This window comes from Oryctolagus cuniculus, chromosome 7 (assembly GCF_964237555.1).
Source record: "Oryctolagus cuniculus chromosome 7, mOryCun1.1, whole genome shotgun sequence".
Classification (NCBI taxonomy): Eukaryota; Metazoa; Chordata; class Mammalia; order Lagomorpha; family Leporidae; genus Oryctolagus; species Oryctolagus cuniculus.
The window spans coordinates 89,039,667-89,111,755 of NC_091438.1; the positions used below are offsets into that span (position 1 = coordinate 89,039,667).

General features: G+C 38.8%; 1 long non-coding RNA gene across 2 annotated transcripts; it reads left to right on the top strand.

Annotated features, from left to right (window-relative positions):
* Positions 1–7,157: 7,157 nt before the first annotated feature.
* LOC103350139 (uncharacterized) lies at positions 7,158–21,880 on the top strand. 2 transcript variants are annotated; one of them, XR_007923573.2, is made up of 3 exons: positions 7,158–7,332; positions 15,236–15,369; positions 21,702–21,880. It is a non-coding gene; the product is annotated as an uncharacterized lncRNA (long non-coding RNA). The 2 variants fall into 2 exon arrangements; XR_007923572.1 differs by lacking the exon at positions 21,702–21,880 and adding an exon at positions 14,810–14,863.
* The last annotated feature ends 50,209 nt before the right edge of the window (positions 21,881–72,089 follow it).

Genomic DNA, 72,089 nt, shown 5'->3' on the forward strand with positions numbered 1-72,089 from the left:
TTTCACTATTTCTTACATTCTTACAATTTAGAGAAATGGACTTGAGACAATCAGTGGCCTCTAAGCAAAGATTTTAACACCTGCTACTTTCTATTCCTTCTCTGTTTATTCCTAGGTGGCTATGAGAGAAAAAAATGGGGCCAATTAATTTGACTAGGTCTGAGTATTCTTAAGGACAAGGTCAAAGGTTGAGTCCTAAACAGACCAGTTAACTTCAAATGTAGAAGACATCTGTTCTGCACTCACATATTGTGCCTCCAGTAATCCTGACCAGCTGTCTCAGAAACTTTTCAATCACGATAGGGATCAGTTAAGAAGCTGCAGATTGTTCCTTCATTCTGTGCAAATGTGTCACCAATACAGGTACAGGGCTCAGAAGTCAGCATTCCACTGATGATGTTAGCAATTTTATACAAAGAAAAAAAAACTTTTTAAAATTAAACCTTTTTGTCTAAACTGTGACCAAAAGCATCCATTCAATGAATGAAAATCATTTACAATACTTAACACTGCCTGCAGGACAAACAATATTTCAATGTTTTTGTATTTTCCAGCTGTCATGATGACAAAACCTTCCTCTTTTGTCTTATTGCATTTGTTTTCAATGGAATTCAACATTTGGATGAAATCATCCTTTGAAAAACCTAGGAAATGTTTGTTTATTCCTCCCACCAAGAAATAATGCAAGTTATTCACCCTGTGACAGACGGACAACCGAGGACTCAGAGTTAAATGACCCACCCAGAGAGACGGTCTATCTGCAAAAGCAGGAGGATGGGACCTGAGTCTCTCAAACCCAATTTTTTGTTATTGTGCCTCAAGCCCATTCTAAACCATTCATTATTTAAGCACATTTTGAATTGAGGATATTAAATTATCCCTGAAGTCTCATTACTTGAGAGAATTTCTGAAGACCTGACAACTAATCATGGTTAAAAGAAAAAGACATTATTTAAAACCCAGAATTATGATATACCCAGTCCTTCATTGTCTCATGTGGTATTATCTGTGATTGTCTTTTCAAAATTATTGAACAGATAGTACCAAACAAATCACAAAGTATTTAAAATATTGCATTTTTTTTTAAATCAGAAGCCAACATTGAGTTCAATTCCTATTTTCTTTCTGTCAGGGGACCAAAACAAAACAAAACAAAAAACCCACCTGGCATTTACTCTTTCATATTCAAGTCAATTAGAAAATGTCCACTCCACTGGTGCCCATGGCTCACTAGGCTAATCCTCCGCCTTGTGGCGTCGGCACACCGGGTTCTAGTCCCGGTCAGGGCGCCGGATTCTGTCCTGGTTGCCCCTCTTCCAGGCAAGCTCTCTGCTGTGGCCTGGGATTGCAGTGGAGGATGGCCCAAGTCCTTGGGCCCTGCACCCGCATGGGAGACCAGGAGAAGCACCTGGCTCCTGCCATCGGATCAGAGCAGCGCGCCAGCCGCGGCGGCCATTGGAGGGTGAACCAACGGCAAAGGAAGACCTTCCTCTCTGTCTCTCTCTCACTGTCCATTCTGCCTGTCACAAAAAAAAATGTCCACAAGAAAGAGAGGAATGCAACAAGATATGGGTCACAGCCATGTGCCATGTGCTGGGGAAAATTCTAGGAATATATGTAGACTCATCTGAATGGTTACAGGTATATATCAGAAATGAGGGTAAAAATATAAGGAAACAAATTACTGATATGTTCAGCAAGAAATCAGACACTATATAGAAAAGAAGATATTATATCATTCTGAAGTAGGCAGGTTAAAATTAATTAGGTTTGTGAGCTGGAAGACCACACTTCACCATGCCCCTGTGTGACCTCATCCCCCTACCTGGCCACACCTGGGTGCCACCAGCCAATCAGGTTAATTAACCACGCCCCTTTGGAAGTGGGTTAAAAGCCTGGGACCCGGTGTGTTTTCTGGCCCCTTCTCTTCTTCCCTGGCCTCTTGCCAGGGTGGGGCTTGCTGTGACCCTGAGCCTGCAGGGCGTGTGGCCTTCGGGCCACGTGCCCTAGGCTTCTAGGCCTAGATGCTCCTCCACATGGTTGGTTCCTGGTGCTCGGTATGAACCCAGATCTACCTTTCTCTTTTACTAAAGCCCTCACTTTCCTTTGCACCTTTCACACTAAATAAAAGCTTAAAATGTACCATGCTGCCTCGTTTATCTGTGCCGGTATTTAGAATTCTCTAAATATTAGGCAAGAACCCTCTTGGGCTTATTAATATTGGAGATTTATTAATAAGCATTTGGCGAAATCATATGGCACCCCAAATTCCGGTAGCACATGTGGCACCCCAGATAGCACTTCCGGGAACTTTAAGGGGCCACATTTTTATATAAATTTTAGGGAGACATGTCTGATTTCAATTCTGTTTTGATGAAGTTCATAAATAGGCAAAGCTAATCTATGGTGGTAGAAATCAGTCTACCTCCAGCAGGGCAGTGGGGACTGAGAAGGGGCATAGGGGAATGAGGGAAATTTTCAGGTTGAGGAAAATGATATTTTAATGGAACTTTGGTTATATTTGCTTAAAATTAAATTTATCCTTAAGATCTGCACAATAATTAAGATCTGCTACCTTAGTTTAAATAACATAAAAAGATTGGTTGCCATTAGGAAAAAATAAATAAATAAATCTGCAAGGTGGAAAAAAATGAGGGTAAAGAATTAATGCAGATTGTGAAAGCTACCAATATTTTATTGGGTGGCTCTCTTATAAATTTGATCTAGAGGGCATTTTATTATATTTGGATAGCTTATTAAATGAAATCATCTTAAAAAATCTGACTTAGTATTTATAAGGTCTCAGTAGCACTAGGTAATTCTAATGGTTGCTAACAATTATCTGCTTTTTATGACTCTCTGGACAAGAAGAAGTAGAAGGACATTTGAATCTCAAATGGCAAGGTATTTTGAAAATAAAAAGGAAAATAGCTTCCTCGTATTAATTAAATATCATCTTTCTCTTTCAATTACATTGCAGAAGAGATCAAGAGCATCTGGATAAAAGGCAAATACGGTGTAAACGCAATGCTCAGTTTCTTTTTTGCAGCAACAAGGCGTTAGTTTCTTCATAAAAAGTGCATCTTTGAGGAAGGCAGCTAAAATGTCAGTCTCAACAAAAAGAGCAAGTATTAAATATAAATTACTAGAAATGTGCAATTCAGAAAAATATAAATCTTTTCATTTAAATATTTTGCCTACTTATTATCTTATGAACCAAACATTTACTTGGCATTGAGGTTTACAAGCCCACTGTGGTTCTGCAGCAGGAGGGCAGCTCTTGAGAGAAAAGCCTGGCTCCGACTGCTGGCGAGGAAAGAAACCTGACGCAGATACTCACTCCGGAGGCCAAATGCCCTCCTCATGGCCAGATTCCTTCTACTCTGTGACTGAGACCAAACACGAAGGACTACCCCTTCCCTGAGCACAGAGGCACCCTTCTGTCTGTGTGTTCCTGTTTCTAGAAGTTTCCACTCTTTTGATCTGCTCTTGAGGCTCCTTTTGATATAAACATGGTAAGACATGGGGCCACGCCACGACATTTACTCTAACTCCATAACCGTATAAGGACAATCTTGCAAAAAGAGGCTTGGCAAGCTCTCCTACAGATCTTAGGTAGAATTATGACTGGGTAGAGCCGGGTCCCCCCTGCACCTCCTTCATGAAGAGACTGGATAAATGAGCATTAAATACTTGTTAAAGCAGCAATAGAATAGCTCTTGGAAGTACTGCAGTAGGAGGAGCACACCAGCATCAACATAAAGAGCTTATCCTATTTTACATGGATGCTTTTCTGCTCAATCCCTCTCCATCTGGCCTGTCCCTTTCCCAGTTGGGCTGTTTATGTTAGTTTAGAATGCTTCTTATGGTGTGACTTAGGTCATGGCTACTCATGAGTCCATTTCCCAGACTGACTCCTCCAGGGCTGAGCCTGAAGCTTCCTGCCTCTATGGCATGGGAATGCCTTTCACAGTCCTGAGCTTGATAGGTTTCACAGGGAATTGCTCTGACTGGTGTGTATACGTACATCCAGCTGGAGGAATTGGTGTCCATGTGTCTAAGGAACAAAAGGCTCAGACCCAGCGCTAGGCAGGTTCCATCCCTTACTTCATTAAATGTCGCAGCAAGCCCCTCAAGTGGCTCTCATGAAGCCTGTTTCTTGGATGCTGAGATCACGGACGACAAGCAACTCTACCAAGTTATGAGTGTTAGTAGCAACAAGAGAACTCACAGTTAAGTCTTTTCAATCCCAATGTCAATGTCCCTCCTATTTATGTTTCCTCCGGCATTGCTTTCCAAGTGTTTAAGAAAGAACGAGCCAGCGCCACGGCTCACTAGGCTAATCCTCCGCCTGCGGCGCCGGCACCCCAGGTTCTAGTCCCGGTCGGGGCGCTGGATTCTGTCCCTGTTGCCCCTCTTCCAGGCCAGCTCTCTGCTGTGGCCAGGGAGTGCAGTGGAGGATGGCCCAAGTCCTTGGGCCCTGCACCCCATTGGAGACCAGGAGAAGCACCTGGCTCCTGGCTTCGGATCGGCGCAGCATGCCGGCCGCAACGCATCAGCCATAGCAGTCACTTGGGGGGTGAACCAACGGAAAAAGGAAGACCTTTCTCTCTCTCTCTCTCTCACTGTCTAACTCTGCCTGTCAAAAAAAAAAAAAAAAAAAAAACCAAAACTGTACCTTCGGTCCTTTTGAAAATGTACCCTATAGCCCAATTACTCCATTTTCTGTTGTCATCATTATAGTGCTAAATTGCTTTATAAACTTTTACTAACAGGAGGATTCCATGTTTAAATTATTCAGTTTCTGAATACGCTAACTCGTAGTTCTTCATAGCCACACTTGGCAAGCTTTTCTATTTCTCTGATTGACCTCAATATTGGAAAGTGTTTAGTAATTTACATTTTTCTCCTTTTCAATTTCAGGTCATCGTCAATCCAATCTTTCCTTGTAGGCCCCAATAAATCTCTTGTGATTCTCTCATAAGTCATCTTTTTTTTTTTTTATTTTTTTGACACCATGTTAGATAAACCCTGGATAATCATCCTTCATGAATAATATTCTAACCTCTCAGATTTTAAGTGTGTATTGTTGCCCATCATCCTACCTCTTCAATTTCAGTGCTATCCTTTCAACAGAATAATATGGTGATCTGAAGTGTATATAGCATGCTGTTCCAAACCTGGCTTTACTTTCATTATGGTCTGCCAAAATAACTGATTTCAGTCCTTGCTTTAACGAGTCATCTCTTGTTTCTTTCTAAAATGTTTCTATGCATGAACTTTGTTATTCTATTTTTTGCCAAAGTATTTTATAGTGAGAATTGTAACATGTTAGTACATTTGCATCATCATTCCCCTTGTTGTTTTGTCAAGCCAGAGTTTATATTGTGCTTCCTTTTGATTACAGCCTTTATGATTTTTTAAAATCCCTGTACTCATCATTATATGGTATAACAGTCATTCAGAATCCTGTGAACTGATTATTCAAAACATTGTTGTGTCCATTTTGTTCCTCAGTATTTTCCTAATTTTTAGGTAAAATTCTGCATTTAAGTAGTTTTAGGTGTTATAGAAGAGTGCCTTCACCGGCAGATGTTTCTACGCTATTTGAAAGATACAAATCTTACACAAAAATGCCAGTACTCAACTCATCTTGTTGAATACTATCTACTGCATTTTCAGTCTATTTTATTTACATCTATGGGAGATTCTTTCCGTAAAATATAGAGAAGGTTCTTTAAATTAATCTTCTGTTCCCTATGGTACCTCTCTTTTCAAATTTATTTCTTTATTTATGTGTTTGTTTCTTTGTGTATGTATGTGTGTTTGTTTCTATAAACCTAAATTGTCCAACAGAGTATCCACTCAACATACATGACTACTGAATAAGAAGGAATAAAATTAAATAATATTAAAAACTGCACTCAATTATACTAGCTACCTTTTAAGTGTTCCATGGTCACATGTGCTTGCTGTCCCCTACACAGTGCAGCTTATAGGGGTTTCCCATCATTGTGGAAAGTTCTACCAGATAGCACTGCACAAAAAAGTGTTTGGACCTCATCTAAGACTGGTTTTCTCTTTTTCAGTACACTGCAATGACACAGCAACCAATAAATGTTTACCCAGTTCATTTGTTCTAGAATAACTGATGTTTAGAGTTAGTGGAGTTGAATTATTTTATATATCACCACTTTTTAGATGACAATGTTTAGCTCAGACCAGTTAATTTATTTCTTCAAATCAAACCTGAGAAAAGTCCCTGGTTTCCTAAATACAAACCACAGTATCCTTTCTAGTAAGTTATGCCGAATTCCTTATGAGCTCGTAACCTCATGCTGACACCAAAAAAAAAAAATCACAAAGGTACTTAGAAAACAAAATGCAGTAGTAGATTTGAGAAATGGAATTAAAATAAAATCACATTGTTGATATGCAGCCCATAAGCATTAATTTTATAATTATAATATGTAAAATAATAATGAATTTTTAAACTATTTATATTTGCATTATGATTGGATTTACTGATAGTAATAACAGGTAAAAGTGAAAGGGAAACACACACATTTTTTGGGTGTCAATTCAAGTCCTGACTCTCCACTTCTTATCCAGTTCCCTTCTGCTGTGCCTGGGAAAGCAGCGGAAGATGGTGCAAGTACTTGGGTTCCTGCCACCCTCAAGGGAGACCTGAATGAAACTCCTTACTCCTGGCTCCTGGCTCTGGCCTGGCCCAGCCCTGCCCATTGCAGTCATTTGGATAATGAACCAGTGTATCTAACTCTCTAACTCTGCCTTTCAAATAAGTAAAATCTTTAAATAAAAAAAACCCACACGTGATCAATATGGGATTATGTACCAAGGATCGCAAACTCATTTATGGAGAATGTCAGAAGAAAAAAAACATTTTGAAAGGACCCTGTATTCACCCATTCTTTCAACCAACAATGAATTAATGTAGAATATATGCATCAATACTGTGAGAGGACATGGAGATGAACAAGCCAGGTCTGTACCCCATTCAACCTGACAGCCCAACAAACATAGGTCAGAAAAAGTGAAAACTCACAATGGACCCTAATTATTCTGTCACTGACCTAAGCCATCCATCCTCATGAGCACGTAGTGAGAGTAGCTGATGGTGTACCAGTGTACCAGTGTACCAGTGATGCCATAGTGTTGCATCTGTCCATTAGAAACAAAGAATTTGGGATTGCTGTCGCAACGAACATGGACATGGCTACTGCTTTAAAACTTTTTTATCCCAAGCAGTAATAATTCATATGTATCCCAGCAGGATCTAGTAAGACCTGTACAACATGTGGAATTTGGAAAGTAAGTGATCAGCACTATGTGATTATCATATTAAATTATTACTCAGTGTCACAATATTTCATGCTTTTAAAAAACGCAGCAGTAATCCATTTAAACATTTTATAGCAAGGTGGTAAGGACAGGGTTCTGAGTTGACTCTGCTGTTACTAAATTATGCATTACCAAATGTTTGGTAATTGTCAATTGCTTAAATCTGAGGCTTTGTCTTTTCACTAGCTTTCAAGGTGACTTTTTTTAGTTTCTGTTTTAACACCTTAAATCAAAGTAGGAGGTGCTTAAATGATATTTGCTGTCAACTTTTGAAAGGTCTTTTGATGATTGGTGAGTTAATATCTGTATGCACACTGCAATAATTGCACATAAAACAGAAAAGGACTCCAGGAGATTCAAGTTTTCCTGTGGAGGTTTTACCTAGGACCAGTTGTGTGTTGTGTGTGTGTGTATGTGTATGTGTGTGTTTGTGTGTGTGTGTTTGTATGTGTTTGTTTCAAATATGAGAATACATTAGCACCTTTCAGACTTCCGGTGAGATGTTATCTCCCATGAGTTATCAGAAGTATTCACTAAATTTGTACTATTTGTTACTTCCTTGAGAATTCTAGTGAGTAACGCATTTAAACTAATGCTCTGTCAAATTTAATGGTTGTAATTGCCTAATTATCTGCTCTAGTGTGATGGTAAAGCCTTTTAACATCTCCCTTTCCCCCAAGGAGAATACATTGTGCTTTCTGGAATGCTACCTTCCTCTTCTTTGGAGAATGCTCAAGCAAATAATTCATTTTGCTCTCAGCTAAATCAAGTTCATCCCATTCCTCAACAGCTCAGTTTTTGTTTTGTTTTGTTTTTCACTCTGCTTCTTTACCTCTATTCTGAGGTCTCAGAGACACATGTTATTAAGTGGATTAGCATTCACATTCATAAAGTAGTACTCTTTTGTTGCTCTTTGCTCTGTGGAGGTATTTCATGGCATTCCTTGCCAGTAGGCCCTTTTCATCTTTACCTTCTCCAATACTGTATGTCCAGAAATATGTCTGTCATTTCCCTATTAATTAACACTTAACTTCTATCTTCACACAATACAATTAATTAGCACACATAACCAGATAACCTTTTCACTAAGATGAATTCTTTTCTGCATGATCTTATTTTTATTTTCTTGCCCTGATGGTTAGACACTTTCAGCTTAGTGAAGGAGTACCTAACAGTAACACGCAAAATCTGTTATCATGTTATATTTTTGCCTCTGACCATAAAACAGGCCTCTGAATTTGATCACTGAGTATCGAGTCCACTGGGGAGCCAGTGTGGTAGCTGCCACAATGAAACCAAGATGTGATGGATGCCAACATGCACAGAAAATACAACGGGTCTCTTTTGACAGGAAAAGATGCAGAAAAGGACAGAGATAAATTTAAAGGCAGAAATAGACAAAGGTGTTGCAAGACAAGGGTGGAGCTCCCCCATACTTCTGCAAAGCTTTCCATGAGGAAATAGGCACTCTGAGGATGGTCATGCCCAGATCACTAGCACAAAACTCCTGAACATTCCTGAATGTTTTCTGCTAAGCTGGGTGAAGCAAAGGTCAGGACCCAAGTTCAGACTATTTGAGGTTCTATCCTCCTGTTTACCTCCATTTTATGCTTTTAGAGCATCCATTCAATAAGGGAACGTCTTTAACATCTCAGGTAGATCAACATCAACACAAACTGCCAAATCCTAAGTATTTTACATTTTAACAAATAAAAGTTCTTCAGTTTCCTTTACTTGATAATCTGAACCCACCCACCCTCCTCTCTGCATGTGTATGTGTTTGTGAGTAGTGCTAGGCACCAAATGATTGGTCATATTGATAGATTGACAGGCATGACTTTCATCTAGCATCCTAAATATTCATCTGGAGCATTTGTATCCCAAACACAGAATGACCTCTTCTGCAGGGAGTCCTGGTTCTTATCAGTGAAGGATAGTATTAGAAAACAAAATGTAGGGTCTAGAATGTATCATATATCATGCTACAATCTACCAGAAATGAACAGAATGGCACAGGAGAAGAAAATATTTAAATTACATATCAATTGAGCAAAACATTAGATTTCTCCCCAAAGATAATGAATTCAGGCTAAGATTTTCAATTCAACTTCAATTCAACTTTTTTCCCCACCGTATTCTGAAACAGGATGTGCTTTTCCTTTCTTTCCAGCAATTGTCAAGCATTATGCTCTATATTGTCACAATAAACAGCGTTAGCCAGTTATACTTTCCTCTTTTTTGCCTTTATGCTCAAAAACTAGAAATTGGCTGCAAATTTTCTGATGATTTCACTTTCAGTGTCCATTGGATATCAATATTCTGAAAAGAAAAAGATCTTCCAAAGTTAGTGAAAACACCACTTCCCCACCTCATATGTATGTATGACACCTAATGTCACAAGAGTCACAAACGTCACAGTGGAGAAAATATATGCTTACAATTCTACTTTGGTTTTTGATTTCTATGGGCCTTTGAATTATGATATCACTTTTCAAACACAATCTTAAGTGACAGAAAATATGATTAAGCTTGCATCAAGAATCAGCATAGAATTTAAAAAACATTACCCCAGAGATCAAGCAAACTGTTTCTTTCAATAGGTAGCGTTTTTCAACAATGCTGCCTGGTTTCCACAAGAACCAATTCTTTAGAGTCACTAAAACATGGGTTATAGCACATCTTACTTGATGTTGTGTATTCATGGCTTTTAGGCAGCAACCAACACCTTTTCAAGTATTTCCCAGAAAATTTTGGACTACCTCCAGGGGCTTTATTTCCACTTAAAAGAATGAGAGTAAATTCAGCCTTTGTGAAAATATCTAAAATGTGAATGAATTAAAATGTGTACTCCCACATTTTTGTATTCTATGGTAATGCAACAGGAAAAGAAGCAGATGAAAAATCCTCTGTGAAGCAAAGTATCTCCATTTGAGGCTTCTAGGGTGCCTACAGATTTAGATGTCACAATGCACTCAGCATCAAAAACCACCAAGAACACAAGGCAGCCAGCAAGCCAACCTTAGTATAAAACAATGGGATTAAATTCCACCAAGGATGGCAGATGCTGAAATTGTTAAATACAGATAGTAAATACAAGATACGATCTTTAAATTTACTTATTAATTTTCAGCTTTTTGAAAGAGAGACAGAGGAAAAGGAAAAGACAGTGATAGAAAGAGATTTCCATCTGCTGGCTCACTCCCCAAATGCCAACAATAACCGAGGCTGGGTCAGGCCAAAGCCAGGAGCCTGAAAGTGGCAGGGATCCAAGTAAGCATGTACATATATGCTCCTCCTCCTCCCAGCAGAGAGCACACTAGCAGGAAGCTGGAACTGGAAGCAGAGCTTGGACTCAACCAATACTCCCATTGTCTTAGTTCATTCAGGCTGCTCAAACAAAATGCCCATATTGTTATGGACAACAGAAATTTACTGCTGACAAATCGGAAAGCCATAAAATTCAAGATCAAGGCACCAGTAGGTTCATTGTCTGGTGAAAGCTGCTCTCTACAAAAAAGATAGCTTCTTCTTCCTCTATCCTCACATAGCTGAAGTGACAAGTAAGCTCTATTAGGCTCTTTTATAAGGGCTCTAACCTCATTTATGAAGGCAGGGCTCTCGGCCTAATCACCTCCCTCATGTCCCACCACTTAAGACCACCAAATTGGGGATTAGGTTTCAATGCAAGATTTTGAGGATAAAATCCTTCAGACCACAGCACCATGAAATATGTGACCAAAATTATAAAGCAAAATTTGCATAGATAGAATAAAAAAAGATTGGCTACAGGCTGGGAAAAGAAAATTTGAAAATCCAAGAATTTATATGCAAATATGATAATTTAACAAAAGGCATGAGTAGGTAATTGACTATGGGAAAATAAAAAGAATTAATATGCATTTGAAAAACTATCAATATGCACAAAAACTGAAATAAAATAATAGCAAAAGCAATGATGAGTGCTGGTGAGAGTGGGAAAATAGGAACCGTATTTGCTGCTGTTGGGATTGTAAACTGATACAGCCATTTTAAGAAAGCAACTTGCTGGCCCACGCCGCGGCTCACTAGGCTAATCCTCTGCCTTGCGGCGCCGGCACACAAGGTTCTAGTCCCGGTCGAGGAGCCGGATTCTGTCCCGGTTGCCCCTCTTCCAGGCCAGCCCTCTGCTGTGGCCAGGGAGGGAGTGCAGTGGAGGATGGCCCAAGTACTTGGGCCCTGCACCCCATGGGAGACCAGGAGAAGCACCTGGCTCCTGCCATCAGATCAGCGCGGTGCGCTGCCCGCGGCGGCCATTGGAGGGTGAACCAATGGCAAAGGAAGACCTTTCTCTCTGTCTCTCTCTCTCACTGTCCACTCTGCCTGTCAAAAAATAATAATAATAATAAAAAAGCAACTTTGCTGGTAGTTCAATTATGCATACACATATATTACAACCCAATCATTAACTTCTGTATATGCAGCCCAAAGACAGTGACATATAGTTACAAAATATGATCATGGGTGAACTTAAGTGCTTTTTGGCAGAAGGAATAAGCACAATGTTTTAACTGTGTTTCTCTCTTTCTGCTTTTTTCTCTATTTCTCTCTCTGTGTGTGTGTGTGTCTTTATCTTGCTTTCCTTTTGGGTTTTCTTCCTTCTTTCCTTCTTTTTTCCTCTTCTCTCTTCTACTTTCCCTAGCTCATCTCTTTCTTTCCTCTCCCTCTCTTCCATTCTCCCTCACTTACTCTTAGAACTCTCAGCTCCCCTTTCCTTTGGTCATACAGAACCAGGACATTCTGGCAGATGGGTAAACGCTCAGTGTTAGAGTATTTGTTTTCTATGTCCCTGGCCTCAGCAGACATGGAGCACAGAAAATATAGGTGGGTCACACTGACCTCTGCGCGCACGGTACCTAAGCCTAGAGTCTGGAACCTCTGAGGCATGAAATACAAATCCACTGAATTCCCTTTTGGAATATAAAGTTGTTGCGAATAATGTCACATATTCATGCACGTGGTGATCCATGCGATTCAAAATATCAGAAAATAGTAGGACACTTTACTGATGAAGGGTTTCATTTTTAAATACATGTTGATTTGACTCTCAAGGCAGTTAATAGCAAGTAGAAGCTCCTCTTAATTTCAGATTCAAATCAGATAGTATAAGCTCTCTTGACACATGGAACATTAATGCTGAACTTTTAAAATATAAAAGCTGTAATCTGTACACTATTATAAGAACTTTGGTCTCCTTCCTTAACATTTTCCTTTCTATTTCAGAAATAGAAATTCACTGAAGCTAGGTGATCAACCTACATATAAAGAAAGCATTTTTTATATGATAGACAAAAGAAAGCAATAGTTAAATGTCAGAATATGAATTAATAAACTGAAATAACCTTTGTTTCAAAGTCACTTCAATAAATAGAAAAATTATTTAAAGTTTTATGATGTTCTTTGACAACATCCAGCTTCAAGAAAGAAAATATGGACTAGATCTAAAATCCCCAAGATTCAATTAAAACATAACATGGTGTGGCTTAACAGGTCAAGCCACCACCTGCAATGCAAGCATCCCATATGTGCACTGGTTTGAGTCCTGGCTGCTCCACTTCCGCTCCAGCTCACTGCTGATGCATGAGAAAGCAGCAGAAGATGACGCAAGTGCTTGGGCCCCTGCAATCCATATGGGAGACCCAGAACAATCTCCAAGATTCAGCCCGGCCGAGACCTGGCTGTTGTGGCCATCTGGAGGAGTGAACCAGGGGATGGAAGACTCCACCCTCTGTTTCTCCCTCAATCACTCTAACTCTGCCTCCCAAATAAACAAATACATATTTAAAAGAAGATTATTTTTTCTCCTCCATTGTAATCCATAAGCTCTTTAAGGCTGTTGGGCTCACTGCTTTATTTTTGTTAGACATATCAGAGATGCTAAGTAGAAACTAAATAAACTAATGGATGGATAAATACAAACTAAACTGAGACCATCACTATTCTTCACTGATCCATTCTCCAAACTCTGGCCTCTTCTCTGAGACATGGGTGGTTTTTATATGCTTAAGTTTTATTTCTTAGAGAAAAGAAATGAGAGCAGAACCATAAAGTGTTGAGGCATGTGGTAGACAATGCTGGAGTGAGATTATTGGCAGTTATAATATCGTTATCAGTGCAAACAGATGCTAAAGCAAAGAACCTATACTGGATTCTTCTCCCTTTTTTACTTTTATTTACTTAACTGAGAGGTGGAAAGACAGATTTTTAGAGAGAGAACAAGAACCCTCATTCACTGGTTTATTCCTCAAATGTTGCAAAAGATCCCTCCTTCCCCACCCTACCCAACATACACACTAAAACTGAAGGCATCAGACAGGAACTCAGTCCAGGTCTTCCATGTAAGTAACAGGGACCCAGTCACATGAACCATCACTCCTGTCTCTCAAGATCTGCACTGGGTTCAGGAGCAAAGCCAAAATTTAGCAATCCCAGGAACTCTGTCAGGGGATGTAGGTGTCTTAACCACTAGGCTAAATGCTTGCCTCTATTTTGGCTTTCAGCACTAGTCTTTCTCTGGTTTTGTGTGTGTGTGTGTGTGTGTGTGTGTATGCTACTTTTTTTGGCACTAATAATCTGGACTAAGAAATACGATGGTGCTCAAAACATTGAATAGTTCAGGCCCTATTCTCTACTAGGTAGAAAGACAGGAATTTGCTTCCTATCATTAAAAAATCAACAAAGGGTCCAAAAAATGTAGAGATGAGATGTTCTTGCATAAAGGGGTTCAGAATTAAGTTTACAAGGAGCCAGCAAGCCAGGATGGCTGTCAAGAGTTGAAATGACAAGGAAGGAATAGGTTTCATCTCAAAACAGCGTTTCTTAGAGGTCTAAGTTGACATCTAAGCCAAAGAGCTAAGAGTACTCTCATCAATTAGTGATGCCAGACAGGCTTTGGCCAGGTGCAGGTAGAATGCAAGCTAAGTATTTGCATTCACTCTTCAGAGACCAGATCAGTGATAGGAAGATGGAGTGAGGGGGAAGGAACTAGTACTCCAAATTCATTCCCATTATAGGATTAAGAAATACATTCCTTTGGAATAGGAGCTCAATATTTGTTCACTACTTGAGCCACACATGCTGTCCATCATTCCTGATTAACAGTTTGGAAATTGGCCTCAGAACTGTAGATAGAAAAATGCTGTGGTTTCAACCAAGATATTTATGAGAGTTTATGACAGCATTAGAAGAATTTTTATTCCAGAGCCTTATCTTAATCAATATATTCTCATTTTAAATTCACAACTTGTGATGTAAAAATACCTGAACATGTTTAATAAGATCAATTAAATATTTAGCTTGACATTGTCAACAGGAAACAGAACATTTGCATAGAAATAAGCAATGCTGCCTTTACTATTCTAAGCAATATGCTTCTCTGAAGTTCAATTTTCTGGTCTCACTTATGCCACAGTATATATCTCTGAAGATAATGTCAAGCCTGGCTACCCTTAGGGGAAGGTGAAAAGTAAGTAGGCCTCATTTGCATTATTTATTTTTTTCTTATTGTGAAATCCAAGCTCAGAGTTCCTTATCAGTGTTTGTTGCAATATACATTAAAGGGTTTACTGATATCTATGTACACTGCCAACAGTTGTCAGTGTGACATTAAGTATGTAATGAATGGCTATAGATTCTATGTGTCAAGCCGGAAGACACACATATATTGTTTATAAACACATTTTCTCCCATCTGCTGCTGTTGTCTTACCTCTGCTTTGAAATAGGTAAGTTGATTAGAGTGGTGTGGGTGGAGTAATATCTGCCATGCCAAACCACCTACGGGCTGTAATATATCACCCATGTCTCTGGAGGATCTAACTCACTAATTACTTCTGCAGAAATATACAAGAGGTCACTTGCCTGCCACCTTTCATCATTACTTACCCACCAACAAGAGCTTTAAAATGGTTCTGAAGATATGGGGAGAAAATGAGTGAGAAACGACTATAAAATCTGGAAGCCAAGCTCCTTGGTAAGAGCTCAAATCACAGTTCAGATGTATGCAGTAAACGCTGCAGGGAACAACTTGAAAAACAGGATAATCAGAAAGAAGAGACCAATGGGGAGAAGGGGGAGGCTTCCCTGTCACCCCTTAAAAGCACACAGGATTAAATTAATTTAAAAAATGCATATTAGCTTTTTTAATCATTTTTAAGCCTTGAAGAAAATGCTATGATATTCTAAAATGACTCATTACACTTTATACAGAGATCTTAAAAATCCTCTAAGTAGGATACTGTGAGTGGTTTTTCCCTGATCTGAGTTGGAGTGGAGAATCAGATTGAGAATTTCCATCTTTGATGCTCAGTGTCCAGAGAGCTGCCAGAAGCTGATCAAGGTCCAGCAATTCGGCTGCACAGCCCATCTGCAGCCAACACAGCGCCTCTTTCCTCAGCACTAGGCAATTCTCACTACAGAGCTTAGAGTAGCCCCCAACCACCTATTCAGATGCGACTTCTCTCCACCTATTTCCAGGTATGGGTGGGAAGCTATTAGGGGGAATAATGCTGCTAGGTAGGGAGAGTGGAGAGTATGCCTTCTTAGGGAATGAAGATACTAGAAATAGTAAAGGTCGTTTCGTTTCTCTCTCTCTCTCTCTCTTTTTTTTTTTTTTTTTTTTTGACAGGCAGAATGGACAGAGAGAGAGAGACAGAGAGAAAGGTCTTCCTTTGCCATTGGTTCACCCTCCAATGGCCGCCGCGGCCGGCGCACCACGCTGATCCGATGGCAGGAGCCAGGTGCTTCTCCTGCTCTCCCATGGGGTGCAGGGCCCAAGTACTTGGGCCATCCTCCACTGCACTCCCTGGCCACAGCAGAGAGCTGGCCTGGAAGAGGGGCAACCGGGACAGAATCCGGCGCCCCGAGCAGGACCAGAACCCCGTGTGCCGACGCCGCAAGGTGGATTAGCCTACTGAGCTGCAGAGCAGGCTTCGTTTCTCTTTTCATGCTGAAGAAGTTAATTTGTTTCTTAAAAAAATCAGACTTATTACACATATTAGGTTAGGAATTCAAGGCACATAAGTAAAAATTATCTTTTAGTAAATTTCAATAAGCAAAATTGCATATTAAAGTCATTTCTATGACTCAGATTTAGTTTGATTGTCATAGGACAGTTCATTTTTATCAATTCCAATAGACAAAAATTGACACATATTTAGTATAGACACATATGTAAGTGTGATTTCATACATTTTTAGAAAGCATAATAACACAACCATTCTTTTCTGAAGAACAAGTTAGGAATTTTTGCTTTATATTCTAGTCCTTTCAAAGATATTAGCAGCTCCTTCAGGTTCTTACAGCAACTGCTTTAAGATCTTTAAGATCAGATATGTTGCCGGCACCTTGGCTCACTAGGCTAACCCTCCGCCTGCGGCACCAGCACTCCGGGTTCTAGTCCCGGTTGGGGTGCTGGTTCTGTCCCGGTTGCTCCTCTTCCAGTCCAGCTCCCTGCTGCGGCCCGAGAAGGCAGTGGAGGGTGGCCCAAGTCCCACCTGCATGGGAGACCAGGAGGAAGCACCTAGCTCCTGGCTTTGGATCGGCACATCGCGGCAGCCATGGCAGCCATTTGGGGGGTGAACCAACGGAAGGAAGACCTTTCTCTCTGTCTCTCTCTCACTGTCTAACTCTGCCTGTCAAAAAAAAAAAAAAAAAAAGATCAGATATATTAATATATTATGCTTTAACCTGTGCTCCTCTCTGGCGTACTGAGTTTCTAATCATTGTCATCGACTTGTGATCTCTAGCATCACACTCAATAGCAAGGAAGCCTCTATTAGGCTTTCGGAGACATGAAAGGCCAAGGCACTCTGGTAGTTTACAGTCATCCTAAATCAAATCTAGCAGAGAAAATGAAGGAGGCAGATGAAGCTTCCAGTCTAAATTAATCACATTTTAGACCCAGGATTACAAAACCTCAAGCTCAAGTGAACACTATCTTGTAAATACATGAGCATTGCTCATTAACATTTTAATCATTTGTCTTCTAAAGGTTTCATTCTATCTTCTCAACCAACTCGCCACTTGAGATAAATGAGACCATATATAAAAGGAAAATGAAGGGTACTTTTAAAATATCTATGAAACTGGAGGATAAGCTCTCTTAATGCTGAAAATTTCAAGGGTCTAGAGAAACGATAATATAAATAATCATCGCTTTTATCAAACCACAGAGTTAGCAAGAATAGCCTCATAAAATTAACATTTACAGGTAAGCAGAGTAAATAATTATAGCTTAGCTCTAAAATGGCAAGTCACTTCAAAAAGTTAATGGAAAACTGATTTAAAAGATAAGTTTATTTTAAGGCAAAATTTTTGACATTCATGTATACTTTTTCATAATGGATATTCCCCATAAACTTTTTGAAGACTCTTTGTATGTGCAGGATTAGAAGCTTTTTATACACTAATAAACTTATCTGTTTATTCTATTTTTCCATTAAATTTTTTAAAAATATTTATTTACTTCAAAGTCAGAATTACAGAGGCAGAGAGACCTTCTATCCACTGGTTCAGTCCTCAGACAGTCCCAGTGATCAAGGCCAGTAACCAGGAGTTCATCTCAGTCTCCAACATGGCTGGGAAGCTGTCATGTGCTGCTTTTCCCAGGCAATTAGCAGGGTGCTGAATTGGAAGTGGAGCACCCAGGACATGAACTGGTGCCTGATGGGATGCTGGTGTCAAGGCAATGATTTTACCTCCTACAATGCTGGCCCTAGAAGAGTTTTATAAACACATTCAGATAAATTATACCTATTTGTATGATTGAATAATTGAAGTCAAGTATTCCTCATTATTGATCGCTTATACAACATCTGAGAAGGTTATTTTCCTTGTATCCCATCATTTTATATAATATTAGAGTTTGAATACTTATGAATTCAAGTCCTAACAGTTTGTAATGTGAGTGGCTTCATTGTTGAAATTGTAATTATATATGCAAGATTATTTTTTATCTTTATCATAGCCCAACATCAAAAGTGAGTGCCTAATCCAGTAAGACTTGGATTGCAAAGTTTTGGTGAAAGGATAAAAGAACCCAGAACTTCATAAATAAGCTAACCTGAACTAGTAGGAGGAAACATTAGATTTCTAAGCAGTAGGGGTCAAGAGTACTTTGAAAAGCTTTAGGTCTTTTTTATAAAGCAACTTTCCCTGTTGTAAACGGACAGAGAAGCCACTAATGGAAGAAGGGTACTTTATTAGTCCATAATAATTTTCTTTGGGCAAATTAATGAGAGTTAAACACAGATGCAGCTCTGATTTACCACCCTGTGGGGGTATACCTGTAAGTCTATTCAGGCTCCCTCCATGAATTAGTTGGCAACAAGTTTAGGGGCACCACCGCCAACAAAAATCAGGTCTAACAGGGCATACATCACCACCCTGATTTCTCACGTAGGAAAAATCACCTTTCACTTGTCTCTATTTTTCATTGTTTTTCCCCATTTTCTTATAAGCAATCACACCAAAGAACCCTGCCTAAGGCTGTGTATTGTAAACCATATGGATCGCCGAGCTGTCAGCCCCCAGCATCCATGGCTTTCTCATCCAAGATGCTAACATTTCTACAACTCACTAACAGGACAAGAACAAGATATGCCGCTTCTAGCAAGCTTCCTTTGGGGGGAAAATAAATCTAGAAACTGTAATTTATTAGTAAAAATTTCCAAGAAATCAATCCATTTGATGACCTCTAAGGCTGCATTATCATCCCAGAGTTGAAAATGTGCTGTCTGTTCCAGAAAGGGGGTAAAAAGCAAGAGAGACAAGGTCAGTACATAGGTCATCACATGACATTGAGAGGAAGCCCAGGGCTGAAGTGGTCAGATGAATGCTCTTCTGCTACTGCTTGGAAAATAATCCCCCAGAGTAAGACTAATAGTGCTGCCTCCATCTGCTTTCCCATGTCTGCAAAATTATAAAAGGAAACAGTATCTGTTTACGTATAGAGTTTTCTGGTAATATTCTTATAATTTCCACATCCTGCTTCATAATGCCGTGTCTGAAACATCGTGTTCTTTCTAACATGTTCTTATCAGCTATCTCTGCATTTGGAGAAGATCCAGTCACAGAGCACAAAAATTAGCTCTTTTTCATAAAAACAAAGGAAAAGAAGTAAGTCTTTACGGATCTAGGATTCATGCTGTTTGATTTTGACTCAGGCATCTCCAGCAAAATATTGAAAGTATTTAATACAGGTTTCAGCTCATAAGAACACCCAAAGCAGAATGTCCATGCTGCCACAAGGGCCATTTTCTAAGCACAGAAAAAATGTAGCTGTGACTCAGGGCTTTCCTCACTGAAGCAATATGCACTGAACCATGGGCAGCCGTATTCACCCAATCAATCACGTCGCATGTAACGAATCTTCTCCAGTCGTTATAGGGAGAGACACATCATATGTTTTTGGACACCTTTAATTAGCGACTTCATGTCCCCATGGCACACCTTATACAATAATGCCAATTGTTAGGGATCTTAAAGAATAATTTTTCATGCAGTACAAGAAATCTTTCCCCAGCACAACTGCCAAGTAGTTGCCTACCATTTATGTATCTACTATATGTGCTGCTGAAGAAAGCAACATTTATGTATGTAACACTTAGTGAACACTAAGTTTTAAGCAGTGAGTTAAGCTAATGCATATTTTAAAAAGAATGAATAAATCTTGCCTTCAAGATTCTCATAGTCTTGATGAAGAGAGACACATGTAACTAATTACACACACTAAGAAAGACGTGAAAAAGTAATAATCAATTCTGCATGGTTGGGAAGAAGATGTCACAGAATAGTTAATAATAGGGTGGGACTTTGATGAAGAGTGTATCACCAAATGAAGAAGGGATAAAAAGACATTCCAGGAAAAGGCAACAAGATAGTCAACACTCTGAAAATACAAAATGTCTAGGTGTATTAAATTTATGTACAGGAGCCGGAGCTGTGGCGCAGCAGGTTAAAGCCCTGGCCTGAAGCGCCAGCATCCTCTATGGGCACTGGTTCTAGTCCCGGCTGCTCCTCTTCCAATTCAGCTCTCTCTTACGGCCTGGGAAAGCAGTAGAAGATGGCCCAAATCCTTGGGCCCCTGCACCCATGTGGGAGACCCAGAAGAAGCTCCCAGCTCCTGGCTTCGGATCAGCTCAGCTCTGGCCATTATAGCCATCTGGGGGAGTGAACCAGTGGATTGAAGAACCTCTCTCTGTCTTTACCTCTCTCTCTGTAACTCTATCTTTCAAATAAATAAAATAAATCTTTAAAAAGTATTTATGTACAGAGATCATTTTTTTCTGGCAGCTATACTGTCTAATATGATAGCCACTGGTCAAATATGTCTATATTTGTGAAATGAAGGTTAATCTAAACTGAAGTGTACCATAAGTATACAATATGTTTTAAAGACATTATTTTATTTTATTATTTATTTAGCTATTTGAGAAGATTAACAGAGTGCTTCCATCCATTGGTGCAATCCCCCAAATGCCTGCAATGACCAGTGCTGGGTCTGGCAAAAGCCAGAAATTCAATATAAATATTCTAAATGGGTGGCATGAACCTAATTCCTTGAGTCATCAGCACTGTCTCCCAGGGTCTCTGTTGGTAGGAAGCTGGGGTCAAGTGCCAGAACCAGACATCAAACCCAGGCTCTGATAAGAAGTTACAAGCAGCTTAACTGGTAGGCTAAATACTCACATTCAAGACTTATGATTTTAGAAAAGAGAATGTAAAATGCCCTGGTAATTTATTTCTCTATAATAATTGCCTTAAAACTTTGAAGTTTAAAATACCTAACATTTAGCACCTTACAGTTTCTGTGGGTTAGGAATTTGTCAGTAATTCTTATTCAAGATCTCTACTTAGCTTGCAATAAAGTTGTAAGTCATAACTGCAGATATCCAAAGGCCCGAGTGGGGCTGGCAGATCCACCTCCTACCTGACTCACACCAAGGCTGTCAGTTCTCATTGGCAGTTGGTCATGGGTCTCTGTTCCTGGCTACACCTCCATCTTCATAGTTAAGAGTCCTCATTATGGCAAATGTCTTCTCCACGGAGAGAGTGGGCCAGGAGATGAGAAGCAAGCAGAAAGCCACAGTGCCTTTTCTGTGAATCAAGCCTTCAGAGTCAAGCCCATCATCTCTATTTTATGCTGTCCATTAGAAACCATTCACTGACTTCCTTCAGCACTCAAGGGAAGAAGAATTTAACTCCATCTCTTGAAATGAACAGTATCAAAGAATTTTTAAAATTCTCCTTTATATGCTAAACACAGTTTACCCCTTGGCCACAAATTACTTTTGTTCTCTCCAGAGGCAAAGCTCAGAATCTTATCAACTAAACCAGGTACAAATGAGGCTCCTTGCGTATGGTTATTTAAGCACAGCTATTCAAGTACAGGCTTCCTGAACAGCAGACCCGTGAACTAAGAGGACAATGTATGTTCCCCGCACACATGGCCTCCAATGATGAGACAAACACGATAACCACAGGTATTTCTGCTTAAAAAGACGAGAAGCACAAAGGATTGCTGGTTTACAATATTTCTGAAACTGAGCTACATAAAGGATAGAAGTCCCTTGACTTAGTCCTACTCCTTCCTAGGAATAACTCTTGTGACTTGAAGTTCCTCACTCTGAGTTCTTGTTTCCAACCTGACTCATCCCCCTTTTCCAAGAAAGTAGTCTGTGCCTGCAGCTGGGCAGTTTTCACAGCCTCCTTCCTGCCTATAGAACTCTGCAGGTTGAAAGATCTTTCTTTTTTTTTCTACTATTTTTACTGTACTTTTCAGTACAAACTATTTCTGTGGCTATAATTCTCTTTAAAACTTTGTGCATCTCCTGATTCTTACTACAACTTGTTTCATGACTCAAAAAACACAGCTACAATTATCCTCACAACAAGTCCATCTCCATGATGGGTTTCTCACATGACGGCCAAGGGAAAATACATATATATATGGTAGTAAGAGTATATTACCATATAAAAAATAAAGAGGTAATGTAATGAGACCAGCGCTGTGGGATAGTAGGTTAAGCTTCTACCTGCAGCTACGGCATCCCGTATAGGCACTGGTTCAAGCCCCAGCTGCTCCACTTCAGATCCAGCTCCCTGCTAATGGCCTGGGAAAGCAGTAAAAGATGGCCCAAGTACTTGTACCCTAGAACCCACGTGGGAGACCTGGAAGATTCTCCTGGTTCCTGGCTTTGGATAGACCCAGCTCTGGCCATTGTGGCTATTTGGAGAGTGAACCAGTGGATAGAAGACCTCTCAGTCACTGTCTCTCACTCTCTCTCTCTCTCTCTCTCTGTAACTCTGACTTTTGAATAAAATAAATAAACAAAAAAAAGAGGTTACAAAACACATACACTTAAGTCTTTTAGAGGGAATTTTTCTGACTCAACCATATTGCACAAGAAGTAATAAATATCTATCATCTTTCTGAGGTCTTAATAAAGAATTTATACTTCCATCCATGGCTTCATTTGTAAATTTTGTTTTATGAGCAGTGCCTTGGATTTGGTCTTTGTTCATAAGCCATATCTCAATTTAACTGCTATTCTTCACATAGAAAGGCTGAGAATTTTCACAATTATCAAGTTCTAGTTCCTTCCTTTTTAATAGTCTCTCTCATTTTCCTATCAGCAGCAAGAAGAAAACAATTGGCTTTTGGATATTTTGTTTGAAAAGTTCCTTAGTTGAGTGGAGCAATTCATTGGGTATATTTTCTACCATCCTGGTCATTGCAGGGAAACAACGTCATTAAGCTTTCTGTCATTAACAAGGGTTTCCACAATTTCCTTTAACTCTTGATTCACAGATCCTGAAAGAGTATCATGTTTCAAAAACAGTTGTTACCCAGTTCTCTAATCATTAAGTAACACTGTCTTTGAAGATCTTCCAGCTTCTACCCACTGCTTGATTCCAAAGTCACTCACTCTTGCATTGTGGATTTTTGTTATAATAGCACCCCACTGTTTGTTATAACAGTCTCTAAGTCTATATTAGTTTAAAATTGTTGCTTAACAAATTACTTCAAGAGTTTGGATCCTAAAACAATAAACACTGATTACCTCACATAGCCTCTGCATTTGGATTAGCTGGGCTGTTCTGACTCACACTGTCACAACTTTGCAATAAAGCTAGCAGACAAGGTTGTGGTTGTCTGAAGTTTGACTATGCCTGGACAGTTTTCCATGACAAATCAGTTAAGCAGCCATAGGCAGGAGACTTCAGTCTCTCTTTGGTTGCTTACCCTCTCTCTGGGCCTTTCTCTAGAAACGCCTGACTGCCCTCACTCTGTGGCAGCTTGCTTTCCTCGAGTCTAAATAATGCAAGAGAGAACAAGGCAAAAGCCACAAGGGCTTTTATAACCTAGTCTAAAGAAGGTGCCATTCCATCCGCCATGTTCTGTTGGTTATTCTGACCAACCCTGGTACAGCATGAGCAGCATTTCACAGGAGCATGAACATCCGTAGAAACTGAAGGTCATCCTGGAAACTGGCTAAAGCATATGCATCTGACTAATAATTTCTAATGTTGATTACATGATTTACACCAATTCAGTCACTACATACATACTAATATATATCTTAAGTATAAATATAAATACAAGGATTCTTGAAAAGAATTCACGGAAAATGCATATTATGAAAATATTAGGCATGTATCAATAATTTTTGTAATGAAATAATTCATACTAACTTGGTATAACATGTCTGAACATGATCTTGCTTGAAGCACTATGAAAAAATAAAGTGCAGCGACTTTCTGTTCAACAAATGCCAAGACTGTTGCTCTCAGATCACCTACAGACAAGAGTAGAGCTTTCAGTAGAATTTTTCAATGAATAGAAGCGACATCCTAATGCAGTTCTTTGAAGAAATGCAACAGAAGATGAGACAACCCTGAAAACAAGGTACAATCAAGGTAGTGGCTATCAAGAGGTAGAGTGGTCCAGTCAATGCAAAAGTTGACCAGTCATGAGCAAAAGATTTCTAGGATTTGCAAGGCATTCTGCTTGCTCTCTTTCTGGAGGGCTAAAGAACAATACCATCTAATCACTGGGAGAGTGTTTTGAAACAGTTAACTAAAGTTTTAGTGGAAAAACGCCTGGTAAACCTTCACTTAACAAAAATGTCTTGAACTTGATATGATATAGCTTATGCTGACAATAAAATTTACGTCTTTATTTTTATCTTTTAATTTAATTTTCTACAAATTTTGTGAAGTCTGTTCATATATAGTTTAATTAGTGCACTAAATTTTATATATAAGCAATATAAATAGAATAGATTATTAAATAGTTGCAGCTACTAAATCTTACTTTTATTTAATGTGGCTACTAAAAATAATTTTTAAAAGATTTTTTTTTATTTATTTGAAAGGCAGAATTACAGAGAAGCAGAGGCAGAGAGAGAGAGAGAGAGAGAGAGATCTTCTATTAGCTGATTCACTCCCCAAATGGCCACAATGGCTGGAGCTGAGCCAATTCAAAGCCAGGAGCCAGGACCTTCTTTCAGGTCTCCCATATGGGTTCAGGGCCCAAGGATTTGAGCCAACTTCTATTGCTTTCCCAAGCCATAACAGAGAGCTTTATCAGAAGTGGAGCAACTAAGTCTCAAACCAGAGTCCCTACGGGATGCTGGCATGGCAGGTGGTGGCTTTACCCATTATGCCATAGCGCTGGCCCTGCTACTAAATAATTGAAACATATACCTGGCTTGTATTATATTTCTGCCAGACAGCATTGACCTAGGGCATGAGGATACATAAAAGAGAAAAAAAATAGTAGTGGGAAAAAAGAAGACAACTTGTAAAGAACCTTGAATCCCTTTTTGAGAGTTTAGGCTTTCTCCTCTAAGCAATAAAGAGGCCTTGTGGTTTTGAGCTGGAAAGTGACATTATCAGAGATGGACTTTAGGATGATTACATCTAACAGCAGGGTGTTAGATGGATTAGACCAGCGGAAACATTAAACAAAGACCCAAAAGAGTGAATTATACAAGGCTTGAGTCCAGAAGAAAGATTGGGGAAGGAGGATAAAACACATCAGAGTCCTGTTGCTGGCGATCATGTTCTAGCCTAGTAGGCTTGTAGAGAATGACTCCCCCAGAGGGAGCAGTGGTGGCCTCTTGAAGAAGTTTCCCATTGAGAAAGTCCAGTGGGTGAAGAGAAGCCCGAGAAAGGTGAGAGAAAGGAGGGCCTAAAGTTGGAACCAAAATAAAAGGGGACTGAAATAGGCTTCTGCTGTTATCTTTCAAGGCTGCAATCCTGAATTCTAGACAGTTTCAGATATGGCCAAAGGCTTAGAGCAACAGAGAAGCATCCCTGAGCAAGTATCCCATGGCGTGAGTTTTATTCTCCATCCCCAGTAAACAATGCTTTTCAAATAGTACTGTGTTGTTGCTCACAGGTGGTAACCTCCTCCGGATCAAGCACTTGGCAGGATCTGATTTAGATATCTTTTCTTTATCTGTTGCCAGCGCCTATCCCATCAGATTTCTGGGAAGGAGGAGGTTGTGGATAAGCAGTTTTGGTGTCATCCAGAGCTCTGGTCCAAATGTTTATGATGTGCTGCTATAGAAGAGGAAGTGAAAAGAACAGCTGGCTTTATTCAGTTGAGATTGAAAAGGCTTTTAATGAAAAGTTTAAATTACTCTCCCATTTTGAAAAAAATGCTTTGTCAGTAGCATTACAAATGGTGAACTCAATAGCATCTTAAATTATGAAAAATATAATTTTTAAGTCTTAAGAAACACATTTTCAAGTAACTTTTCCTCTTTGCCCAACTTTTTTTCTGAACTTTAAAAATCAATTCCATGCTGTGTCAAATAAACCACCATTGTCTAAAAGAGTTTTGTACAAAATGTTGTTAAAAGATAAATCATATTTGTTAGTAATAGAAACTTTCTAATACCAATATTTATGAATAAAAAGCACAAGGAAATGAAACAAGAACAATCAGTTACAAACATGGAATTTCCAAAATATTTTTCCATTTGTTCTCACCTAAATTTTAAAGCATTCATATGTTACAACTAAGACTAAGCTTGTAAACAGTACCTAGAAAAAAGAAGTTTTCATTTTGGTGCCATTTTTCTTTTAGCCTCTCTGGTAATTTGAAAAGAACAGTTGCCAAGAGGATTTTGTTTTTATGCCCACTAGTAATTGGAATAAGTTCAACTATTATCTCAAGATGCAAAAAAGCTTACTGCATTGTTAAGACTTGTTCAATCTGTTATATCTGATGATGAATAATATTTGTCAGTCCATATGAACAGTTTTTTTGATCAAGTAATTTTAACTGTATCCTGCAAATAATGAAATCACCAAAGTGGTTGTCAGTATAATCCCAAGAATGACCCAGTGTAAAAACTTTTAAAAAGCCATTCATTATTTTGGGTCTAAAACAAGGTAAGACTAAGTTACTACATTCCTTTGTTAACACGAGGTGCCTTGCACAAAGGTTGGAACAGAAAGCAAGGAATCTCCATGCAAATGGAAGCAAGTATGGAGTCTACCTTGGCTTCTTGCTTGCTTCCTCTCATGTATTGGTAAAGCAAGAACTTTATTTTAGGCCCGTTTGTAGATGTTGGGTACTGTAAAACTCAATATAAAACAATTTACTTTCTCAATGTGATTGTATGTAATTCACTAGAGGACACAGACATTTAAACAACTAGCTACAATGTAAAGTAATAAGTACTAAAATAATAACCTGCATATGTATAACATTTAATATGTTGCAAAGCATTTTCACCTGCATTACTTCATTTAAATTAATCCTGATAGCACACTCATTTAAGTAGGTAAGTTATTACCCATTACACCATCAACTAAAACAACAGGAACCTGAGATACAAAGAGAGTGCTTAACTCCTCACATTAAAGGCAAACAGAAGATGTTGACTTGGAATCCATCTAATTTTTCCTGAAAAGTGCAGTGCAGCTTGCAAGGAGGGAACTTTTTAAGTGATGGTGATGTTGATAAAGTTTCAAAGAAAAGTTGGCATGAGAACAAATTCTTCATGGCCTAATGGTATTTGATTCAGGAGGAAGGTATATTTTAGACCTAGTAAACCCCACTAGTTGTCTAGAGCTACTCCCACACATAGAAATTCTAAGATGAGTAACTCAGGAATTGTGGGCAACGATGCTGTGAGGTAGGGTGTAGACTGTCTATGAGGGATCTCAACCGCCATCCTGAGGAGCTTGGCTACCCCAAAAGCTAAGGGGAACCATTAAAGAAGCACTTTATTTTAAAGACTTATTATTCCTAAGGGTTTTGTTTTATTATTAAAAACTCTAAGTCCTTTACTGAAGCTTTATTGAAAGGCAGGGAGATAGAGATAGAGATAGAGAGAGAGAGAGAGAAAAAAAAAGAGAGAGAGAGAGAAATCTTCCATCTACTGGTTCACTGCCCAAAAGCCCACAACTATCAGGGCTGGGCCAGGCAAAAGCCAGGAGCCATAAACTCAATGCCAGTCTCCCGTGTGGGTGGAAGGGACCCACATATTTGAGACCTGTGCTGCTGCCTTCCAGGATCCTCCTTAGAAGTAAGTTGAATCAGAAGCAGACTTAGCTAATCCTCCACCTGAGGTGCCAGCATCCCATATGGGTGCCGGGTTCTAGTCCCAGTTGCTCCTCTTCCAGTCCAGCTCTCTGCTGTGGCCCGGGAAGGCAGTGGAGGATGGCCAAAATGCTTGGGCCCCTGCACCCGCATGGGAGACCAGGAGGAGGCACCTGGCTCCTGGCTTCAGATCTGCGTAGCTCTGGCCGTAGCCGACATTTGGGGGGTGAACCAATGAAAGGAAGACCTTTCTCTCTGTCTCTCTCTCTCACTGTCTATAACTCTACCTGACATAATAAAAAAAAAAAAAGAAGAAGAAGCAGAAGAGCTGGAAACCCAGGCACTCCAACATGGGAAGGGGCAGGGGCTGAGGGTGGGGGTGCTTAACTAGCTGAGGTGCTCCTACTGTGCTATAATGCCTGCCTGTAGACCTTAAGACTTTAAGAAAAAGAATAAAACATTACACTTTGTGTTTCAAGAAAACAACTCAGGTGTCCACATAGGGAAGTAATTGGAGCCAGTTAGTGACTTAACAGCAAGAAACAATGGAAGAAAATGAGAACACCAGCCAGAGCAATGGAGATGGGAAGAGAGGACTACGCGGTATCCAGAAACATCCTTCAGTCAAAAAAGCAACCCGAGTCAAGCCCTCAGAAAGGCTTCTCATCCTCTGCCTTCAGTAGATCCAGTGCCCAGAAAGATGCCAAAGGGAAAGGTAGGCCCATTGTGCTGCAAACAGCTAAGCAGAAGGTTTAATAAGGGAAATTCTCTATTTGTTGCTGATGAGTCTGCCAGAGACCATCAGCCTGCCAGGTAAAAGGTAAACAAGCATTTCTTAACCTGTAAAGCAAATCCACAGCTGAATTCATTCTGTGTGCTATATTACAAGCTGCAATTATAATAACTCCATCCCACAGGGAATTTCACATTCTGAATAGGTACTTAAGTGTGGTGTCTTCAGTTTGCAGTGGTGCATCTTGCTCTCACTTGTCGGCTCTTCAGATGTGTCAGAGTTAGGAAATATATCATTGATCTCAGTGTCCCTGTTACATAGGAAGCCTCTGTGCTCTTGAGCTAACAAAATAGCAATGAAGGGCAAGGTCCCAGGGCCAGTCATCTTTCCTCGGGGAAGGAGCTGGCAGCTTATCAGGCTATCAAACACTTCTTGGGAGTCCTTGCTGCTAAGTAGCTCTCTTACCCAAAGGCACTGAAAATACTTCAGTTTTCCTTAATAATACTGAGCATTTTTGTAGCAGTTTCTAATCTTTAATTAGTTAATCTGAGCACCATTCCTGTGAGATAGGTAAGGATAATTATCCTCATTTTACAGATGAGAAAACAAACACTAAGAGGTTAAATGACTTTGACAAGGTTATTTAGTGAGCTGAGGAGGCAGAGTCAAAATGCAGACAACTTTCAGAACTGAAGAAATAAAATTCTGTTTGCTTCGGTGCATAGCAAATATAATCCCAATTTATTTAAGCAAACCATATGATGTAATTGTTTTCCTTTTGATCTAGATGACTTGGGGCCTTAAACCCAGTCCTTTGAATCCTTATGAAGTGATGGGTACTGACTAATATGTTGCTGTTGGCTGCCACACGTGCTAAACTGGATACAAAAACTGGAGGAAAATGTAAGAGGATTAAAAAAGAAGCATCAAAAGAGAGTCCCTTTAACACTGAGTTTCAGTGGAACAAAAGTTTTAATGGTACTACTCTAAATAAGGACCTGTAACTCTTTAGAGCTAGAAGTTCAATCCTGGCAAACATTAAAATATTAGGAACAGATCAAGACTTATTTTAACCATGGAATCTTCACATTGTCAATCTACAATGGAAATAAATTACCAGATATGTCTATACATTTTTATATTAATATATGCCAAAATTGGCCAAAGAATTTACTGAGTATATGTATTTCGACATCATTGACTAGCCAGGGACTAAATTTGAGGTTAAACAGTAGTCTAATATTTAACATCCTTAACATTTAACATTCTTTGCAAGAAATTCTTTTACCAAAATTGTGGAGGTTTTCACATTAACTATTTATGTACAAAATAGGGAAACTATAAAACATTAAACTAAAGTCAGATGTTCCTCTTATACATGCTATTCCTACATGGTAATGTGCTCACTGAACTATTACAATTATTTCAGTACCATGTTCTACTTATGGCAATTATCGTATGAATTACAAATCTGCTGTTGCTTACCAGCAATAATAGACATTCACAGCCTGCCCTTTTGTATAATGGCTTCTATGGAACTAATGCTACACAACCTCTGTGTCTCAACATTCATATAGACAACAAGCATGTTGTGTTGTCCAAGAGTCACGAAGCTTGCAATTATTCAGTTTTTGTAGGTAGCACTTAGGATACTAGATTTTTCATGTGTATGTATGTAAGAGTTCTCAATCTAGAACTCATGCACATCCTAGGAATAAGCAATATTTCTTGGGAGAGACTTCAAGAAGGTAAAGCAAGAAAGGATTCTCTATGATTAAAATGAGTCTTTCATATCTTTCATTCAACCGTCTAATATATTTTTTATTATATTTTCCCATGAAAAGGGAAATTTTAAACTCAAATATAACAGATAAGCATGTAAATAGTCTCTGAAATAAACAAACTTACACCAGCTGTAAAAAATTAAAGAGCCTCTTAATTTTTTAGTGACATTTTCCTGGAAAAATGGAACAAGGAACATCCATTTTTTAGCCAATTATGAGATTTCCTAAACATTTCCTCCTCGACATGTCTCATCTCCCACAAAGTTTATCTTCTTTGTTTGCAAATGCCCTTTCTCTCACTCCACCAGACTCTCCTCTTTCAGACCCTGCTGCTTCTTGCATCACTTCATTCCCCCTCTCCTCTCTGGACCTTGTACCCTTAGGCTGCCTCTAGGTTCACTGTTTTTTCCTACACAATAGTTCAACCGTCTGTTGACTTTTCCCACATGAATTCTCATCCATCTGTCCAGCAAAACATTGGATTTTCCTCTAGAACCAATTTCCTTAAGGAGCGCAAGCAAAAGAGAATGGCGATATTTATCATTTGATAGTTTGCTTGTTACAAATCCCAGGGGTAAAGGTAAAAGGATGGAGGCGGTATGGAAAACAAATAGAAAAGAAGAGAGAGAAAAGTTACCCCTGGTACATGTAAAACTGGAAAAGGTGAAACAACTGATAAAGGTCCCATGGACAGAGAAATTTAAAAGCAGCCTTACAAGTCTGAAAATTTGCCTCTGTGAAATCAAAAAAAAAGGGAAAGGAAAGCAATCAGATATCATAGCAGCCAACACGCCTCCCCCAGCAGGACATCGCTTTCCCAGCAGGGGGTCTCTCTCCTGTATTAGCCTCTCAGAATCAGTGTTCACAATCAATCTCTATTGAGCAGGGACAATTTCAGTCTACTGAGTGAATCTTTGAAACCTACTAAAGGAAATCTCTAAAGAGGGACTTACTGCGGCACAGCAGCCCTGACAATGGCAAAGAGAGGTCACAGGCCTCCCACAGCATGGTGACCCACCACCAAAGCCTCAGGGTGATCTTTTCATTTCTTCCACCAGCCACTGAGGGCATCAGATTGGCTCAGGAAAGCTAGTGGAAAAAACGATTAAAAAACATTTAGAGAGACACTAACATATCAGGAGTGGTAAAGAACAAAAGAAGGGAATGCTACTAAGATTGTGTGAGAGCGTTGTATTTCATGCTGCGGAAAAGGCAAGATGGCAGCTGCTGGCCTTCCTCTGATGGTGAGCACAGGGGTAGCGTGGAGCCAGATGACAGATGACTTGTGAGCATTGCACTTGGGCAAGGTTGCAAAGGAAATGCAGTGCTCATTGGGAAAATTCCATCCTATTACTCTAAATCAGAGAGAGGAGAGTGGCTGACAGTTGATGGTGAAGACAGTGGCAGAGTGAAATTTGTTAAATGTGGAGAGATGGCTCACTATGAGGAATCTCCAGAGGGCACAGTTTAGGCAAGACTGAACTCGGCTTCTGAAGGGCACCATCCAACGAATGAATGAATGTGAATTGAGGGCAGGGCAGGGCAATGGGGAAAGAATAAGTACTCATAAAAGTCAATGTATTAGTTAGGATTCTCCAGGTATCTTGACATTTCCTGATCCAGTTAAGTTCACACACACACACACACACACAAAACTTAATAAACAAGCAAGTAAATAAATACAGCTGCAAAGTACATCAGAAATAAATCCTAATTCCTTGAAGAAAAAACTCAAATTGTAGATGTTTCCACAGAATTTCCAAATAGCAGCAGAAAGTAAAGACTCCAGTGAAGTCTCAATGTGGCTGATAAGGAATACTATTAACATGTGCAATTTGTACAAAGAAAAGTGTGGTAAGAAAGTGGGAAACTAGTAAACTCTATATCTAAAACAGCGCTTGAGCCATCTCAAAAATTTGTGACCATCAGAATCTCCCACAGGGTGAACTTTGTTGAAACACAGGTTTCTGGGCTCCATTCCCAGAATTTGAGTTGCAGTTGGTTTAGGGTGGAGCCTAGAATCTTGCATTTCTTTTTTTTCAAAATTTTTATTTATGTAAGGTGGACACATTTCATGTATTTCATATATACAGATTTAAGAGTATAATGATACTTCCCACACTACCCTCCCTCTCACTCATGCTCCCAACCTCCCTCCTTCTCCCTTTATTTTTTCTTTTAATTTTTACAATGACATACTTTCAGTTTATATTATAATCACAAACTTAACCCTCCACTAAATAATGACTATAGCAAGTAGTAAGTAGAACAATTTCCCAGGTAATGCATATGACGGACCACACTTTGGGTAGCATTGACCTAAAACATGTACCCATATCATGTGCATTGAGGTTTCCTGTAAGTGAAGATTTATCCGAAACAGTCACTCATCAGGGACCTGAATTTCAGAGCAGTTTGCTGACTTTTCACATCTGTCTCTCCATCTCTATGCACCTCAGTTTCCCTTTATGTGGCATGGAGATAGCTACCCTTAATTTTCTAGCGTGGTGGGTAATTAGGTGCATTCTTAATTGTGGGTGAGGCCCCTAATTATACCATTAAAGTTTTAAACCTTTTGAAACCTTAAAATGGAAAGTACTTTCACACAAGTGTCCTTCTTCTTATTTTTAAAACCCCTATAATCTCAGCCAAGTCTAGCCGAAGCAATTCTGCCATCCATAGCCAATTCACACTTGCCCCAGATAGTAATTATAGAAAACTTATGACTTTTCTGTTTGTAAAGGCTGAAGTTTTTTGAGGAAATAAGCAGCTTCCAAATGTCAAGCACTCACCAGAGCCTCCTCCTCCACTGAGGAAGTTATGCAGCTGTGTCTAAGGACAGGAGTGCTCTGCTGTTAGCGAGCAGATTTACTCTGCCCAGGCTGGAGCTGAAGTGTGTGGGGCAAAGAGTCATTTGCTCAGTTGGCCTTTTCTGCAAGAGGGAGAATATTTTGACCATGTTTCTGTCAAAGCCTTTTTATTCTCTAGTTTGACCCTGCTTCTGAATAGTTAGCTAGGGAAAAACATGAAGAGAAAGATATTACCTAATTTTTTTCCTAATAAAATATCATTATTCTAAACAAACTTTTTTACCAAACGCATCATACAGTTTTGGAATAAAATGTTCCTTCTAATGTGATAATGAAAATACTAAGCTAACTAAGAGGGACTATGTTATTTGTGTGATTAAACCATATCATGTCAGATTTAATTTTATTTAATGAAAATGCTAAGCTAGTTTTTCTCTCCTTCTCCCTTTACTTGCCTTGAGTCTTCTTTGTTTTCTACTTTCCTTTTCCATTTTCTTTTCCCATCTCTTTTCCAATTTCCTCCTATTAAAGGGACATTATGTGAGTCAACTTAAAACTCATCATCATCATCAACATAAATTGATTCAACATCATTAAGTACAATCATTTAGTATTATCATCATCATTATCTTGGGATGCCAGAGATGCCAACCATGTCCCCTCCCTTCCTCTCTACCTTTCTCACAGTTTCCCAGATAAGGGAATCTTTATTGTTTCTGTCCACCTCCCCGTTTATGAATAAAAACATGTTATTTTCTAGTCTCCTTTTTTTCCCAGTACTATATATGGCCAATTTTATTTCTGTTCTTTCTTCTCTTCATTTTCATTTTTTTAACCAGGAATTATTCACAGAGCAGTAAAAAATAAAATGGTAGGGAAAGTTAGCACTGGGACAGGGTTTTAGTCAATGGTCTAAAGGTGTAGAAATGTCTTCCTGTGAATTATCAATGCTGTAGGTTGTCCTATTAACTATTGAAAGGATTATGCTTCAAAACTCCATCTACCGCAATTATTTCTCAGAATGCCTTCACTGAAAAGATCTTGGTTATGATGTCGAAGGGTCATTTTCAAGTAAAAACAATGCCTGTATGCCTCTCATAAAATACAACAGCAATGCACTCACAGATCACAGGAGAGGGAATGTGCACACAGTCATATCAGAGTTACAGCTCAAGTCAAGAGATCTTCTCTTAGATAAATGGTGGAGTGTTACTTCAAACATCATTTTATTTTCCTAATTGGTCATGCATACTTCTTCACTAGGTAAATGGAATGGACTAGGTATGGCATCATCCTTAATTAATTGGTGAGCTACCTACTTAAGAGGGCACACACCACTTGTGTTATTAAACAGTGTCATGTCAGATTTAATGGATGTCATTATGGGGGTTCCTCGGGGATCAATCCTTGGACCATTGTTATTTATGATCCTTATAAATGAGCTGACAAGGCAGTGCTCTGAGTGTAGTGTGTCTCTTTATGCTGATGATACAGTCCTGGGCAGGAGTGCACAGTCACTGAGTGAACTTTGAAACAGCCCTGTTTAGCGATTTCTTAAATGGAATTTGGATTGTTTTAAACATTTTGTTTTTGTTTTAAACAATTTAGACAACAGGTGGGCATTTTGGGTAGGAATTTCCCAAAGGTCCATGCATGCAAATTAATTAAATGCCTAGATATTTCTCTGATTAGAACGGTTTTAGAGAAAAGAGCTAAAACTGTGTTGACAAATACATTAATATTAAAATCATATAAAAGAAACTGCAATCAGAGAAAAAAACTCATAATATTTTGATGCTGAAAATTGTGAGAGTAATGAGCAGTATGGGACTCCCTTGGTCTTGGCTCAGTTTGAACTTCTTTCTAGGAGTGTTTTCTGAACTCCCAAGTCTGCGTCAGGAGAGCTTCCTATGCATTCGTACTGTGTTTTGTGCTCTTTCCAGTCTTCTCACTAGATGTTCAGCTTTTTGAGGGAAGGACCATGTGTTTATTTCTGTCTCCTAACATGCTAGCCCCCTGAAAAAAAAAAAATGGTGGTACCTGTTAGTTACTAAAAGCATATTTATGGAATGAGTATTCAGTCTATTTTGATCAGAGAAAAAGCAAAATTAAAAGAAGACAAGGAGGAACAAAGTGGGAGAAAGAAAGAGAGAGAACGAGAGAGGAAAGAAAGAAGGGAGGGAGGGAGGGAGGGAGGGAGGAAAGGAGGAAGGGAAGGAGGCAGGAAGGGAGGGAGGGAGGGAGGGAGGAAAGGAAGGAGGGAGGGAGGGAGAGAGGAAAGGAGGAAGGGGAGGAGGGAGGGAGGGAAGGAAGAAGGGGAAGTATCATTGTCAGAATTTTATCTATGAACCACATCAAATCTGTTCTCTGTACATTGATATCAAAATATTTTTAAAAATTTAGAAAAAGAAAAAAGAGGAAGACTATACGTGCAATGGAAGGAAATGTAGAAAGTGAGGATAACGCGAATGCAAGAGCTGCTAGAGCTGTGGGGAGCTGCAGGGCTGCTGGTGGGGGAGCGGAGGCAGTGTCTCTCCAGGTGCCCCGGAGGCACTGCAGTGGGTGAGATACTGGTCATCCAGACTGAGAAGTTCAACAACCCTGGACGGAGGAAGAGCTTATGGAGGAGACTTCGAATCTGCCATGTGTGGACTGAAGAGGCTGAGAAGCCACCACATCTGATGGACACAATGTTCTGAGAACTTTGGTTTCTCTGCCCTCTCGTTGACTTGAACTCAAGATCAATAAAGGAAGGGGATTCTTGGAAGCATGAGCTCACTTTTACCTCTGCAGGACAGAGTATATCTTAGGTGTGGGAATTATGATGCTAAGCTGACAGCTAAAAATCCAGCGCTACAAAGATATATATAAAACACAAGCATCCCTGTACAAAGGAACACTTATTCACCAATGATTACCCAAGGTAGAAAGCAGCTGTGTCTCAAGACACTGTTTAGATATCAGTTAATAAAAACACAGGAGAAAAGGCACCTGCCAAGTTGTGTGGTTGTGTGGATTATCTTTAAAGTTAGACTCTGAGATAGTAGAGCAAGCATGGGTGAAGGAATAAGAAGAGCTGCCTCTACAAATAAGATAGATATAAAATAGAAAACCTAACATAGGAAATGGGATTTACTATTTTTATTGAAAACAATACAGAATATGTGTATTTTTTAAAGATTATTTATTTATTTGACAGTTAGAGAGAGGGGGGAGACAGAGAAAAAGGTCTTCTATCCACTGGTTCACTCTCTAAATGGCTGCAATAGCTGGAGCTGGGCCAGTCTGAAGCCAGGAGCCAGGAGCTTCTTTTGGGAATCCCACATGGGTGCAGATGCCCAAGGACTTGGAATATCTTCCACTGCTTTCCCAGGCCATTAGCAGAGAGCTGGATAGAAAGAGGAGCAGCTAGGACACAAACCTGCACTCATATGGGATGCTGCCACTGCAGGCAGAGGTTTAGCCTACTGTAACAGGACTGGCCCCTAAAAATAATGTATTTTTGATGATTTAACAAGTAAGCATCACAGGAATAATGCCAGCTTTCTCTCTTTTGGGGACATCACAGACACTGCTGTCACTGACTCTCCCAGAAACAGTCCTGTGCTTCATAGCTTGGAAGACAGTGATTACAATGCTGTAGGTTCAGAACCATCCCATGTGGACCACTCTTCTGATCCTTTCATTTGCAAGACATTTGCCTTCACACAAAGACAATAATAAATATTTGTACTATAAGCAAATATTTCCTGTTATAGTTAGGTACAATATGAGTAAATCTATCGTAATTGTCCACTTTAAGGCCACCTTTATATTCCAGACAATGTCTCATCTTTCCTGCCAATGGCAAGAATGGACTTGGTGCAATGACCTCAGTAAGACAAAACCAAGCTTAGAGTGAAAGAAGGAAACCATTCTTTGTTTTATCTTAAGTATCAATATCTTATTTTAATTTTTCCGCTAAAGATTTGTGTTGAATAGAATGTTGTAACACAGTTTTCAACAAATTTCCACAGTGAGAAAATTAGAAAATGAAGAATAGTTTGTTTTAGTTTCACAATGGAAAGAAACCACTTTTAGATAGAAGTGCTGGTAACATGACCATAATTAGGGTTCATTTATTTGCTCAGTGAATATTTACAAAAAGCACTTAATTTGTATATGATACTATTAAGCCCTATGGGGCTACAAAGATGAATCCATAATAAGCTTTATTCATAATTAGTTTGCAATATGGTAAAGGAAGTAAAATAAGACCACAAATAACTTCAATACAAAGGTGTAAGTTAAATGCTAAAATGTTTAAATTCTCTACAGTGAAAGTAGTAAAATCAGGAAAGCTTTCAAAGATGTGTCATGGAGCTTTGCTTTGTAGAATGGAGAAATTTCAATTCTTTCCAATTTAGAAAACTGATTTTACTCAAGCCAACCTGCTTAATATACAGATAAGAACTTTCCAAAGATTAATAGGTTTATTAGGGAATATCAAAGCATGATATTACATGCAACTACATGATATTACATGCAATGATAATACACAATCCATATTAAATTATGAGTCTATTCAAGGAGGTTAAGGGGAGAAAGGAAGATTATGTGACCTATTTTGAATCTGTAATCCTTGGCCACGAGAATCAAGAACAAGATAGTACAAAGATCAGTAAGAAGAGTGGCATGGGGCCAAGGATGAACAGATAGATAGTTGCTCAACAGAGGTCCTTGCAGAAGTGTTATTTGTGTAAGACTGTGGTTCTGGAAGGGTCTTTTATGAATACCTCGTATTGCATAGGCATGAGATACACTCCTTCAAACCCTCCTGAGTTTTACTCATTTTCTGTTGCTAGTGTTGTTTGGGCTTCACAAATGTGACCATTTTGATTCTGACAATTTTCACATGATCTTCAAGAAGAACAGACTTGATCCTACTTGACTCCCCAGTTTTAGTAGACACAGTTAACTTCCTTCTGCCTTTTTCTTTCCTTGGCTTCCTGGCCACTGCCGCCGTGGTTTTCTCCTGTCGTCTCTCACTCTCACTGTGCTCCAGCCTTTGCTGCTCCCTGAAACACCAGACTCACTGCTGTGTCTACTCAGATCATTCTTCCTCCACATAACCACTTCGCTTACCTTTCTCAGGTGTTTAATGGGCTGAATGGTGGTCCCTCAAAAATACATGAACATCCTAATCCCCCCAGAATCTGGGAATATATACATATTTGGAGAAAGAATTTTGCAGATGCAGTTTTGCAGGATCATGAGGATTACTTGGGTGTGCCCTAAACCTACTGACAATTATCCTTATAAAGGGAGGCCTGCACAGAAAGAAGTCCATATTTTAAGGAAGACAGAGATTAGAGATTTGCAGTGGCAAACCAAGAGACATCTGGAACCACCAGAAACTAAAAGGAACAAGGAAGGATTCCCCGTTTAGACTCTAGAAGAAATGCAGTTCTGAAAACATTTCGATTTTGGACTGCTAGCATCCAGAACTATGAAAAACCATTTCTGTAGTTGCAAGCCACCTGGTTTGTTGTAACTTATTATAGAATCCCTAGAAAACTAATATAGATGTCAAGTTTTTAATGAACCTTATTTGACATCTTCTTCTCTCTCTAGTGTCCTGACATTTTTGGTTTGTTATCCTGCTCTATTTTACAGCAATCACTTTCTGAAATAATTTTTCCAATATATATTTATATATAATTAATTATCCATCTCCCACAGAATATAAAAATCAGGAGTGACAAGGATTTGTGTATGTTTTGCTCACTAATGTATTCCACTCACCTTACATAGTATATGGCATGTATTGCTTACACAACGAGTATTTATTATTAAGAACACACTCACAATGTGGAAAAAAAAAACACAGAAAATAATGAACAATGAGGTCCAGCATCTTGGGTCTACAAATGAATCCTTAGAACATAAATCAAGAAAACTAGGCTAGAAGAATCTTAGATTACAGAAAATAATCATTTCAAATTTAACTTGTGAACAGAACTTTATTGCATAGTCAGTCATATTGTGTAATCAGAGCTATCCTTCATTGTTCATACTTGTTCTTTGTTGAAGAAGTCACCTAATGTAAAATTCCTGCTCTTCCAGAGCTCCTTCACTCATTTTCCAGAGTGTTGGAGACAGAACTTACTTCACTGGTGAGGTTGGATGAAAGAATGAAGTGCAGTCCACACTTTCTCTTCCTGTCTCTCGTAAAGTGCTCCAAGGACACCTGTGCCCTGCCCTCTCATGCCGTTAACGTTACAGAGGGCCAGGCCCTGCTCAGAGAGGTCTGCTTCTACAAGTTGATCGAACATCAGCATGTAAGAACAACGCAATTGCAAAAAAGGCACACTCTGTACCGTGTTATTCCATGATCTTGCCGGATGGACTCATGAAGGTCCTTTGTCATTGACGTCAGATTATGGGTGAATTCTCTCCAATCTGTGACTTTCATATTATGTCTCAAGTTTTATTTATTTATTTATTTATTTATTTATTTATTTTTATTTGACAGGTAGAGTTATAGACAGAGAGAGAGACAGAGAAAAGTCTTCCTTCCATTGGTTCACCTCCCAAATGGCCACTATGGCCGGTGCTGCACTTATCCGAAGCCAGGAGCCAGGTGCTTCCTCCTGGTCTCCAATGCGGTTGCAGGGACCCAAGCACTTGGGCCATTCTCCACTGCCTTCCCGGGCCACAGCAGGGAGCTGGGCTGGACGCTGGACGAGGAGCAACCAGGCCTAGAACCCGGCGCCCATATGGGATGTTGGCACCTCAGTTGGAGGATTAACCAAGTGAGCCATGGCACCGGCCCCTCAAGTTTTTTTTTTTTTTTTTAACATTAATTTATTTATTTCAAAGGCAGAGTTACAGAGAGAGAGAGAGAGAGAGAGAGAGAGAGAGATCTTCCATCTGCTGATTCACTCCCAAAATGGCAACGAATCAGGGCTAGGTCAGGTTAAAACCAGGAGCCTGGAGCTTCTTCCAGATCTCCCCCATGGATTGCAGGGAGCCAAATACTTGGGTCATCTTCTTCTGCCTTCCCAGGTGCATTGGCAGGGAGCTGGATTAGAAGAGGAGCAGCTGGGACAGAAATCAGTGCCCATATGGGATGCTGGCACTTCAGGAAGCAGCTTAACCTGCCGTGTGTGCCACAATGCCAGCCCTATTATGTCACAGTTTGATGGCATATAATCAGTAGCCACTCATACAGAACAAAGAAGTGTTTTAAAAGTGGAAAGGAAGGGACTTTTTTCTTTTTCAAAGATTTATTTATTTGAAAGCCAGAGTTACACAGAGAGAGAAGGAGAGGCAGAGAGAGAGAGAGAGAGGTCTTCCATCCGTTGCTTCACTCCCCAGATGGCCGCAACAGCTGGAGCTGCTCTGATCTGAGGCCAGGAGCCAGGAGCTTCCTCCGGTCTTCTCATGCAGCGGCACGGACCCAAGGACTTGGGCCATCTTCTACTGCTTTCCCAGGCCACAGAGAGCTGGATTGGAAGTGGAGCAGCCGGGACTTGAATCGGCATCCATATGGTATATCAGCACTGCAGGTGACAACTTTACCCACTATGCAACAGAGCTGGCCCCAAGGGACTCTTATAAAATTGAGAATTAAGAACAATTTGGAAACTAAAATTAAGGGCATTCAAACACATTCATCTCTCCAAAGACATGTTGAAAAGCTACTAATCTTTGAGAACATAGAGAATACACTGGTATGAGTCTGTTTTATCATCCAAGCTGTTTTAATAGGGAGAAATCACTAGAGTCTTTTTTTTAAAAGATTTATTTATTTATTTGAAAGGCAAAGTTACAGAGAGGCAGAAGCAGAGAGAGAGAGAGGTCTTCCATCTGCTGGTTCACTCCCCAAATGGCTGCAACAGCCAGAGCTGCACCCTTCCGAAGCCATGAGCTTCTTCCAGGTCTCCCATGCGGGTGCAGGGGCCCAAGTGCTTGGCCATCTTCTATTGCTTTCCCGGACCGTAGCAGAGAGCTGGATCAGAAGTGGAGCAGCTGGGACTCAAACCAGCGCCAATATGGGATGCCGGCACTGCAGGCGGCGGCTTTACCCGCTACACCACACTGCAAGCTTGTCGCTAGAGTCTTTTGGTCTCAATTTCTTCTAGAATAATTTAAGATGGGATTTCTTGTTCATGTGGTTGCTCTGAGTATGAAATGACCCACGTGTGTGGAAACATACGTAATTCCATGAGATGGAATTTCTGTTAGAATAATACTCTTGGTTTCTCTCCCACTCTCTCATTGACACCCAAGGAGAAGCAAGACTTACCTAATTGGTGTGTTGGAGAGAAGGCAATTCTGTTCAATCTCTTCTTGTTTCTTCTTAAAACAAGCACATATTTACTCCATATAAAAAGCTTAAAGAGCAGGCTTAAGTGGCTGAAGGCCTGCAGTCGTCCAATCATGCCATGACTAGATGTCAGTGTATCTAATTAGAAGGTGAATTATTTGCAAGCCTAGTGTGGCCACATGTACGTTTCCTTTCCACAGTTCCATTTTCATCAGTAACAAAACTCAATTTTCCTTTCATCTCACTAATTTTAAATTTATTTTTCAAAAATTTCCATACTTAGGCAAGGAAAAGGGACATTATTAATGCCTTCCATCAAAAATGCCAATATCTCTAACAAATGCAAATTGATGCAATTATTAAGCAATATCTTTTAATTGTGCTTGCAAATGACTAAAATATGTATTTTGCATGCTATTTCTGCAAGCAACAAAGAAATATCTTTACCTTAATGTGCAAACTTTCTACATTAATAGCCAACCAAAAAAGAGTATAAAAAGAATGATATTAAATACTCAGTAAATGATATAAATTTTTGTACTTCATAAGATATGCAGTCCTTCACTGTACACTTCCTCAAAAATACAATAGTCACCCTGCTCATCCTTTGTTTTTTTTTTTAAGATTTATTTTATTTATTTGAAAGGCAGTTAGGGGTGGTTGAGGGGGGCTAGGTAGAGAGAGAGAGAGAGAGAGAGAGAGAGAAAGAATCTTCCATCTACTGGTTCACTCCCCAAGTAGCCACAATAGTCTGGGCTGGGCCAGACTGAGTCTAAGTGTTTTATCATCCAAACTCTTTTAATAGGAAAAAATCAGTAGAGTCTTTTCTTTTTTTAAAGATTCATTTATTTATTTGAAAGGCAGAGGCAGAGAGAAAGAATTTTCCATCTGCTGGTTCACTCCCCAGATGACCACAATGGCTGGAGCTGCGCCAATCCAAAGCCAGGAACCAGAAGCTTCTTCCAGGTCTCTCATGTGGGTGCAGGGGCCCAAGCACTTAGACCATCTTCTGCTGCTTTTCCAGTTGCATGAGCAGGGAGCTGGATCAGAAGTGGAGCAGCCTAGACTCAAACCGGTGCCCATATGGGATGTTGGCTTCACAGGTAGCAGCTTTCTCTGCTATCCCATAAGGCCAGCCCACCTGCTCACACTTTCAAAGGTTCCTACTGGTTGTATGTGTGTGTGCATGTGTGTGTTTTCATGGTTTTTCAACACAGGAATTTCTCTTCCTAATTTGAAAAAACAATTATAGAAGAGACATTTCTTCCTGCATCCATTCGCATACCTACCCCCTAACTCTTGCACTCCCCAGCTGACATCGTTATCCTTTGTATCCAGGATATGGGAAGAAATTGACTTTTGTTTTCTTCTCCAGTCTTAGAACACTAAAAGACTCTACTTTTTGAGTTTAATTACTAAATAGCATAATATCTTCCAAGCATGGGTTATATGGTTATTTAAGGGAAAACTGTAGCTGTTTTAATATGGTGATTGTAGTCATACGTTTGGTTTTTATGAGTTTTTATATTGCACTATTGCTTATGTGGTAATCTTAGGGATATTGTTATAATTTGTTTTATGTGTTCAGTATTACAGAGGACTTGCTAGCACTACTACAGTTAAAAATCTGGAAGGAGCTCATGGGATTGGAGCATATTGCATGGTTTGAAACTTGTCTTGCTACCACCATGGGCTCTCTATACAGCTTTTGCTCACTGATTCCAGCCATTTACTATGAGACATGGTACCTCATTTTTGTCAAAAGCAGATCATTTTGAATCTCCTTGAACCCGTGCATTTGAGAAATTTCCTATGTCCCACACATTGTTGGCGCATGTTTCTGCACATGCTCCAATCTCCTGTTCAGCTGACAAGCTTGGTTCCTTCTGATTCCCACAAGCCAGCACAGCCCTTGTATGTGACGCAACCATTCTCTCTGTTTCTCTAACTTTTCAAAGTGTAACATTAGGGCTTGGTTGTCTCTTTTTCTGTTTCAAAATCCTGGAGTTCAGTTGTTATTATTAATCTATACCTTCAACCAAGGATTTCAGTTTCACTCATTTAACATAAAGAAAAGAGGTTCCACTGAGATGGCCACTCTGGAGTCGTCATGGTATCTTGTTTAACTAGCAGGACTGCTTATAGGAAAATAGTAGCTGTTATTTCAGCAGTAACAGCTAACTTCTTATACTATGGATTATAGCATCGGTGCCAAAGTCTGACAATTACAAGAACCATTTGTGACAAGAACTCCATTCTCAGATTATTTTGCTTCCTTAGAAAGCTGAAGCACCAAAAAGGAAACCTGTTAAAGTGAAATGAACACTATGAGAAACGGTGACTTGATCAGCCCTCACCCTGACTTGTTGATGAGCAACTTAATATGTTATCCCTCTTAATATTTTTTTTGTTTGCTCTACTTAATACTTTTGGTTGAATACTGTAATCAATACACAATTCTTCTTAAGTGCTGACACTTAACTGAAAAGTGTTCGCTGTTAAATATAAGAGTGGGAATAAGAGAGGGAAGAGATGTGCAATTTGGGACATGCTCAAGCTGACTTACCTCAAACGGTAGAGTTAGAAACATACCAGGGGATTCCAATTCAATCCCATTGAGGTGGCATGTACCAATGCCATCTCACTAGTCCCAGTGATCAATTTCTGTTCACAATTGATCATAATGATAGCACTAAGAACCAAAGGGATCACATAAACAAGAATAGTGTCTGCAAATACTAGCTGATAGAATAAAAAAGGGAGAGAACGATCCAACATGGGAAGTGAGATACACAGCAGACCCATAGGATGGCAGATGTCCTAAATAGCACTCTGGCCTCAGAATCAGCCCTTAAGGCATGTGGATCCGGCTGAAAAGCCCATGAGACTATTTCAGGCATGGAAAGCCAAGACACTCTTGGGGAAGAAAAACCTAAATGAAAGATCTCTGTGAGTGAGATCCCAGTGGAAAGAATGGGTCATCAAAGAAGGAGGTACCTTTCTCTGAAGGGAGGAGAGAACTTCCACTTTGACCATGGCCTTGTCTAAAAATGATTAGAGTCAGTGAACTCAGGGGGCTTCCATAGTCTTGGCAGCTCATGACAAGAGCCTAGGGTGATTACTGAGGCCATAAACAAGAGTGTCAATTTGTTAAGTCAACAACAGGAGTCACTGTGCACTTACTCCTCATGTAGGATCTCTGTCCTTAGTGTGCTGTACATTGTGATTTAATGCTCAAACAGTATTTTTCACTTTATGTTTCTGTGTGGGAGCAAACTGTTGAAATCTTTACTTAATGTATGCTAAACTGATCTTCTGTATATAAAGAGAATCGAAAATGAATCTTGATGTGAATGGAAGGGGAGAGGTAGTGGGAAAGGGGAGGGTTGTGGGTGGGAGGGACGTTATGGGGGGGAAGCCATTGTAATCCATAAGCTGTACTTTGGAAATTTATATTCATTAAATAAAAGTTAAAAAAAAAATGAAATAAAAAAAGCTTACATTTATTTTGGTTGAGAGGATTTTTTTGTTTATTTGTTTTTGCCTCCTTTTGCCTTTGACCACTTTATACAGACACATTTTTGCCTGTTGAACATTCAGCAGTAGAAGCATATACAAATTATAGATGGCATCCAATCTCCAACCACATGCAATTTTAGCTTTCTATCTCTTAATAACTATACTGGAGAATGAAGGGGAAAAATAAAATTATACTGTAAATATCATGATCACTTATGGTCTCATGCAAGTAGTCTTTTTTAAAATGTCACTGAAAAGAGCCCAAGAGAGAGTTTCAAATTTTGGATTCAATATAAAGCATTGCAAGGGACAATTTCTCCCGCCCTAACAATTGGACAGGTGAACTACAAAATCCCAAATTTTAAGCCAGTAAAGAACTAAGGAAATAAAAATAAGCTAATTTTAGAAAGTGATGAATTTTCTGGAAGAGAACCATAGTTGCTTTGAGCACTACTGGTGTGGAAAAGGAATTACATCAGGGAGATAATCTTGAATTATTTATGTGGTAAAAATATAATTACAAGAGGTCACAAGTGAGGAGGAGAGGCACAGTCGCATGAAATTTGCAGTAACAAAGAAACCAGAGACATCACTAATGAGAGAAAAAAAGTGGTGAGATTACTTGGAATAACTGCTGAGAAGTTTCTTACAAGATTAAGCATACACCTAATCTGTAATCTAGTAATACCACTATAAATTCATGCTCAAAAAAATGAGAAAGAAAAAGAGCAACCAAAAGATTATATAAGAATGCCTGGGCTGGCTGGCACTGTGGTGTAGCAGGTAAAACCTTTGGCAACTGCAATTTGGGCAACAGTTCATGTTCTGGCAGCTCTGCTTCTAATCCAGCTCCCTGCTAATGCCCCTGGGGAAGCAGCAAAGGATGGCCCAAGTCCTTGGGCTCCTGCAACCAGGTGGTACACTTGGAAAAAGCTCCTCGCTCCTGGCTCCGATGAGCCCAGCACCAGCCTTTGCAGCCGTTCGGGAAGTGACCCAGCAGATTGAAGATCTTTCTCTTTGTCTCTCCCTCTCTCTCTGCAACTCTCTGACTTTCAAATAAATAAATAAATAAATTTAAAGAATGCATCTGGCAGTCTAATTCAGAATACCAATAACTAGAAAGATCCAAATATCCTTCTAGAGAATAAATAAAAAGGTAGGGTATATGCTACAATATGAAATGTTACTAAACAATATAAAACAATGCACTCTTGATGAATGCAACAACATGGATGAATCTCAAAAAACTTGGTAAGCAGAAAAAAATCCCAAGTACAGACAAATATGAATGATTAAATTTATATGAAGTCCAGAAACAAGCAAGCTAACTCACAAAGTTAAAAATAAGAAGAGTATTGCCTGGGCAAAGCATCAGGAGTGAATTGACTGGAAAAAGCATGAGACAACTTTCTGTGGTGAAGGGAGTGTTCCATATCTTGTTTTGGGGGTGCCAGTTGCAAAGGAATATACAGTTGTCAAAATGCATTAACCTGAACTGAACCGGGACCTGGACCTCTAAGGTCTCTAGATTTTATTTTGTGAATTTTCCCTCAAAGAAGAAACAAACAAACAAAAGGGAAAAAAAAAAAAAAAAAAAAAAAACAGGGCATAACAGCTTCCTAAAGGGACATTAGTTTACATTATAGAAAGAGTTTGCAAAGTCACAGAATAGAGAGACAAAAATGGAGCCTTGAAAGGGGTGTGGGCTTTCTCTCCAGAGCATTCTGCTCAACATCATCCCTCTACCCTTAGAGACACAAGAAGTAAAAATAGTCTAATTGCTTTTCTCCAAAACAAAACAGATCAAGCCTAATCAATTGGTGCTGATTGTGGGCGAAGGAACAGAAGTTTGACACGCAGAGCAGTTTCATTTAATTTTTGCTTAAACTTTCACACTAATGTACATTTTAGAGGAGGGTAGTTTTAGGTTGTGTTTTCTTTGGCGATTTTAAAATAATATTTCATGCTAATCTTATCTTAAATACATAGTGCCTTAAAGTCAGACACAATTGTAGAACAAAGCTTGTTGAACACACATGGATCCCCAGGGAATGGTTTCCTCAGCAATGTTCCGCGTATGTATTAAGCACTCAGTTCAAATTTCTGATAGTTGCTACACAGAGTGAGTGATAAAGTGTGTAGATGATTACTTGTGGACTCAGTGTGGGATTTAACTAATTTACAATGGAAATGTTTCACACTGAAATGTTCATTCTTCAAAAGAATTTATCTAGTACCAAAGAGTATATATATCTCATACTATACATATGTAAATACATATATATTTACATATATATGTATATGATTAATAACATAACATCTGGTATTTGGAAGAATTGAAGTTGCTGGAATGTTCTACATCATTTTTCAGTGATGACAGTAGCAAATCTTCTGACAGAGATTGAAGAAAGAGTAATGATGTAGATGTTTATTTTGGAAGATATTTTCTAGGGAGAGTTTTAAGCAAAGATATATTACTGAAATCCTAGAGCTGAAAGAAATTAGGGGTCATCTGGTTCATCTTCTATGCCCAAACTAGAACTCTCTACTACATTGACTGATGACCAACCTGTCTGTACTTGAATTCTTTCAGTGACAAGGAAGTTTCTATTTTGGAAGTCAGCCCAGTGATTCCTCTCTTGAGAAAACACGAATGTGGTGTTGCACATACAGACTGTTTTCAGTCTGTTGTTAGGAAGTCTGGGACTGAAAGGTCACATGGAGTCAAAACTGGAGAAGCAAATAAAGCTGGGGTTGGAACTGAGACAGTCAAAGAGAAGAGCAAGCCAGATTACTAAAGAAGAGAATGAACACAGAACAATGAAGAGAAACAGACACAAGAAATCATGTCCCAGAAAAGTTGGCCTGGTGTTCTGGCTACTTCCTTCTAGTTCCCCCGTTCAATCAATCCAGTTTTCAAACCTTGAGTTACAAGTATTTTTGAATCATTCCGTGTGGAAAGCCTGCCAGAAAATATAAAACTGAGCTAAACAAGTACATAGAATTGTCCAAAATAGAGGTATTAGTAGCACACACTATCTTGCCACCTAAAAACTGGTCTTACAGTTCTGTTTTGGAAAGGAAGAAGGATATTTAGGTTCTCAGGAAACAGAATATAGTGAGAAGGAGCCAGGGGAGATAAGTCTCTAACAACCTGTTAAGATCGCTACAAAATAGGAATCGTTTTTGTCAATGTTAAGTATTCCTTTGAAAAGAAAGATCTTTCTAGCTAAAAGTAATAAATATTCTTAAGTGACAGGTAGTTTTATTTCTGCAAAATCTTAAAAGCAGACAAAAACCTGGGGATTGTAATGGTAGGAGTTGATCAAATATCTTTAGCAGCCTTGTCATGAATGGTTAGGATGATCACAAATTTGAAAAGCACGCAATCTTTACCTTTTTCCCAGAGTGTCCCTGCCTTCTTTACAGCCTTGAAGATATCCGCTGTTGTATTATATAAACACAGTGTACTAGTTTGAAAGGTGGCTTTTTCCCCTTAATCCTTCCACGTTACTCACTTTTGACGGTTTTGAGTGTTTCTTCCTTTTGCTTTTACTTTCTACATATACTTACCTGCGTAGTATGCATACACCTTCACAATTGTAGGCATTTTTCAGAATTCATCTCGGGAAAGGCAGTTTATCTCAAAAGATGATGATTGCTGACTTAGAAATCCAATTTCATCACATCTATGGATAAGACTACCTCTGAGTATTACTAAATGATGTGGAATAGATGGATAAGTATAAATATTTACCAGAAAATCAGAATATAATTCTTTCTCAAAGAAAAGAACCTCAGCAATTATAGTTTAAAAAGATTTATTATTCTCTACAGATGACAAAAAATAGAAAATATAAAAAACAAAATTGCTGGAACATGCTGAATTGGTATCAGTTATAGTCACCTATCAAAGACATTTAGTACATAAGACTATGTATTGTCTTTGTGTATTTAAAGAAAATTCTTATTTTAAAAACAAAGAAGGAAGTTGAAGAAACAATTCAGTTCTTCAAAGCTTTCTTTCCATCTTATTATGGTCATAATTTAAAAAAAATGCCCCAGCCATCTAAAAAAAATTCTTATTTCCATGGAATACAAATTGGAGCAAACTTTTGATGAGGAATTTGATAACCTGGTTAATATTATTGGTGGATGTAATCACCAACATTTTTCCTTGAAATATATCCTGAGATGATAATTGAAAAACTGTAGACACAAATACACAAATGTACATATTTACACATTGAATGTATAACACAACTGTGTTATTTTATAATACTGTTGTGTTAATTTTAAATGATATAGACTTCATAATTATAAAACGTTGACAACATCCTAAATATCATTCAATAAGGAATCAAATAATTTAAAAATTTTATATCTAATCAACAGAATACTGCTCAGCACTCACAATGAAAACGCATACATTTGAGGCCCACACTGTGGCATAGTGGGTAAAGCCACCACTTGTGCATCAGGCATCCCATATGGGCATCAGTTCAAGACCCAACTGCTCCACTTCCGAACCAGCTCTCTGCTATGGCCTGGGAAAGCAGTAGAAGATGGCTCAAGTCCTTGGGCCCCTGCACCCATGTTGGAGACCCAGAAGAAGCTGCTGGCTCCTGGCTTCAGATCGGTGCAGCTCCAGCCATTGCGGCCAACTGGGGAGTGAACCAGCAGACAGAAGACCTCTCTCTCTCTCTCTCTCTCTCTGTGTAACTCTGACTTTCAAATAAATAAATAAATCTTTAAAAAAAGAAAAAGAAAATGCATGCATTTTACTATTCATAGACAGTTTCTTAACAAATTTCCACCAAAAATATAGCAGTTATAGAGGTGCTGGTTGGTAGGTCCATGTCAGAAGGCCTTGTCCAATGCCTGCCTTTGACTTGACTCCAGATTTTGGCAAGTGCAGACTCTGGGAGTCAGACACAATAGTTCATAAGTAATTGAGTTCCTGCCACCCAGCTGGGAGACCTGGATTGATTGTCCAGCTAATAGCCTGAGTGTTGGCCAGCCTGGGCCACCATGAACATTTGGGGAGTGAAACAGCTGATGGAAGTTCACGCTCTCCCTCTCTTTCTCTCTCTCTCTTTCTATTGCTCTCTATGTGTGTCTCTCTGCCTCTCAAATAAGCAAATAAATAAACTTTTAAAAAGCATACCAGTTATAAAACATCATATACAGCATGTAAAATTTGGGGGTAAGGACAAGAAGGGACATTATAAGCATTCGCTGCATACAATGATCAATGTGAAAAAGAAGTTTTCTAGATTGTTTACAGCAGTCAGCTTCTTATGGAGAGGATTTATTATATTTTGAGTTTATTTAAAAATGTTTTTACTAATAATCATAAATGCCTATAAGTTTACAGAATTAAAACACTATAGCATTTTCAAAATTTTTGACTGTATCTGTATACAAGTATAGCAAAACAGGTGGAGCTTGCATGTCTTGAATGCGAAAAAATTCCATATATGCTCATTTTAACATGAACAGACCATTCTCTCATGATTAATTTGATTAATTTCATTAACAGTGAAAATCTGCTTGGCTTGGAAGCATCACTTTTAAACAAACAAGTAATGTATTCTTGAAACACTTAGGACAACTGATTGTGTACAAAAGAGTTGCACATCTGCAGAAGATGAAGGAAATAAATCTCCCTTTGAACTTTCTGTTGAAAATATGCAGACGAATCAGAATGATATTTCCTATGTACTTAAGAAGTTATCATGAATCAAAATTTGATACTATTTTTGCATTAAACAACAAATAAAACAATGAACACCGTATTATCAATTCATTAAATTTAATGTGACTACCCAAGAAACTACATTTTGTTATCAAGGTTTTCAAAACTATATTTAAGAAGCATATATTCTGAAAGAAATACTAAGACAGACCAACATGTCTGATATAATCTCACAATGAATGAGACTGTAAGAAAGTAGGACCATATAGGAGAAACTAGGATTTAGTTGATACCTCATGAGCAAAATTTTTTTTAATGAGTGAACTTTTTATGAGGCTTTCTATGTAGATTTATAATCTGTTAAAAGAAAAACTTAGACATGTTCAATTTTAAAGAGTTTATTTAAGCAGGGAAATGGTTCTAGAACCAGACAGCATTCTAGATCAAAGATGGTGTAGAATGCCCCACCCCACCAATCATACAGGTTATATTTATTAGTCACAGAAACAGAAGTGACTTCAGAAACAACATGACTGGCTGGCTGCACTCAGCATTATTCTTATGCAGTCATATTTTGGAAATTCTCAGCTTCTGGTTGTCTGGAAGCGCAGCTATTAAGATTGGCTGAGACTCAGTTGCTTGGTAACCTGGTTACAATTTACACATGGGCTAGGTTACAGTTCACTATGTGCAGAGGTTACTTTAAGCCAAACTTATCTTTCAAGTAAGGAGGCTGATTTAGGCCAAATTTATTACAGTTCAGGAGATCTACCAACATACCAAAAAGCAAATTAATTTTAAACTCTTTATTTTCACACTACTATTTAGTATATTAAAACAACAATCCTTACTTTTTCATAATTTCTTGGGTCAGGAACTCAGGCAAAACTCACCTGGGCAATTCTTATGTTCACATGGGAATAGCTGGGGTCACTCCTAAGGTGTTAGTCAGATAGGCATAAAATATGCAAGTTGGCTTCACTACAAGTCTTGGACATTGTTGAGAATGGATAAAATAATGGGATCTCTCTCTCTCTCCCCCATCCTCTTCTCTCTCTCTCTCTCTCTCTCTCTCTCTCTCTCCATGTGGCTAGCTTGGGCTTTTTTAAAGATGCTTTTTCATTTCAAATGTGGCACAACACATCTGATGGTGTAATGAGCGTCTGTAGTACATCATAATACTATGTCGATCATTTGGAGTGTCCCCATATCTATATTACAGTTCACAAACCTGGGATATTGGAATAAAGTTGTACTCTGTAAGATACTTATTCTCCTTTGAGAAATACTTTCTGATTTACTGCAAAGACTTAGTAGAAACTCAATGGTTAATGATGGGACACCACGCTATGGTGTGATTTGAATTCCCCATCATAGATTCAGGGTTGTCTCACCCAAATAAAAATTTGGACAAGGACTCCATTATCAAACTGAAAATGTTGTATACAAGATTGAATTTTAGAAAATTCCAGGTGCACAAGAAAGCTGCATGAGCAAGTGGCTTGGACTTCCATGGCCCCTATACACGATATTGAGTCCTGACTCTCAAGCCATACCTATGTCTTCATGAAGAGTTTCTTATCAGCAACGACAAATAAGGAAAACAACCTTAGTGTGCAAGTTGTTCTGCATGATATCCTGGCATGAACTTAATGTGGATTACTTCAGCTCCATAGCCCCAGATAAAAAAATAACTTTGAAAGGGAACAGTAAAATAATACCCACCAGTCAACAAGAATTCAAGTATTGTGTCTTGTGGGTAATTCTGCTTGAAAGGAAAGATGGCAAGAGGTATAGATCTGCACTGATTCGTGAGTAATGACTGAGGTAGCCAGGTACTTGGAAGAGAAGAACTGAAAAGCTGGTGGCAAGAAAATCTGGGGGAAAGACATGGGCATATATTTCTCTGCTTACAAACTATAACAATAATGAAATCTCATCTGAAGGACAAAAATCACCCTAGCGAGGAGGGTCTTACAAACTCAGCAAAAAAAAAAAAAAACTTATTTGAGTATTTTCATATATTTCTTCCATTCACCCTTATTCCTGTCCAATTGGATGATGATCGGTGTCACGGTGGCAAGGCTGGAGGCTACACATATCTTAGGAGGATAAATTTGCATTTATCATGGTCTATCAGGCTGTAACTACCTGTACAACAACAGAGACCAACAGTGAGAGCACTTATAAGTAGCATTCCCCCACCTAGTAGAGATTTTCAAGCCATTAACAAGTGGTAAACTAGTTATATTTGTCCACTTCTAGTGTAGAAGGGACAAAACATTGTTTGAAAGCCCGTGTGTGTGTGTGTGTGTGTGTGTGTGTATATATATATATATATATATATATATATATACTTTTGCCAAAATCAGCACCATAGACTTACGAGTGCTTTATTTACCATCTGGGTATTGCACTCAGCATTGCTTCTCAACAGGAAACTCATTTTATAGCAAATGAAGTGTGGAGATGGGCTCATATTCATGGGATTTACTGGTCTTGCCATGTTTCCCATTACCCTGAAGCAACCAGTCTGACAGAATGACAAATTGGACACTTGAAGTAATAGTTACAGCACCAAATGGATAACAACACCTCACAGAGCTGGGGTAATGCTTCTCAGTATGTGGTACACACTTTGAATAGGTAACCAAAATATGATGATGCTATTTCTATCCTATCTAAGATTCACGGTCTGGAAACCAAAGAATAGAAATAGGGGTAATTCTTTCTACTATTAGTCTTAGTTATCCACTACTGAATTTTCTTTCTTCTTCATGTGGTTTATAGCTCTATATTGTTTACAGATCTTAGTTTCCAAAAAGATATGATTCCACAAAGGGACACAATGATGGGTCCATTAAACTGGCCAGTTTAATATCAGGGAGCTAAAAACTAAAAGGATATTAGTGCAATGGATAAAGTGTTTGGTTCTATTAGCAGGAAATTGTATCGCTCCTACATAATGAGGGAATGGAGGAGCAGATCTGAATACAAGAAATCATCTTGGTCCCCTCTAGCTAAGCCAATGTCCTAAGATAAAAGTCAAAATAAATCTTCAGTACCACCATACACATAGGACTACTAACATCTCACATTCTTCAGGACTTAAGTTTTGTATCACCCAATAGGATCAGTTGAGGTACATGCGAATGCCAAAGGGAATATGAAGTAGAAAGTTATAAATACCATCAATGAAGACTGTAATAGTTATGAATATTTCTTACTTACTTTAATGTGAATATTTTAATATATAATAACTTCCTTTGCATTATTTCTTCCTCCTTTCTTCATTTTCCTATATCCATAGCTTATTGTTATATTCTACCTTAACTCTCTTTTTTTCTTTTTATTATTTGTCGAATTCTTTACTTGGTGGAGGGGTAAGCTTGTGATTATAACTATAAAGCTGTATGGTTCTGCATACATTCCTACAGACTTACTTCTAAAGGTAGAGTTTAAAAACTTGTCATGGGACTCCAAATCCCATTAAGCTTGGTGGTAGAAATGCCATCTTAAGTGTTAAAGTGATCATATTAAGTGTTAAAGTGAATATATAGATAGAATTAAGTATTAAACAGATCAGATATAAATGGGATCAAATGTCTGGTAATAATAATAGATAGAATTAAAAAGGAGAGAATGTTCCAACATGGGAAGCACTCCACACAGCAGACTCATAGAATGACAATTGCTTTAAGTAACACTCTGACCTCAGGATCAGCCCTTAAGGCTTCCTGATCTGGCTACAAAGCCCTTGAGAGCATTTCAGGCATGGAAAGCCAAGACACTGTGGCAAAAATGTTCTGCATGAAGGATCTCCGTGAGTGAGACCCCAGCGGAAAGAAGTGGCTCAAAGAAGGATGTGCTTTTTTCTAAAGGGAGAAGAGAACTTCCACTTTGCTTATGACCTTGTCTAAATACTGATGGAGTTTGTGAATTCAAAAGGCTTCCATAACCTAGGCAGCTCATGTCAAGAGCCTTGGGTGGTCAACATTTTTATACATAAGAGTGTTAATTAACAATAGGAGTCACTGTGCACTTACCATGCAGGACCTCTGTCCTCAATTAGTTGTATTATGAAAGTTAACTGTAAAACTAGTTCTCGAACAGTTTTTGTGTGTGCTTGCAAATTGTTGAAATCTTTACTTAATATAGAGTTGTTCTTCTGTGTACAAAGTTAATTGAAAATTAATTTTAATGAAGAATGGGACTGGCAAGGGGAAAGGGAGGAGGTGGAGCAGAGGGAGTGTGGGTGGGAGAGTGGGTATGGTAGGAAGAGTAAATATATTCCTAAAGTTGTACTTATGAAATTTGTGTTCCTTAAAAATAAATTTAAAAAATAAAATAAAATATGTAGTCTGAATGAATTCCAAAAAAATTTTAAAAATTAAAAATAAATAAACTGAAAGTACATCATTGTAAAAATTGAAAGAATATGAAAAGGTGAGAGCATGGGAGGGAGGAAGTGTAAGGTAGGAAGTATCACTATGCTCCTAAATCTGTATATATAAAATACATGAAATTTGTTCACATTATATAAATAAAAATATTTTTTAAAAATTAAAAATCACCAACAAAAAGATTTCAGAACATTTGGAGAATGCATAGTGGGAGCATTTCAGCCCTGACATTTTTCTGTCCAGCTAAATGATACTGGATGTGCAGCGCTCTGAGCTATAGTTTGATTCAAGTTTAATTATTTCACACATATGTTACAGCTGTGGTTTTGGCAGATGTAAACAGAGTAACATTTCACTGACAACCGGATAATTCTTGTGAATGAATACTGATTATACATGCGTTGCAGTTTGTCAAACACAATGGGTCATCTTGCCCTAGTGAGCACATTACATGAAATTCAAGCTTACAGAGAATGATAGCAACATCTTATTGTTTGAACGATGCAACAAATTTACAAACATTCCTGATTCTTCATCTGAGTGGCATTGACTCTTTGAGAGCATGGACAAGTCATTTAAACTCTCAGAGTTTTGATACTTCATCTGTAAAATGGGATAATTAAATAGACATTAAAGATGTTCAGATGAAAGCAACACCGTAAATGCAAAGTAATCTAGCCATCATTAGGAAGACAAATCCTCATCTTCTCAAGAAAGTGTGTGATACTAGAAAAACTATGGTTAAAGGAAAAAGACATTTAGGGAGATGCTTATAACTGTAAGAAGTTAATTTGACCAATTATCCATTAAGACAAGTATGTATTTTATTCCAAAAATTATCTCTTTTGTAAGATAGAAGACACTATCTTTGCCATTCTTTAACAACAGTATCTCAAAAGAACTACTCACTGTAATATTTATAGATCCCATGAAAACTTTAATAGTCTTGGTCAGTAGTATTTTTTAAATGTTTAAAACACTCTCCCCCAAACAGGCATAAATTAATTTATTTTGAGCCAATATTTTATTGTTCTGAGATTAGTTATAATGAAAAATATGAATATAAATCTAATTATTTTAGGTTGTAATACATTTAAATTCTGAATTTATCAAATTGACATTTGGCAGCAATATTAAATGCATTATTTAGACACTTGACTTGCCATTGATAAATAATATCAATGACATTATAGTATCAAAATCGCAGATCCCAAGCAAACTTCATCCAATTTTTATATTACTTGAAGGCATTCACTGCAAGTAATTTCCAAGGCTTACTTTTTTTAAACTATAGCTCAAAATTGGGTAGTGATTTTAGACTGATTGAAATAAATTATCAATTATATGATTGATGGTTTAAATGCATAAATATAATAAAAATAAAGGTAATGTATACAATATAATCCTGAAAATATACTTAAATTCTTTTGAGTGTTTTTAAGGCAGCATGCTCATCAATATTGTTTGTCAACTAACCAAAAATAAAGGATAATTTTTAAAAAAAGAAAACATCTTTGGGAAAACTTCAGGTTTATCACTATACTTCTAAACCCCCAAAGCTGCAGATTAAATTGCCACATCTTCAGGACTGTAAACACATTCTAGTTCTAACTTTTAAGTAAAATGTTTATGTGTAAATACTACATTTCCATACTAAAATCTTTCTCTACAGACTAACCACAAAAAGGTTTAGATGTGATTGGCAGTAACACATTTTTTAGGCAGATCCAATCTGAAAGTTGCAAGCGGTCTAACCAGAACTAGGTGTGAATGTAGGCACCCGAGGACTGCCTTTGCAGAGCTGCCCTTGTGAAGGAAAGTGTACAGTCAGCGCAGACTTCAATATTGGAAGCAGAGAGTACTCATGAATTACTCACTAGCTCTCTTAACTCTGTTCTTCAAAGTGGTAAGTTTACTAATAAGTTCCATTTATAATGCCAGTGAAAAGCTTTATTTCCAAATGAATGTGGGCACAATTTGCAAATGTGATGGACCAATGCAAAAACAGTCAATAAGTTAAACAAATGAAAAGCTGAAATAGCAACGTGCATACCTCTCCTAACTGTATTCTTGATATATGGCTATTATTATGCCTCATATAGTTCTATTCATATGAGATGCTGGACCTCACTGGTATCATGAAAGAAGTTAATACATGACTTATTCCCATGCTTAAGGAGGAAAGTGAAGAATATCAAAATTACAAAGTTCAAGAAATACAGCCAACTTCAGAATGAAAAGACTGAGTGAGCAATGACATACAAGTACGGTATTGTGAGAGCAGTCAAAAGTAAGGATGTAAGGACAAAGAAAATTCTTGCTAAGTTATGAGGCAGCCCAGGGCAATTCATTTTTTAAAAAGATCCAAATAGCTGGCTTCAGATATATAAGAGCTGTCTAACTACCTCAAAAAGGGGGATGGCAGGGATGTAGCAAGTTGTCTGGGTAGTCTTCAAAGTAGACTAGAATGAAAATCAGAAATGACAACGAAGAGGGTAGACATGGCAGGGGCAGGGGGAGATGAAAACATAACTCTGGCGATCTCATTAGTGCTGTGTATGGGTTTTCTCATGTAGCTCTCGTAATATCCAGAGCAATACCACTAGTATCCTCACTAACTATACAGTTAGTCAGAGACAAAACCTGCAGAGAAATACCAGTCTTTCTGACTTCACAGTCCAACATCTATATAAATGCCTTCAATTCTTTAATATATCTATACCAATTTACTCTTTGCAATAATTCTGATAGGCAAGTGTCTTTTTTGTCACTGTTTTGTAGATGAGAAAACTGAAATGATGTGATCTCAGCCAAGTAGTAAATGACAGTAACAACAATCATCCTGGGTACTAACAGAAGGGATTTTCTAAGAACACACTTGCTATTGGGGTTAAACATCTTTGTAAAATATCAAAATTTATTCTCGGTATTGTAAGGATTGGTTAAAGGAGAGAGGCTTTAGACAAAAGGTAATAAGCATGAAACAGATGAAGAGTATTAGGTACATCCACCCCCCCTTAGACTAAGGTTTATTGGATACTCTCTATACGAGAAGTCAATAGATTCACAAATTAACTTACACAGAAGAGTTGGAAATTCTTAACAAGAATTGCTGGTGAGATAAATCAATACTCTATGTGAGAGGTCTCAGGATATACACAATAGGGAAGCTTCTACCCATCATGGAGATACCAAGGGTGAATGGGCAAATGGGAGTGAAAGTTAGAAAATAGCATCAGAAATTGGAAATCAAGAAAAGAGTGACCTCATAAATCAAAACAAAATTACTGATCAAAAGTGAGGCTAGGGCCGGCGCCGTGGCTCACTAGGCTAATCCTCCACCTTGCGGCGCCAGTACACCGGGTTCTAGTCCCAGTCAGGGCGCCGGATTCTGTCCCGGTTGCCCCTCTTCCAGGCCAGCTCTCTGCTGTGGCCAGGGAGTGCAGTGGAGGATGGCCCAAGTGCTTGGGCCCTGCACCCCATGGGAGACCAGGATAAGTACCTGGCTCCTGCCATCGGATCAGCGCAGTGCGCCGGCCGCAGCGCGCTGGCCGTGGTGGCCATTGGAGGGTGAACCAACAGCAAAGGAAAACCTTTCTCTCTGTCTCTCTCTCTCACTGTCCACTTTGCCTGTCAAAAAAAAAAAAAAAAAAAAAAAAAGTGAGGCTAGAGAAGATGTGAGTGTTGGCAAAGGAGAGAATATTCTAGAAGCATTTTTCTAGCTAGCCTATAGACTTGATGTAATCACCATGAGTCAAAGACATTAAGTTATTATACTATTACTTGTGTGGGATTCATAGGAATTAACAAATATATCCTGATTGTTATGCTAGTTTCTACAAATACAGTGATGAACAAGACAAATGCTATGACCTCAGGAGACTTACATTCTGGTATAGAAAAGAGATAACAGAAAAATAAATAAAGCAGTTTTCAGTGGTGATCAGTGCTAAGACAAAAATCTGAAAATACTGGGATAAAAAATAAGGTCTATGGAAAGTGATGAGGGAGAATTTCCGAGGTAGAAATATTTGAGCCTAGAAAGCAATGGAACTAAGCAATTGCCCTGTAAACATCAATGGAGAGAGACTAGAAGGAGAAAACCTATGGAAAAATGCACAAACTTTTTATTTGAGATAAGATTTGTGAGGCTGGAACAGAATAAGCAAGCCTGGGAGTAGTAGATGGGATCAAAGCTAGAGGCAGAGGTCAAATCATGTAAGGTCATATAGATAAGGAGTTAGGTCCAAGTTTGCCTGGAAAATAGCATCTCTGACTGACATTTTTCAAAAAGTTAATAGTGGCAACAGGAAGACTGGTTAAAGCGGTATCTTTGGTACACAACTTTCGCAACAAGGACACAAGTACTGACACTAGGTATGGTGGCCCTTGGATGTAGTATGTATGTTGAAGATATGTGGATGACAATTTTTTCATCAGAGCATGGGGATGAGGGAAAAATGAAGGCAAGAAGGATCTGCCCCCAGTGGAAAGAAGTGGTCATCAAAGAAGGATGTATTTTTTTTTAAAGGGCAGAGAGAACTTCCACTTTGCTTATGGGTTGTCTAAATACTGATGGAGTTTGTGGACTCAAAAGGCTTCCATAGCTTAGGTAGCTCTTGTCGAGAGTCTTGAGTGATCACTGATGTCATACATAAGAGTGTTAATTGTTAAATTAAAAACAGGAGTCACTGTGTACTTCCTACTCAGGACCTCTGTTCTCGAAGAGTTGTATTATGAGAGTTAGTAGTAAAACCTGTTCTCAAAGATTTATTTCATTTTAGTGTATTACGTGGAGGATATTCTTATGTTCCATGAGTTTTAGTTATGACTAAGTGTCCAACTCCATTGTTTGTTTTCTTAGGTGCTTCCTTAATTAATGATAAAACTTATTCTTAAGTATTTACTCTCTTAATGTGTTAAGCGGAGGGTATTCTTATGTCTCATAAGTTATAGTTATGTATAAGTGCTCACAAAAGATGCATCATTCTTGGAAGCTTCTTTAAAGTTAATTAAGTTTCTAAAAAAAAAAAAAGTGAAATTAGCTTTGAGATGCAATGACTTTGAACAGCCCTTGTCTCAACTGTTGAAGAGCAGTGTTTTTCTTGTTTTTTTTTTTTTTCTTGCAAATTGTTGAACTCTTTACTTAATATAGAGTTGGTCTTCTGTGTATAAAGTTAAAAGAAAGTGGATCTTAGTGGAGAATGGGACTGGGAATGAGAAAGAGAGGAGGAGGAGGGGTGGGAGTGTGGGCGGAAGGGTGAATATGGGTGGAAGAATCACTATATTCCTAAAGTTCTGCTTATGAAACACATGAAGTTTGTATTCCTTAAATGTAAAGTTTCCTTGGGAAACAAAAAAAGAGTGGGACTTGCTAGGTGTTTTGGCCTGAGCAGCTGAATAAGTAGAGGTGCCACTCTTACTCAAAGGAGAAGACAGAAAAAAAGGTTAGGTGTCAGACGGTGGTAGGAAGGGGCTGAGGGTGGTAAACAAGGCATGCTTGATTGAAAGCTCAGTACTGGAAAAGTTAAATTTGATATAGCCAGTAGGCATGAAGCAAAGGTGTTTAAATATGCCTTGGAATTCAGAGGAAAGGCCCAGATAAAAACTGTGCCTGAGGAATTATCAATGTACACATGGCATTTCAAGTCACAGACTGGAGAAGACTTAGGAAAAAATGACAAAGCCTGACCTCTTAGATATAACAAATTCAGCTGTCTCAAGCAGAAGAATAAGCAAGTGAAAGAAATTGAGACATCAGGCTTACCGCTAGCGAAGTAACTGTGAGGGAGACAACGACCCATGTTGCTACCCTGTGCATGAAGGAAAAAACATCCAGTCACCTCAAAGTTTCATATTACAAGAATTAAACACGTCAATGTTAAAATTAACTCAAAATAATATCTACTTCAATGATTGAAATCTCTCCAGGGCAGTCATTTGTCCCAGCAAATGCCAGTTACAATGTCTGCCTCCCATACCAGAGGATCTGGGATCAACACCCAGCTCCGGTTTCTGATTCCAGCTTCTTGTTAATGCAGACCTTGGGAGGCAGTGATGATGATTCGAATGAGTGAGTGAGTTCCTGCCACCCATGGGGGAGACCTGGATTGAGTTCTCAGTTCTCAGCTTAACATTCCTAGCCCAGAGTGTTTGCAGGCAGCTGGGGGATGAACCAGTAGATGGGAGCTCTCTCTCTTTTTCTAACTGTCCTTCTCTATTCCTCTGAAATAACTGTTGAAGTTATTTTTAAAAAATCTCTTCTATGGTATCTACAATGGCCCTTATCCTGTTCTCATCATATCCTACACAAGAATTTCTTCATTCATATACCATACTTTTTTATTTCTATTTATTCAGTAAGAAATGTAAATAGATAAAAAGAATTGTAGTGAAGAAGGCAGCAAACCAAGAGAGAATGAAAGACAAATCATTACTACTCATTATGATTAATGATTCATTGAAAAGTTCTTGAAACTCAGAAAAGGGGACACCCAGCAGTGATGAGTGGGAACTGTGGAGGACTTCACAAAGAGGTGACAATGGAGCAGAACCAGAGAAGCTTAATGAAGTAACTGCCTTAGGCAACACCAATGAGAAGTTCTTTCATCCACGTGGAAAAGTATGACTGTGTATATCATACAGAATATGAGGCCCCACTCCATGTCTAAATTTTCATCAACACTTTCACTTTAATAATGACTAACATTTCTTTATGACTTATTCTGTACCTAGTGCAATAGATAATAGGGAAAGAAGAGGGAAAAAAGCTATACTACAATTACTGTGTATTTCTCTGTTGGAATACTGAACCAAATATATCACACACAATATGAATTTAGGTCTCATAAAACCGCTGCAGACAGGTTTCCTATCATTAGAAAAACTGAGGCCCCAAAACTAGCAATGGTAGCTTACAAAGAAATAGTGTGCCAAGATGAGAATCCAAATAGCTCCAAAGCCTACATTCTTCTATACTTTCTGAACTCATTAAACACATCAGATCTGATTTAATCATCACAGTAGGCTGTGATAGTTATTTTATGGGGCCAGCACTTTGGCATAGTGGGTTAAGCCACTGCCTGACATGCCAACATCCCACATGGGCACCGGTTCATGTTCTGGCTACTCCACTTCTGATACAGTAGCCCTGCTAACGCGCATGGGGAAGCTGCACAAGATGGCCCAGGTGCTTGGGCTGTGGCAACCATGTGGGCGGTCCGGATGAAGCTCCTGCCTCTTGGCTTTAGGCTGGCCCAGTCCCCGACATTGAGGCCTTTTGGAGAGTGAACCAGCAGGTGGATGATTTCTTTCTCCCTATCTTTCCTTCCCTCTGTAATTCACCTTTCAAATAAATAAACCTTGAAAACAAAAAAGATGCATTCTGTAAAAAAAAAGAACTATTTTATGATCATTTCTATGTGAGAAAATACATTTAAAATGATATACAACTAGTAAAACACTTGCATCCTAAGAAAAGTTGATGAAAAAAATTTTTTTAAATGTAGTTATTTATTTAAAAGGCAGAGAGAGAGAGAGAGAGGTCTTCCTCTATCTTCACTCCCCAAATGGTCACAGTGGCTGGAGCTGGGCCAATTCAAAGCCAGGAGCCAGGAGCTTCTTCCAGGTCTCCCATGCAGGTGCAGGGGTCCAAGGATTTGGGCCATCTTCTGCTGCTTTCCCAGGCACATTAGCAGGCAGCTGGATCAGAAGTGGAGCAGCTGTGACTCCAACTAGTGCCCATATGGGATGCCAGCACTGCAGATGGCAGCTTTACCCACTACACAACAGCGCTGGCCCTGAGTTGAAGAAATTACTCTAAGAACACAAACCCAGAAAATGAACTGGCCACATTCAATTCCGGCCCCCTTCCTTCTTGGGTGACCTTGGGAAGGTAATGAAAATCTCTGTGCCTCAGCTTCTCCATTTGGAAAATGGATATAATAGTAGTAATGGTAATAACATATACCAGTGTATAGTAAGAGTATATAATAATAAAAATAATGCTCCCTCTTAGGATTGATTTGAGGTTAAGTATGTTAATATTCATAAAATACTTTAAAAGAATATCTAGCGTATAGCAAGAGGTATAATGGGGAAGCTTGGATTATTATCCAGGTGAAAGACAGTAGATGGGTTAAAAGTCAATTCTCTATTACCACATTGCCCAGCAGATCCTATGTGACTTATTTAACCTACCTATGCCTCAGTTGCCTAATTTATTATTGAGGATAATAAAAATGTATACCTCATGGAATTACTGTGAAGATTCATTAGTACAACTGTAAGACTTAGAAAAATACATGCCACATAATAAGTGTTTAATGAATGTTAAATATTAACATCAACTCTAGATCCATTCCAACAGCCAATATACCCCAGCTGCATTCATGGCATGACACAATGGTTATTATCAAAAACATAACCAGTGTCTTTACAGAGTTCACATTTCACAAAATCTGCACTTTGGATGCTTTTATGAGTCAAATTGATATTTAGAGTCTTGCTTGAAACTAATCACCGTCAATGCTTTCGTTGCAAGGCAATAAACACTAGGAATTTTTATAAGAAGTATTGTAAGTAGGACAGATGCTTTTGTTCATAAATTGAACACTGACTTCAATCATTAATAAACAAGTCAGGGCCAAAGTAGCAAGAGCATGTAAAGAGTAATTTAGTAAGAAATCCAATACACCTTTTCAACACAAATAATCAAAATAGAGAATTTATTCTTAATCCCACTATGTTAATGGCCTCCATTAAAGGGAAATGATTAAATCAACTTTGGCTTTAATTTGCTGAGGCTAGGTGGAGTTTTCTCCAATATGACAGATTACTGTGGGAACAAGTCAAATAATATGAAGTTACCTCGAGCCTGATCTTGCATGAAAGTGGAGTGAAACAAGAAACAATTCAAGAGTTATTTAGCATAGATTTCACTGAATGCAAGAAAGAAGAAAGCCTTGTAAACTTCACTTACTTTTACCACTGTTGATCTGTCATAACAGAATTACTTTACTATCTAGGCTGTAGATGTCAAAACCTATATGCCATATTCCACCGTGGGCTTCTTGAGATAAAACTTGGCTGTACCCAGAACACTCTTTGCCTCCATAGATGACATAGAATCCCAGAACACTTCTTTTGAGAGACAAGCCTAAAATTATTTATCCAAACTTTCTCACTCAAAAAGCCTCAGTTTTTAAGACACTGAGGCTCAGAAAAGTCTAATGACTTCCTCAAATCCCACTGGAGGCTGAGCCAGAGTAGCACAAAGTTGCTTTGTGCCATATTGGTAGAAATGGGAGAGACTGAAATGAGATGGAGAAGGGTAAACACAGAGGTGTTAGTCTTTCAGACTACAGCTTATGATTATTTATAAAAGACAGTTTTCTAAAGTTCTTCTTTCTCCAATAAGTGGCTATTAACTTCTTTCATTACTCAACAGCTCTGTCCAAATTGCACCTATTTATTTATTTAATAACGTGTAAGTTTTTGCTAGGATACTGTGGATTTTTATACTTGAAATGTCTTTTGGAGACATAATTTCAATGAATTTGTCTACTCTTGTCCTTTCAATTTTTCAGAAAAATGAATGAGCAACATGGGTATCTCTCCATCAGGAAAAAAATAAACAAGAAGAAGAAGTGGGAGCATAATTGAAACTTGTAGGGAGAAAAAAGTGGAAGCACCTGCGAACAGAACAGAAGGAAAGGCCACGGGAGGTAATGAAGGGTCACAGCAGAAAGAAGCAGAAAGCTAATCAGAGTGACTTGGAAATTTTCACTTGGTATTGACTCAGAATGTGGTAAATTTAATCTGTCAAGAGGAAGCTGGCCTACAAGACATGGGCAAAGAGTAATTAAAGATTCACTTTCCAAGGAAAATTATTTTTGTAAGTGGAAATCAATGGGTATATTTTCGCCACCACCACCTTCTGCCACTGAATTTGTGGTTTTGCATTTCACCTGAAGGGGCTGATTAAATCACTGGCACTTGGAGCAGACCAGGGACTTGTAGTCTTTACAGTATGCTGAGTTAATCGGGCCAGCAACTGTGCATGGGACGGCAAGACTTGAAATGCTGTACTGGCAGAATAGAGTGGGGTGGAAAGCGATGTATTCAATATCGTAAGCTGCACTAGTGCTTACATCAGCTTAATGAAGTGAAGACAATACATCAAGGAGACTTGCCTAGGGTTAGGGCTTTAACTGTGAGAAAAAAAGATGATTTGCTCATCCTCACCACTCCTGCTGAGAGCATGTGTTTCCTAGATCCTATTCAAAATATGAAGTAGAAAGATTAAGGATAATACTAAGAAGTGAAAAAAAACTGAATCTGCAATGATGTCTTAAGGTCCTGGCTGGTTTAAGTTAATATGCTAGTAACACAGGTGAAGTCAATAATCAAACACAACTCCTCTCAGTCCAGACTCCTTACATTACGGCAGAAACCCTCAGTGTAGTTCTAATTCTTGTAGTGGACATTACGTCTTAGGTCATAAATAGGTCTCTCTTGAGCTCATCCACCTGTTCCATATTAGGTTATTTCACAATAAGAATTGTTCAGATACCAGTTTATAGAGATTGAGTATTTTTTCCCAGTGAATAGGCTTGCTTGTCAACAACATATGCATAATTTTCTCCATCCAAAACAGTTCAGCTCCTCAGATATCCTCTATTCTCCAACCTGGCCCCAAATTCATTGTCCTTCACATTCATACTGAAGAAATAATGTCTTTGTATTATCTAATGACATGTAAAGTAGATATTTTGTTTATTCCTTTTTTATGGTTTCTTTGTGCACAAGAAACCATAAGTACTCTGTTCCATTTTGTTTGAGTTTGGGTTCAAAAGGCAGCAAGCCAAACTTTCCATACAGCAAAATCCAAGTTAATTGATGACATTCTATTTAAATTTCATTTCTGTGAAACAAATCTTCAGATGGCTTAGACTAGATTTAACCAACTGCCTTTTAAATGCATTGTCAAATTAACTTGGCATGTAGAGTAGGCTTCTGGCGAGTTTTGTATTTTCATAGAAAGCCAGCCACAACCTTGAATTTTAAAATTCTGGATGACCTATAACAAATCAGTCCCGAAACGTGGAATTTGCAATGAGTTGATAATACCCTGCACCCACACCATAATATGATAAGGAAGCAGTACATCTATTGGGACATCCTTGACCCTATCCCTGGGGACCTGTTTTTCCTGTAACCTCACCTTTACAATGTCAGAATCAGTGTCGCAACTCATACACAAAACGAAGAAGCAGTTTTGCTCACAAAGACTTCCTGCAGGTAGCTGAGATGCTTCACTTCCTGACAAATTAGAGAAAATAATAAAAATCTCAGGCTGTTGAACTATGACTTTGAATCAGCGTACAGCTATCATTAAAATCCACATTAAGATTTTCAGCAGCACTTTTAATGGACCTTATATCTGAAGTTGCAAATTCAGGGCACACTCTTTTTGTTCCTTTAGAAGGTTTTCATGCAGACAATAGTGTGGAATAGCATTGAGGTGATGGGTTTTGGGAGACAGAGCTGGGCGTGAATATGCAGAATATTGTAAGCTACTTTCCAACAATGCTGAAACATGCCATACCTTTTCACTCCCATTTAAAGTCCTTCAGTGGTTCCCACTGCCTTCTAGACAAAAGTGAAACCTTTTAGCCCAATGTGATCTCTGGTTTTCTCCCTCATCAGTTCTCCCCCTTCTCATCTGGAGCCAGCCTGTTCTCAGACATCACTATCATCCCTTGCCTTGCACCTTTTCATGTTGTCATGGACATAGCTGCTTGACTTGTTCGACTGCTGTAGCCACACTCTGGTCGTGCCTGCCTATACTAAAGGAGCCCTAGAAATCTCAAATTTCTCATCTGACATTTCACCCTGTGTGGGGAGCAACTCGGACTAGACTAAGTTACTGGAATTAAGACTTATTCTATGCATCTGCTCTCCCACAATATGGTGCTGGGAGAGGAGGAAACAGCTTCTACGCAGCTGCCTCTTGCCAACTTGAGTGATGACCTCCAGGAGCTGATCCTGCTCCTGATTGGAGGAGAGCAGCGTACTCAGCGTGTGGGCAGCCGAGTTGGGATTGGCGGAAGAGGACTATAAAGGAGGAGAGAGACAACATGCACCAGGAACATCTAAGGGGAACATCTATCTGAAGGAACACCTGTGCAGCCCCCGAGAGAGCTGGCTGGCGGTATGCCGCTCCCCCGCGGAAGTGGGGAAAGTGGCTAGGGGGAACCGCCCTTCCACGGAGGTGGAAGGACGGTAGCCAACCCGGGAAGAACCAGCAGCAAACCCAGGAAGGGCCGAGCAGACAAAAGAACAACGCAGGGTCCTGTGTCGTTCCTCCACGAAGACGGGGAGCGACAACCCTGGGTTCTAGAAGCATCATAGGTTCTATCAATAAGATGCAGATAGGGAAAGCCAAGGACAGGACAACAGGAATTGTGCACAACTGAAACATTATAAATTGTGTGTTTCTGGAATTTTCCATTTAGTATTTTCAGACCAGGGTTAACCACAGATAACTGAAGCTGAGGAGAGCAAAACCACAGCTAAGAAGGACTCCCGTACTGCATCTCCCTGTTGTAAGCTGAGCAACTTCTCAAGTCAGCTTCTCGCCCACAGAAAACTGGAGGCCCTGGGGTCATCTTCAGTGTCAAGCAATCACAACATCAGTGAGACGAGTCCTGCTTTCTTCCGAATTGGTGTCTTTTACTCTTGTTCAATAGCTCCATGTGATGACAACTGCATCAAAAACTCTCTTCCTGACATTTGTCTCTTTTTTTCTTGACTTAGGTGCACATATCTGGAGGCTAATGACTTCAGGGACAGAGTCATATCCTTATTCTACTTTCTCTGAGCCATTTTTCTTTGAAATGAAAAGATTTGTTGGGCACTCCTTAATCCGTTTAGAAGTTTTAACGATATGACAGTCATGTCTTTGATTTTATCCTTATTTCTAGTTTGAACTTTAATAAATCTGTGTAGCTGAAAATACTTCTCAATTTTAGCTTTTACTTTTCGGAGTTTAGAAAAAGTTGCCTTCTCTAATTTCTGCACTCTGTCTATTCTCTTTCATATCTGCATGCAAACTAATCAATTATTTTCCACATTTGCCTTTGCCTCAGACTGTTGTGTTAAATGCCACCAAAAGGCATCAGTGTGGGGCAGACATTTGGATCCACAGTTAAGACACTGGTTAGGGCACCTGCATCACATATTAAAGTGGCTGGGTTTGAGTCTAAGCTCCACTCTCAATTCCACTTTCGCACTAACATAGACCCTGGGAAGCAACATTGATGGCTTAAGTAGTTGCTTCTCTGCCACCCACAAGAGAGACTTGAAATGTGTTTCCAGTTCCGGACTTCAGCACAGCCCAATCCAGCCATATGGGACACGTGAGGAGTGAACCATTAGATGAGAATGCTCTCTCTCTCACTCTCTCCCCCCTCCCCCCATTCCCACTCAAATAAATAAATAAAAAGATGTAAGGGCATCACACAAACATTCTGGTATCCAGTTCCTTGTTGAAAGTTGCAAACTCATTAGGCATGTTGTATTGCTTCCTTGCTATCACAAGCAAGAGTCTTAGCAATTTTCTTTACCATCCACATGACATAGATTGCCTTTCTTCTAGCCTCCAAATATGAGTTTCCTCAACACCTGAAAATTGACTGCTACCTGAAGATAATTGCACGTATTTTATTTTTTTTGTTTCAGTAGCTCCACACCCCCTCATACCAATTTCTAAAGTACTCATTATATGCTAGTTTAAACTAGGTAACAGGGGCTGGCGCCGTGGCTCACTTGGTTAATCCTCTGCCTGCAGCGCCAGCATCCATATGAGCTCCGGGTTCTAATCCCGGTTGCTCCTTTTCTAGTCCAGCTCTCTGCTGTGGCCCAGGAGTGCAGTGGAGGATGGCCCAAGTTCCTGGGCCCCTGCACCCGCATGGGAGACCAGGAAGAAGCACCTGGCTCCTGGCTTTGGATCAGCACAGCATGCCAGCTGTAGTGGCCATTTGGGGAGTGCACCAACAGAAGGAAGACCTTTCTCTCTCTGTCTCTCTCTCACTGTCTATAACTCTACCTGTCAAATAAAAATAAATAAACAAATAAATAAACTAGGTGATAAATTTACCCCCAAAGCCTCAATAACTGATAATGTAAGGATTTTCTGTGTCCATCGTAAGAAGAAAATCTAGCACTTTCTATTTAAGAATTGAATACTTATAAGATCATTATTTTTTTTTTCGAATATAAATGTTTGATATACATTTTAAGTTCAGCTTTGGAAACTTGTTAGCAAAATAGAATTTTCTTGGAGTCAGCTGGACATTATTTTTATTTTTTCCCATTTTTTTCTGAATGAAAGAGAAACAGACTGCCTTCATTTTTCTGACTTTTGGAATCATTCATGTGCCATATCCCACTGTTGTTAGTTTTTGAATTTGAACATTTCCTTCTTTAGCCCAATGACACTGATGTCATTTCCTGAGTGGGCCATGAAACACTACTAAGAAGCAACAGAAAAAATGTCTGATTATAAAAAGGAATCTGATTTAGACAAGCTGGATCAATCCTCATAATTCTATGCCATCAAAATCTTGACCCTGATCACTAAACACTGAAGATGATCTGGTTCCATTTTGTAGGATTTTGGAATCCCTTTCGCTAAATCCAACCTGTCACAGTACAGAGTTTCAATTCTCGTCTTCATTTTTCCTCACACTACTTACTTATGTTAATTTTTACAAGTTTTCGAAGTATTTGTCTATTTAATTATTTAGTAGGCTGTACAGCCTTATTCATAGTGATTATATGGATTTAGGTTTTGAACACCTGGAGTCAAGATCATGAAGTTTTAAGCCGAGCTATCCTTGTTTCAGTACATGGATGTTTTCATTTCCTGTAGATTATTTCAATACCTATTATTTTTCAGTTTTCTTCATACAGAAAAATCTACTTAATGTAATATTTTATACTACCTTCAGGGGTATGTTCACAATTTTTAAAAATGATTTTTTTTCCTTTTTGTAATAACTTCATAGCCTGAGGAGGGTTTATCTTGCCATATGTTCACCAAATCACTTCAACTTCAAAGTTTCTGCTGCAAAGCTTTGTGCTTTTATTGTTTTCTTTACATTTGGAACTACTAAATGTTTTAAAAAGAAAGAGGAAGTCATAAAAGAAATGAGTTTGTGTATTTGTTAATGGTAATGATGCAAATAGTAGAAAGGAATGTTAAGAATCAACATATCCCTAGCCCAGAGCCCAATTTGACTGGGCCAGTTTATTACTGGGGGTTTTGTTAACAGATATGAGATATATAGAGGCTGTCCATGGCGATGGAGATGGAACGCAATTTGGAAACAGGCAAACAAGAGAATAGAGATTTGGGGACATTATCAGCTTTATGCAAGCCACTAACCCCTCAGTGTTGAGTTCCTTATTTCTATAATAGTGATGATAATCCCTAATCTTGCAGGATTGCTGTAAGGATTAGAGAGGAAGTAGGCGACACAAAGCAGACATTTGCAAAGGTATTACTATTATTACTATTATCTTTGAAGAGATAAAGAAGATTATTCTCTTCAGCCCATTCAAATTTTTCTATGTTTACCATTTGGAGCTTTCCTTCCCTTTCTGCCTTTGTCATAGATTTTTATTCCTTTAAAAAATCAGGAAAAAGAAAAGAAATTGCAATTACATTATTTTGCATACCAGCTGTAGTTATTAATAGGATTATTGGGACAAAACTCCAATATGATCATGATGACTAATTTTTAATGAAAAATAAGGGGAAATACTGTTATATGTCAAGCATTAAAGAAGTTGGGTTGAATAGAGTCAGCATGGTCAAACAATCTGAAGTTGAACAGGTAAGGCTCTCTGTCTATATGCTGACTTCAAACTTAAACCTTGGATAATCGTAGCATTTTTGGAGAATCTGAATCATGAAATAGCAGATGGTAGCGACTTGACAACTTAGTCTAGCTGAAGGCGGAGGAAGGGGGTAAACAGTGATGGCAGCTGATTACCTTGCACTTTGATTTGGAATACAAGTGAAATACAAGTAAAAGTGACAAAGTAGTGCACAATACTCTTAATTTATGTCCCAGAAGAGAAATTTGTAATGAACAAATCAAAAATCCAATACAGCTAACACTTGATGAACTATAAATGTAGAGCAGGAAATATGTGCATTATATTTTTAAATAAATAAACAATAAAACTTACTCTATGAAGCTGAAAGGCAGATGCTCTCTAAGATGGCACGACATTCTCCGAGGCTCACTTACCCTGCTGTCAGACTTGAAACCTGAAGCAGTCAAGTTAGCAGTTGCTCAGACTCTGTATGTGTATGAAGAAAATAGTCTAGGACTATAATGTACAGAATTTGCTTTCCATTTTTATCCCTCTTTGAATTATAGGTTTTTAACATACCACTTTGTGGGTTCTTGGATCTTGATTCATAACTCCTCTGCAAAATGAATCACTGATGTCAGTGAGTTGCCATCAATTATCCTTTGGAGGTGACAGCCTTAAAAACATTAGTCTGAAGACAAGGGCATGGTACTTATCTACTTGTCCTGCCATGAAGTTGTTGTGTGACCTTGAGAAAGTTATTTCGCCCCTTCTAACTTCACTTTGTCAAAACTGAACTGATGACCCTAAGGTTTTTCCTATGATTCAAAGATTGTTGGTTCTATAACTTCCTTAAGTATTCCAAAAGAGCTCATGATGGAAGGTGCTAACCAAGAGCTCTAAACAATCAATAATTACCATGAGCACAGCTTCATTCAGCGCATTTCACAACAGTCATTCAACCACCACAAGTCTTTGTGGGT